Source organism: Salmo trutta, chromosome 36, assembly GCF_901001165.1.
Source record: "Salmo trutta chromosome 36, fSalTru1.1, whole genome shotgun sequence".
Classification (NCBI taxonomy): Eukaryota; Metazoa; Chordata; class Actinopteri; order Salmoniformes; family Salmonidae; genus Salmo; species Salmo trutta.
In genome coordinates, this window is record NC_042992.1 from 25595732 (window position 1) to 25667820 (window position 72089).

General features: G+C 43.9%; 1 protein-coding gene across 1 annotated transcript; it reads right to left on the reverse strand.

Moving 5' to 3' along the window:
• Positions 1-11609: 11609 nt before the first annotated feature.
• LOC115175731 (delta-type opioid receptor) lies at positions 11610-32248 on the reverse strand. Its single transcript, XM_029735196.1, has 5 exons — positions 31996-32248; positions 16126-16358; positions 15837-15959; positions 15232-15526; positions 11610-15105 (listed from the first exon to the last, which is right to left on the reverse strand). Exons 1-5 carry the CDS (start codon positions 32238-32240, stop codon positions 14865-14867), a joined length of 1137 nt encoding a protein of 378 aa, XP_029591056.1. The 5' UTR covers positions 32241-32248; the 3' UTR covers positions 11610-14864.
• Between the last annotated feature and the right edge of the window lie 39841 nt (positions 32249-72089).

A 72089-nucleotide genomic window follows, 5' to 3' on the forward strand; every position in this document is an offset into this window, starting at 1 on the left:
CACTATATAGGGAATAGGATGCCATTTCAGATCTCCTGTTTTAAAACCCCATCCGGAAGTGGATGTCAATGAGATGAGTTGATCACCTTCAGCTCCATCTGTGCTGGGAACGGGAGGGACAGATGTCCCTGATGTGTTTGCACATAGCCTCATTATCTAGGTGACCCATCTGTTAATGCAAAGCGTTCTGCCATGGCAAAGTTATAGGACATCAACAGGATATCTGTCCTTCAGTAAATTATAGCAACCATTGTTCGCTGTTGCGGTATATCTTGATCGTTGTTTCCAACTCTTTGCTGAGAGATGTTCGGGTTTGAGGCCAGAGAAGATTTGGGGATTTGAAAGTGGACAAATGCTGTATACTCTATGTTCCTGGAATAGATGAAAGGTGTTTTCTTCCTACAAGAGTTGAGAGCAAAAACAATTATAAGTGGTTGTTCAAGATGTCTTTTGAGGTACTGTAGGAAGTGGTCACCATGGCATAGTCTGCATCCCTAGACGGTCCCTGGTCAAAAGTAGTGCTTTATATAGGGAATAGTTGCCATTTTGAGACACAACCAGAGTATTTTCTGCATCTAAACACTCTAGAAGCAGCGACAGAATGTACTGCAATGTCCCGTACTCTATTGTAATGCCTGTTATACCCACACAGCTAGAAAGAGATTATATTTGTATGTTTATCTTTTTATATTTCTGCTAGAAGGTAGTTATAGTGTTTGTAGGTTCCAGTCATAATAATGGCTGGAGTGGAGTAAATGGAATGGCATCAAACACAGGTATCAAATACATGTGTTTGATGTATTTGATACCATTCCACCTACTCCGCTCCAGTCATTACCAGGAGCCCGTCCTCCCCAATTAAGGTGCCACCAACCTCCTGTATAGCCTGGGTACCATTCTACTTGGGCTAACATTCCAGTTCTTGTCTTGTCAAACAAGATGTGTACAAGGAATGGAATGTTAGCACTAAACTGGATTTCAGTCTACTGTTATGCATTATCTCTCTTTTGGAGACACACTATAACTAAGTCCTTGAACCTGTTTACATGCTATAACAAAGGTAAAGACAGCAACATGTTTTACCTCAACTGTTTTGTATGTTCCTTGTGATTCTCTTCTTAATGAATGGGCTATTTAAGGTCCTCCACATCTAATCTGTTTCCAGGCATCTATTTGCATAATGGGTTATGGGGACAATAGTTTTGTCTGTTTGGCCAGATTGTCTAGCATTATTTTCCATCTCTGTTTCTTCTGAATTCACTCTTGTATTCATCCGAAATGTCACAGAAAATGGCTTAACGTTTCAAACCCATAGATGTAAATTCTGCACAAAACTATCATCCCATTTTTAAGATTTTCCTTAAACCTGATGTGGGTATACAACACTGCTCCCTGTCTTCTTATCTCCTACCTGTACAATAGGACCTCTTGAAAATAGCCATCAATGGATCATAAGAGAAGGCTGAGCAGGACTGAAAGCCAGGACAGAGAGGACAGAGTGCTTTCAGTATGATCTATAATATAATATACCTTAATAATACACACTCTCTCTCACTCCTGCTACAGGTCATCCATGAGGCTGACACACGCACACACGCACGCGTACACACACGTACACACACACACACACACACACACACACACACACACACACACACACACACACACACACACACGCACACACGTTAACATAATGCTCTCAGCCCGGAAGGCTGGTGTTTTCAGTTCATTAGTTGTATTAGTTGTTTGGACAGCCACCTTAACAAGTGCTGACAGCCATTAACAGTGAGGATGAGGAGAAGCAGCCGTGTCAATTCAGTCACATACGCAGTAGGGCAGAAGGTTAGTCAGGAAAAATATAAACAGGCTGCACCCCACTGGAATATCAAGTTCCAGAAACAGAAGAGACTTAACAGCCCATAAATCAAATGCAGTTCTATAGTGCTTGAACAATAATTACTCTCTCAGGGGCAAATCCTAACAAATTTTCACTTAGTCTCCCATTGACATCAATGCAGCATGACTAAGTGAAAATTCGACTGAAGTTGAAATTAGGATAAAAAGTTAGAATAAATACACCTTCATGTCGACCAAACTTCTCAGAATAACTGCTATCTACACTGAGTGTACAAAACATTAAAAACAGCTACTCTTTCCATGACATAGACTGACCAGGTGACTCCAGCTGAAAGCTATGATCTCTTATTGATGTCACTTGTTAAAGATGAAGTGAAGATGAAAGGGAGGAGACAGGTTAAAGAAGGGTTTTTAAGCCTTTCTAATGTTTTGTGCACTCAGTGTATAGTCTCAATAGATAGATAGATACAGTTTGGGGAAAGTTTAGTCTTCCCTGCTCACTTTGCTCACTTTATGTTCTGAGTTCCTGTTCAAAGTATTAAAACACCCTGCGCTGGCAGCTAAGCTCTAGTAAGGACTTTCTTTGAATTCAACACCTTGGTGCTTGGTCTCTTTATTAAAAGTCCCTGTTTTGGTATAAACTCTTGATAGTGTCTTTGTATTCAGCATGAGCAGCCTTGTCTCACCAGACTAGCTGCATGATGGAGCTGTTGGATGCAGATTAATGGAGGGAGGGAGGGAGGGAGGGAGAGAGAGAGGGAGAGAGAGGGAGAGAGAGACCCTTTAGTCTGTTTTTGAGTTTTCATGTCTTTACTTCTGACAAATGGAAGTTCTGCTTTGAAACCCAACATCCACTATCTAGTTTGGGTTCTAGTGTTGAGCGTGGGCTTTGGCATTTCAGCTCTTTTATTCCCTGTCTTCCCATCATCACCATCATCTCTGAGCTTTAATTTATGATATCAATGTTTTGAGGCTCTGTTGGCTACTTAGACATATTGGCTTTGTGCTAAACTGTCACTACGTTGACAGCTGTCAATTAGAGAAAGCGATGCCCTCAGAGAAAGGAGTCTGAAAGTGGGATGAGTAACACACCAAACACGCGTGCATGGCTGCACCGAGATAAAATAGCCATAAAAGTGATTCAGGATAGCAAATAGGGACATTTTTATTTCATGTTTGGACATTGGAGGCTGTTTTGTAGCTGTTGTTTTTGTTGTTGTCGACCTCTGAGTCACAATCATTGAAATGTCTCTTAAAAAGACTGATGTGGGTCAAAAGGTTTAATAGAATAGTAATACAATATCACAATAGAAACTGCATGAAAATGTTTGAACATGCACACAAGGTAGTGGATGACATGACCATGAGAAACTTTGAAATGTACCATCAAGAAGAGGATTGTGATGGAAAGGAACGAGGAGGACGGGCATTCAAACAGTTGAACACACATAGGGTGCTGCATGACATGTGAACTTGACAAGACACCGACATGAACCTGACAATCTAAAAAGATACATTTGTCAAGACCATTGAGAAGAATTGAGATAAAAGGGAAAAAACTAAGGTCTTGTGTGTTTTCCCAAATCCTTTTACTGTAGCTGTAATGAATCAAAATTTGAGTTACTATTTCTGTTGAATTTCTTTAGAATGACCTTAAAATGGTATTGAAGGACTGATTGGGATACCCACAGACTCATTTCTCATCTTGACAATCCCATTCCATGGTTCTGGTCCCCACCAGTTAAACACAAACAACTCTGCAGGTCCTCCAACATCAAACTATTCACATTCATTGCAGGTGTGAGGAAAAATAGGAATGTTATTGAACTTTTATTTATTCAGCAGAACCCATTGAGACCAGGGTCTCATTTACAATGGTGCCCCGAGGACAACAATCCAATACAACACATTCAAAATGATCAATAAAAATTAAATAAATGACGAATTACAGAATTAACACTATAGCTTCAAACGATACATATACAATTATTTACATTCAATCCAAACAGTTGCAATTCTCATTCAATTCATTAACATTGTTTTATATATTAAGGGTGTGTGAGACAAGGGAGATGTACCTGTCCATAGTTGTTTATTAGGAAAGGGAATTGTACTAATTTTCTCATGTTAAGAATCAAACAACAATTTTGTCTGTCATTGTCTGTTGCCACTACTATTGCCGCTTAACCTTGTTGCATTTTCCGTCCCCCCTCCTTCTTCCCTCTTCAAAAGGACCACAATGGAAATAAGCTTTTAAGCTTTATTGTGTTATCCTTGATGATTTTCTTGAATTGTATGTAAATTGCTGCATTCCAATAAATGGTGTCACCATAGTCAAGAACTGGCAGGGAAGTTGACTGTACAATCTGCTTCCTGCTGTTTATGTCACGCCTGCTCCCGTTCTCCCTCTCTGGGCACCGAGGACGCCAGGCTGCCCTTCATTACGCACACCTGTCACCATCATTACGCACATCAGCGCAATATTGGACTCACCTGGACTCCGTTACTTTGTTGATTACCCCCTCTATATCTGTCTGCTCCTCACTTTGTTCCTTATGTCAGCATTGATGTCATAGTTTTTCCCCTGTCCAGATGTTGTTCTTGTTCTGTTTCATGGCCATTGGTAATTAAATGTTCACTCCCTGTAACTGCTTCTCGTCTCCAGCGTAGATCCTCACAGAATGCTGACATCACTAAAGGAAGCATCAGGGAGTTCTTGGTTTTGTTTTGGTTGGTGACGTCGGGTCCGGGTGCCGTCGCAGATGAAACTGGGGATGCCTCAGCTAGCTCGTCGGGCTTCCACGCCTTAGCTGTCTCGAGAGGTCTTCTTGATCTGGTTGGCTCAGCAGATGCTCACCCCACGTCATGCTTCAGCCGGTCCATCAGGCTCCCACGCCTCAGCGGGATTGTCAGGCTTTCACGCCTCAGCCGGATCGTCAGGCTCCCACGCCTCTGCCGGCTCGTCAGGCTTCTACGCCTCAGCCAGCTTATCCAGTGCCCATGCCTCGGCCGGCCTGTCAGGCTCGCCCAGGTGGGACGCCAGGTGGCGCCCCTAGAGGGGGGTACTGTCACACCTGCTCCCGCTCGCCCTCTCTGGCGCTCGAGGGCGCCAGGCTGTCTATTCATTATGCACACCTGTCACCATCATTACGAGCGTCAGCGCAATATTGGACTCACCTGGACTCCGTTACTTTGTTGATTACCCCCTCTATATCTGTCTGCTCCTCACCTTGTTCCCTGTGTCAGCATTGATGTTGTTGTTTTTCCCCTGTCCAGACGCTGTTCCTGTTCTGTTTCATGTACATTGGTTATTAAATGTTCACTCCGTGTACCTGCTTCTCATCTCCAGTGTCGATCCTCACAGTTTAAGGAGATGCATGATCTATTTCTATGAAAGAAGACAACTTTAAATCTCAGCTTCCTAACAAGCTAATCCGTATGTTTTTTAAATGTCAAATTATTGTCAATCCAAAAGGCCAGATATTTATAGATGGAAACCTGCTCGATGAAAGAACCATCCAAAGCATAAATGTGTAAGCCATCTGCAATATTTCTAAGAGAATTAGAAAACAGTATACATTTAGTTTTTCCCTCATTAAGTACCAGTTTTAAAGCAACAAGGACTTTCTGCCAGGTGACAAAATCAGATTGCAGCTCCATCATAGCCTGGTCAGCCATAGTATACATAACAGTGTCATCTACATATAGATCAATGTTACAGGTTGCACATAGACCAATATTATTTATATAAATAGTAAAGAGGACATGTTCTAAAATCAATCCCCGCAGGACACCTTTAGTAATATTGAGTTAACTTGAGTTGACACCATAAGAAAGCACACATTGTGTCCTGTCTGACAGTTCCCAAACCATAGTGTTGCTCATAGTATTCCCACTGGCAGATGGGGTGAGCGCTGTGTGTGTGTGTGTGTGTGTGTGTGTGTGTGTGTGTGTGTGTGTGTGTGTGTGTGTGTGTGTGTGTGTGTGTGTGTGTGTGTGTGTGTGTGTGTGTGTGTGTGTGTGTGTGTGTGTGTGTGTGTGTGCGTGCGTATGTGCGTGCGTGCGTATGTGCGTGCGTGGACGTGTGGGTGTGGGGATGCAGGGAGGCATTCATTGTCTCTCTATGCCCACTGGGCTAGTCACACCGTCTCACCTGGCCTCCCCCTTCTATCAGTACCACCAGACACTCAGGTCTATGAATCCTAACCATGCACACGCACATACACTCACACACATTGTCTGAGGCTGATAACAACACAGGCAGTCCGCCTGCCAGTTAAAACAGATTAAGACCAATATCTTCATCCCACATCCTCATGCAGACAGCTTTATGCCTCAATGTGACACCCCATGCTTTCCTTTCTGGACAATTGTTATAGTCACATAGTGTAAAATCAAAATGGCACCCTAATGCTTATATACTGATGTTGGATGTTAATTTGATAACTTTTTTGTTGCTGAGAAATTTTCTGCACCGCAGGAAATGCAGATGAGCTTTATGATTTACAAATTCACTGAAAAACCACACTAACACACAGTTATATTAACAGTATTGTACTTTTCATGTAGCCTACTTTCGACCAGCTAATAGCCTAACCACTGATCAAGCAACATCATGGACTAAACGTTCAAATGCTGTTGATGCAGGATTATTTTGCCCTGGACAAAAGTAGTGCACTATATAGTGAATCAGCCAGGTCAACTGTAATACAAGTCAGTATTCGACATCCATCCATGTCTGAGGATGCCGGGTGATGACATGGAAACCAGCCTATAGGGGCAATAGTGAGTGCTGTTTCCTTCAAATAGGTTTAGTTTTTGTAGGGCGTTGTGGACACGGATGGCGGATGGGCGTAAGCATCTGCCTCTGATTCCAAAACTGCCAAAGCAAAGGAGCCAGACGAAGGAAGGTTGCAAGTTCAAATCCAGTGATAGAAAGTTGTTTTTGAGATTTTTTAAAGATTTTGGGAAAACTTTGAAATTTGACGTGAGACTGTGAGAGCTAGTTGAGTGAATGGGGTGTCATTTCAGCCATAGCCTTATCCCTGGCCTCACTGTGACTCCCCATGCTTCAGCATAATGATAACATCACTCGTTCCTCTCTGTCAACTCAGCTCCAGTCTGAAGATCAATATGATCTGAATATCTTTCTCATCCAACCATTTTGCATAAGATCATGTTACTGAAGATACTGACACTAGAACCAGTGTCAGTCATGGTAATCGGATGAGACTGGGGTTGCGTCTGAAATGGCATCCTATTCAGAGAGATCAGTCACACTAATTGCAACTTGGAGGAAAAATAATTGCAACTTGGAGGAAAAATAATGTGTCCTTTCCAAAAACTCACTGGTTTTCCAGAAATCCTGGTTGGAAGTTTCCGGATTTCCTTATTGTTCCCTCCTAATTACAGGAATCTTCCAACCAGGATTTCTGGAAAACCTGGGAATTTTGACATAGTTGCCTTAATTTTACAACCCTAATTCTTGTTAAAAACCTGTATCTGACACTATATTTTCCCTAGTATGATCATTATACGGAGTTAAGATAGCCTTTAGGCAATGCTTTACAAGCATTACAAATTGAATGATTCATTTTACGTGGAGACAAACAGCATCCTTTTGAGGGATGCTTTAGCATTCAGAGAGCCTACTACAGTGAATACTATTGTATCTGATAACAAATGATGGCCTCGGGAGTGCAGCTCTCGGGACGAACAACGCCTAATGGAGCATGCCAATTAGCCAATGATAGGCCTTCTTCCATCTAATAAAATATTATACGATCCTATAGAATCTATGGCATGTTGTAGGATTCTATAGCCAGGGGTATGTCCCCATTGGTCCTTTAGCCATGAGAAATGGTGAGCTATAAAGCTATAAGGGTATGGAGTTGGAGTTGTTGAACCCCTTTGTATTCCTCATATGAATCATTCTCTTTCTCCTTGTTTTAGTCTTTCATCACGCCCACAACCCTAGTTCCCTTTCTCTCTCATCCTCTTCTTCTTTTTCAAGTATAAACTTAAAAGATTAAGATCGAAGTATTGTCTATATTTTATTGCGATAGCCTCTTGTTTACGACTTCTGTTCCACAACATTAATGCCACACTCTTCTGATCAAAGAGCGATGTACATCAGAGGCAACTGGCCACGTAGCTTAACAGAACTAAGTATTCTTTCTGAGAGGTTGTATGTGTTTCAGATTGACTGTTGCGTTCGGAAACTACAGACAAACTGATTTACAAATCACCTTGCATCCTAAATAACTATTCACTATTATTTTTTGTAGATCAGTGCTTTTTCTCTGTGATCAGAGACTGAGCAAAATTGATAATCTCAAATACAGACATAGTCTGCTCTTGTTTAACCAGTGCCCTGATTACTATGGATTCAATTCACTAGTTCAAAGTGAGAAACAACAATTCTGTATTGCCCTCTGAATGGACCACATGAGGATCATGGACTACATTTTCGTATTATCGCTGAGAATTTCAGAAAATATGTACATCTGAACCAACATACCCCCTGCAGAGCTACAGTGTCCTTAAATATGGCCTGCCCTCCATTGTAGTTAAGTTCATGTAAATATCTCTCTTCACTTTGGGTAATTAATATGACGCTGGTAGAAAGAAAACTCCCATTAATTAAAGAGAAACATTTCAGATGCTTCAGTGAAGCGAACACTGTGTCTCTGTGGGTAGTGTGGTTGGTACCCTGGTTTCCATGGTGACTGCAGTGGATGATGTCGCTGGCTGGATCTGCAGAGAAGGCAAACAGAGTGGGAACTTTCCTTTTCTGATAGTGAGCGGCTCGATGCGATGGGACTTGCACGCTAGAGCTCACTGACGGAGGCCTTGGGGCCATCTTTGTGACGCATTCATATTGAAGGGATCTGTTTAATTTCATGACTGACTTTTTGCTTTAAAGACTTCGGCAGAACTTTAAAATGGATTTCTGGTCATGGCTGAATTGATGGGTTATTTTAAAGGGGCAATGATTTCTGTGACATGGAAAATGCCAGGAGATCGTTTCTCAGATGTTGTTTTAGTTTTTGAAGTTGAAGAAAGCCTCCATTAACCTTGCTTGCGTTAAAGCCCCCATGCTGTCTTTTTCATTCATTTTTTAAAAATCATCACTGTGTGTCCAATAAATCACTGTGGGTGTTTATTTCGTGAACATTTTTACATAAAAAAAAGTATAATTTATTTCCCTGAGCCTCCTTTTGCCATTAAAATGTTCAGTCTGGTTGTGTGGGCGTTTTGATACAAATGTAAATATATTTACATACACAACCCTGATTGGCGAACAGAATCGTCTAGACCAGGGGTGTCAAACTCATTCCATGGAGGGCCGAGTGTCGGTGGGTTTTGTTTTTTTCCTTTCAATTAAGACCTAGACCACCAGGTGAGCGGAGTTCCTAGTGACCTTAATTCATCCATCAAATCAAGGGTAGAGTGAAATCCTGCAGACACTCGGCCCTCCGTGGAATGAATTTGATTACGCTGTCTAGACTCTAGAGAGCCTACCCCGCTTACCCCTTCAAAGTCGGAGGATACATATGCAAATAAAATATGACTGGTCATTGGTCAGAATAATCAGATCAGACTGTGATGTCATGCTGTGGGTCACAAAATTCATCCCATCTGAACAGGCTGAAATTCCAGGTGCTTTTTTCCCCCAAAAAACTGTTACACTAAAAGGGCATTATCAGAATTTTCCTAATTTCAGAGTGTTATTTTGACCTCATAGTATGGAAATATCATTTGAAAAACAGGAAATCATGTTTTTGACTACACTTCCCCTTTAAGATAATTTCATAGAATTATTGGTTCAAAATTGATTCTGTAGTGAAGATCACATTTTATTTGGATAGTCCTGATTTCCATACTACCAACAAACTATCTGTTGATAAGCAACTGCTAGATTAGGGTTAGGGTTAGAATAAGGGTTAAGGTAAGGGAGCAAGAGCTAGGGTTAAGATTAGTATATAGTTGGTTGAAATGTTACCGATAGTCTGTAGGTAGCAGTGGAGGCTGCTGAAGGGAAGACGGATCATAATAATGGCCGAAATGGAGTGAATGAAATGGTATCAAACACATGGTTTCACCATTCCATACACCCCATTCCAGCCATTATTATGATCCGTCCTCCCCTCAGCAGCCTCCACTGGTAGATAGTCTGTAGAGCATCTACCGATTGATTATCCAAGTAAAGTGCTACTGGTCTTTGTTTTTCTGTTGTCTGTTTTAGAATGTTTTAATGTACTGTGAAGACAATAACTAATAGTTTAGCTATCCATCCACAGTTCCTCGACTAGACATAGAACACACCTAAACCCTAACCCAGCTATCGTTAACCACAAATGCTAACGCAACAAGACGCATGATAATGTAAGACCGCTAAAACGTATGATACTATACGACCGATAGTCCGCCACCAGACCATTTGTAACATATTATACAAATTGGAGGACGTAACATATCATACGAAATGGAGAACGTACATATCATCCGAAATGGAGGACGTACATATCATACGAAATGGAGGACGTAATATATCATACGAAATTGAAGACGTAACATATCATACATACACAATGGAGGACGTACATATCATACGAAATGGAGGATGTAATATATCATACGAAATGGAAGACGTAACATATCATACATACACAATGGAGGATGTACATATCATACAAAATGGAGGATGTAATATATCATACGAAATGGAAGACGTAACATATCATACAAAATGGAGGACGTAACATATCATACGAAATGGAGGGACACAAAAACACCACAACATAATGCGAATGGGTGTGAGACTGTTGGTTCTACAAATCATTCTATGGTTTTTACAAATTGGGAAACATCATTTTCTACCGTGTTCATTTTATTGATTTTGTTGTTGTTTTAATCAATAATCCGAGAAGCTTCTTGTAAAACATCTTGGCTTGCTGTTAATTCAACAATGCATTTTACAATAGATACTCATCTAGCGTAAGTTATAATCTATAAACTATAAGGATTACTGCATGAGCACTGCAAAGTTAATCATGATGGGTTCATGTGTGACTAGCACAAATACCTTACAGTCTCTGGCAATACATTGAATATAAGCAAACATACATCTTTTTGTATACATTTTACAGAAATGTTCCAGTATCCAATAGTTTTTAAAGGAGTTACATATAAATGTATATTAATTCAGAAAAATGACAAAATTCACTAACTGCAATATCCAAAGCAGGGCAGAAGAACAGTGCTAGAAAAAACATAGGTAAAGCTTTATTTGGATTAAATAGTGAATCTGTAGGCTAAAAAAATACTGTTGATATCCTGCTGATAGTCTACAGCTAGTTTGTTGAACATCTGCACATTGACTATTTAAATAAAGTTCTACCAAAATACACTGAGTGTACAAAACATTAAGGACACCTGCACTTTCCATTACATATTGAAAACTGACCAGGTGACTCCAGTTGAAAGCTATGATCCCTTATTGATATCACTTGTTAAATCCAATTCAATCAATGTAGATGAATGGAGGAGACAGGTTAAAGAAGGATTTTCAAGTCTTCAGACAATTAAGACAGGCATGGTGTATGTGTGCCATTCAGAGGGTGAATGGGCAAGACAAAATATTTAAGTGTCTTTGAATGGGGAATGGTAGTAAGTGCCAGGCACACTGGTTTGTGTCAAGAACTGCAATGCTGCTGGGTTTTCCATCCTCAACAGTTTCCTGTGTGTATCAATAATGGTCCAACACACAAACATCAAGCCAACTTGACACAACTGTGGGAAGCATTGGAGGCAACACGGGCCAGCACGGACCTTGGGGTCAACAAGGGGGGGTGCAACTAAGTATTAGGAAGGTGTCCTTAATGTTTTGTACACTCAGTGTATAAGTATAAAAAATCATGAATGATAGATTGTGAAATAATGAAATTAGATTTTCAACACAAAGAGTGACTCACATGAAGAGAGAAAGGAAAGTTACAATTGTATTGTAGTATTGTAGCTATTGACAGCGGTTCCGAGAAATACTATGTGGGAGTTAGCCTTGATCAATATAAAATCCATCGTTCTATAACAGACACTCAGAGGCAAAAAGGTTATAGTAGGCTATTAGCAACTGTTGCTCTAGTAAAAATGGGTGGCTAAGTGCCATTTTTATTTTGTGACATTTGCACGTATTTGTCAGTTTAATGTACTCTTTACCATTATGGTCCCACTGTGTATTTAGATTTACAATTCATTTACAGAAGTAGGGAACATTGTTACACTGGAGTACAGTACTTAAATATCTGTACCCTGTCGATTTGAGCTTGTTTGCGAAGCTAATGCATGTAATCAATATCATATCTGTAATACATAATGATATGTAGGCTGTTCCACATTTTAATACTCTATCTCTCTTTGTAGAAGCCATGTAAATACATAGTTTTAGATCCACATAATAATATAAAGTGTGTCTGTCAGGAATACTGACAAAAGCAAAGAGAACATAAACCAGAAACGGATTCAGCTGTAAATAATTCAGCAGTCTGTGTTATTAGTCCTGAAGCATTTTCACTCACTGCCAGGACATATACTGCAAATAAGACCGGGATGAAAATAAGCTCATTTTAGAAATGGAACTTCATCTGTTTCTCTCTTCTTTTCTTTTTTAATGTAAGACTAGCCTCAGCAGTTAAGCAGTACAGTAGCTAATAAAGCATACAGCTATGTGATCAAATATCACTGTGAAAATGGAGCGATAGTCACCATCAAAACAGCATACGGAATCACATGCACAAATGGAAGCCAGTTAGTTTCACCTGTCACTGAAAAAGTTAGCCAACTACTTAAATAATATGTAGGAGTTCTGAGAATATCTATATCTACAAAGTCACGTTAAGTGATTTTAGTTTGGAACTGATTTTGGTTTCCTTACCTTCAGTAAACCACAAACTTCTCGTCCACATTTTCGGGCTTGTCACAGTGGTTCATGACATATCATCATGCCCAAGGTCAGTAAAAAATATAGCAACTTCTGAAATGGTACCCTATTCCCTACATAGTGCACTACTTGGTCAAATGTAGTGCACTATATAGGGAATATGGTGCCATGTGGGTTGCAATCTATGGAACGATTTACAGGCTTGATCTTTCATCAGTATTGATGTTTTGCAAGGTTACCGGGAGATTTTATACCCTATAATAAACTCATAAATTATAGCCTACAGCCTATGAAATATGAAGGGTCATTTTAATCTTAATCACTATAATTAGTTGATGCCCTCAAGGTAAAATTGAGCGCTGTCATCATCTTTCTTAGGAATCTTATCATGACTTAATGGCAAAGTTAAGTCTCTCTAATCTGCCATCGATTTAATTTGACAGATGACACAATGTTTTTCTCCAATTAAACAGTAACACAGATAGTGAGTCCTTTCCAAATCTCACTTGGTTCAGCTATGTACATGCTCAGTGATTCTCAAGAGGTTTGTGGTCTTGGTCTCACAAGCCGCCATACTCTTCAGGCTTGTCAGTTTTAAAGTTGTTTTGCTGTTGTTGTTTCATTTTTACATTCATCAGAGTAGTAATGCATTCACACAGAGTGTAGATCTAGATTAGGCTGTCTGCTCCTCCACCCCCAGTGGTCTAGGATTGTTTAGTTATTCCTCTCAGTGGTCCCTTCTACCTCTCTGCTCCAATTTATGAAAGTCTAGTAGGTTCGGAGCCGAGAGCCGAGGTGTCTGTGAGGAAATGCTATGGTACAGCAGCGGAGCACAGGCAGGCACAGAGCTCTGTGGTAGATTTCCATTGTTTCCAGATTCATGTAGCTATCAGCCCCATTTTCCCATTTTGTTTCAGTGTCTCATGCCCCAGTGCTTTGCACTAAAGTATGTTTTCATCCATCATCCAACCTGTCAAAACGGATCTGTAGTTTCTTCTTCCTCCATGGCGTGTGACATGTAGTTGTTTTGCCTTTTGTAGATGGAAAGTGGAAAATAACTTTGTTTTTTTTCTCCATTATATCTTAGTCAAGTGCGATGGAATATGCGTCAGAAATCTTAGAAAATTCATCATCGATGTTAGTTTACAGGTGCTTGCTTCCCAGAGAATAGAAAGAAGGTCTTATAAACAAAGGTTGGACATCCATGCTTCTCCACTTTCTGTTTGTCAAAGCTCAAGGCTACTGTGGCCTGGAGAAGCATTGACATCACACACACAGTGTACTGTACACACAGTGTACTGTACACACAGTGTACTGTACTGTCTTTTTCTATTCACACTACTTCAAGATGGATGATGCAGTCTCTGGTACATGAGATAAAAATAGACCACTGCTTAGCATTTGGAATCTTTGCCAAGTCCGTCAGCTGTAACAACTGTCCCTTTCACTGAACAGTGTTGTGTGTTTTCTCCACCCCCTCCTGGGTCAAACGTCCCCATTTCAGATGTCTACATATCTACTCATTCAGTGGTTTCCCTTACCCTGTTGTCTTATTTTAAAAACAACCCCAGTCCTATATTTGTGCAGCTTGTCATCAGTCACAAACAAGGATGACTTTTTGACAAAACCATGCTGTATACTTTGGACCACTGTCCTTGACAACATCCTGTGTATTCACTCTGCAGCCAGACATCCATTTGTCATAAACCAGAAATTCACTACTCAAAAAGGCCTGGCACCTTCGCAGATTGTCTCTAGATAGAACCTTCACAGAGATGTGTGTTGAGTTTTATTGAAAACGATTTATGATAAAGAATTGAATCTCTCTACTTCTGAGCTACAATAAAGAAAGTTCCTAAATCTCACTGGTAGGAATGTCAATGATGAGGTCTAAAAAAACTATGGTGTGTTTTGGATCCTCCTTTACTGACTCCTCTGTGTGAGTCTGACTAAATTATTGTTTGTCCTGTCAGAACTCCGTTGTGGAGATCTGGGTGATCTCAGACTGCAGGTCTTGCTGGACCCTCCTGGATCGAGAACCACGAGGGATCTGGTCCATGCCTAGTCATACGGGCTTCTTTTCCGTCCCAGCTTCAGTCGGAGCGCAGACGGACACGGGTTCCCGATTGGCGTTCCGACCCCTGTTGAGGGAATTGCGTTCCACGCGGGTCCGGCAGGGCAGGCAGAAGTCCCGGAAGCACCTCTTGAAGTTCTCGTCCAGGAAAGCATAGAGAACAGGGTTGAGACTACTGTTCATGTAGCCCAGCGCAATGCAGAGGTGCCAGCTGGCTTTCACGTAGGGGTTCCTGTTAATAATGAATCATAATAAGTTATGTATCATTTTAGTTTATGCCCTTTTTCAACACACCCAAAGTATTTTGACCTAATAAAATTGACAAGAAAATAAAAGTACACGAAACATAACGACTAACCCAGAGTCGATCTCCACCAGAGTCTTGATGATGATGAAGATGTGGATGGGCGTCCAGCAGATAATGAAGGCCGCAACAATCACGAGGACCATGCGGGTGATGCGGCGCATGTTGCGGTCCTTCTCCTTAGAGCCGGAGAGCAGGCGGATGCTGCGCAAACGCAGTATCATCAGACCATAGCAGATGGTGATGACCATGACAGGGATGATGAAGGCAAAGATGAAAACGCAGATCTTAGTGACTGTGTCCCAGTACCAGTCAGGGTCGGGGAACTTCAGTGTACACATAGTCTGACCTAGGAGTTGAGAGGGGTGGAGGAGAGAAGAGACGGGTGGAGGAGAGAAGAGAGGGGGGGAGGAGGGAAGAGATGGGTGGAGGAGAGAAGGAAAGGAGTCAGACACGTTTAAAGATGAGACAGCTCTAGAGAGGAGACTGTAGGAAGTTTATGTTATAGAGATAATTGATATTTGACCAAAGATGTAATAAACTGTACTGTAAATTTGCAGGAATAGTGACTTATTCTCTTATTTAATGGGATAATATACAAGAAAGCCGTTGAAAGAAGTGTCAAAAACGTGCTAGCTAGTTTAACGTTACTTTCTCACCACTGTCTGTTGTTTTGGTCACCGCCATGACCATGATGGGCACTCCGATGGCAGAAGACAGAACCCATATCAGAACGTTGATGATCTTACCCTTGGCGGGCGTCCTGAACTCCAGGGCTCTCACTGGGTGACACACAGAAAATGACGTTTCAATTGCAACTTATATTATAGTGAGTGTTATTGGCTCTAAGCACCCTTTCATTTATATTTGCGAGAGGATACACTCTGGTTAAAAGTAGTGCACTATAAAGTGAATAGGGTGCCAGGTGGAATGCTTCTGTCTCTTTACCTGGGTGGCACACAGCAATGTAGCGGTCCACAGACATCATGGTCAGGGTAAAGATGCTTGTGAACATGTTGTAGTAGTCGATGGCGATGACCACCTTACAGAGGACCTCTCCGAAGGCCCAGGTCCCCATCAGGTACTTGGCGCTCTGGAAGGGCAGTGTGCTGGTGGCTAGGGCGTCCGCTAGAGCCAGGTTAAAGATGTAGATGTTGGTGGATGTCTTCATCTTGGTGTATCTGTGGACAGAGACATTTGTTAAATAGATGTTACTATCAAACCGTATGTTGTTTTCTGTGAGGATTTTGACATGAATTGTGATGCAGTGAATTATAAGTGTGATTCATGTCAAATTCAATTTCAATTCACCTACCAAATTGACTTTTGAATTTATCTCAACCTTGGTGAAAGATAATTAAGTTAAAATGATTATGCAGTCAGTAATGACAGCGGTTGGTGCGGATGGTAGAATTTTCTGTTATACACTTTGGGTTGAGAGAGCTACAGTTGAAGTCGGAAGTTTACAGACACTTAGGTTGGAGTCATTAAAACACATTTTTCAACCACACCACACATTTCTTGTTAACAAACTATAGTTTTGGCAAGTCGGTTAGGACATCTACTTTGTGCATGACACAAGTCATTTTTCCAACAATTGTTTACCTTATTTCACTTATAATTCACTGTATCACACTGTATCACACTTATAATTCAATGTATCACAATTCCAGTGGGTCAGAAGTTTTCATACAATAAGTTGACCGTGCCTTTAAACAGCTTGGAAAATTCCCAGAAAATGATGTCATGGCTTTAGAAGCTTCTGACAGGCTAATTGACATAATTTGAGTCAATTGGAGGTGTACCTGTGGATGTATTTCAAGGCCTACCTTTCAAGGCCTACCTAAACTCAGTGCCACTTTGAATGACATCATGGGAAAATAAAAAGAAATCAGCGAAGACCTCAGAAAAACATTGTAGACCTCCACATGTCTGGTTCATCCTTGGGAGCAATTTCCAAAAGCCTGAAGGTACCACGTTCATCTGTACAAACAATAGCATGCAAGTATAAACACCATGGGACCACGCAGCCGTCATACCGCTCAGGAAGGAGACACATTCTGTCTCCTAGAGATGAACGTACTTTGGTGCGAAAAGTGCAAATCAATCCCAGAACAACAGCAAAGAACCTTGTGAAGATGCTGGAGGAAACCGGTACAAATGTATCTATTTCCACAGTAAAACGAGTCCTATATCAACATAACCTGAAAGGCCGCTCAGCAAGGAAGAAGCCACTGCTCCAAAACTGCCATAAAAAAAGCCAGACTACGGTTTGCAACTGCACATGGGGACAAAGATCGTAATTTTTGGAGAAAAGTCCTCTAGTCTGATAAAACAAAAACAGAACTGTTTGGCCATAATGACCATTATTATGTTTGGAGGAAAAAGGGGGACGCTTGCAAGCTGAAGAACACCATCCCAACAGTGAAGCATGGGGGTGGCAGCATCATGTTGTGTGGTTGCTTTGCTGCAGGAGGGCTGGTGCACTTCACAAAATAGATGGCATCATGAAGACGGAAAATGATGTGGATATATTGAAGCAACATCTCAAGCCATCAATCAGGAAGTTAAAGCTTGGTCGCAAATGGGTCTTCCAAATAGACAATGACCCCAAGCATACTTCCAAATTTGTGGAAAAATGGCTTAAGGACAACAAAGTCAAGGTATTGGAGTGGCCATCACAAAGCCCTGACCTCAATCCTATAGAACATTTGTGGGCAGAACTAAAAAAGCTTGTGCGAGAAAGGAGGCCTACAAACCTGACTCAGTTACACGAGCTCTGTGAGGAGGAATGGACCAAAATTCACCCAACTTATTGTGGGAAGCTTGTGGAAGGCTACCCAAAACGTTTGACTCAAGTTTAACAATTTAAAGGCAATGCTACCAAATACTAATTAAGTGTATGTAAACTTCTGACCCACTGGGAATGTGATGAAAAAAATAAAAGCTGAAATAAATAATTCTCTCTACTATTATTCTGACATTTCACATTCTTAAAATAAAGTGGTGATCCTAACTGACCTAAAACAGCGAATTGTTACTAGGATTAAATGTCAGGAATTGTGAAAAACTGAGTTTAAATGTATTTGGCTAAGGTGTATGTAAACTTCCCACTTCAACTGTATATTCTGTAGATCAGAATTTTGTCCTTGTGTTTTCACTCACTTCCCAGATGCTCGAACTACTCTTGCTGTATATGTTGAGCAGAGAAACATTTGGAACATGTCATTCCAATTTTCTTTGCACATGGTTCTATTTCTCTCTGAACAAGTGATTAAAGAGAATTATACAACGGGTGGGTCTAATCCTGAATGCTAATTGGTTAAAAGCGCATTCCAACCGGTGTCTATTCCACAAGTTCCAACCGGATAAATCTATGAGGTTAAAATGCCTATTTACTCTGTTCCATCTGACTGCGCAATTCACTGTCTCATCAGCCCACCCAGGGAAGTTAGAAACTTGATCTCCACTATAAAAAGCATCTAGACATTGTCTCACATTTCTTTTAGACTAACATTTAGTTTAACAGCGGAGATTTGTATAAAACTTGCTGTCTTTCTCTCCGACATTTGCAACATTGGTTCAGTTTTCAAATTCGATCTCCAACTGTCCCATAGTAATGAACGTGTTGGGGTCGGGAGTTGGGACAAGAGAGAGAGAAAGAGAAAGGCAGTGTTTCAGTTTGCATCGTTTTAATGGATATATACACAAAGAAATGTCAATTGAAAAAAGTAAAGCGTAACGAAGTGCAGCTAGTTTGCTGTCTTTCCAGCTTCAGTTTGAAGTTATTGTGTTAGTTGTGTTATTGGCTAGCTTCTCTGAACAACAGTGTCCTCACGACAGAGCACATGTTCTATGCCAAACGAAATCATGCATCATTAGCTCATTGTCATGGATGTATCCAAATAAATGTCACAAGAAAACAGCTTAAACAAATGCAGCTACTGTTGTTTTTCTGTCTGCACTGTTTGACGTGACTGTAAGTTAGCTGTAGTTCGCTAGCTACCAAGCAAGGGATAAGAACATTGCCAGCCAGTATGGCAATGGAACATTTAGAATGAACGACTTGGTCGCATCCATAGAAACAGAACAAAAAGACTGAGTCTGGGTTGCGTTTCTGGCGACCAACCCAATAGAACGAATGACCAGCCGTCTTGGGTAGCAACCCTAGATTTGTTTCAGGACTATATCTTGTGGAAGGTTGAAATGGTATGAATAAATTAATCAAAATAACATTTCATGAAAATATGTCATCATTATTTGAATATGTTGGTAACCCGTTGTATAAAAGTGATAATGCCTTCAAAGCCGGTGTTTGGGGCCTAACAACACCCATACCAATATCCTCCAAACACCGGCTTATCACTTAATTGATCTCTTGTTGTATGGTGAACATGCGTGGAACAGCAAAACACGCTATTCGAATTCTCTTCATACGCGGTTCTATTTCTTTCTGAATGAGTGATTAAAGATAATTGATATACTTCAGGCTTGTTAGTGTCTGATCAAGCACTTTGAGGACCGCTTATGACTATTTGCTGCATTAAGATATGTTCTACTCCTCTAAAAAAAAATCTTTACCTTTTTGTAATTAGACCCAAGACCCACTGGGCATCAGTTTTTTTAATGTATTTTTATTTTGGGGATTTAAATGGTGTGGCAACAACGTTGATTCAACCAGTTTTTGCCCAGGGGGGAGAATGTTGGCTGAGTCACTTGAGTAGTTAGAGATATTGGCCTAATGGGGTCAGAATCGCTCTGAAGGCACAATATAAATGTGTTCATAGAGATATATTATATCTTAACCTACTTTGCCTTCAAAACAGTATTCTATTAGTCATAGCCCATTGGTCTGTATGTAAAATGCTGTAAGAGTTACAGAATATGCTGTGTTGAAATTGGTGTGCCTAAGTGAGAACGGTACTTGTCAATAGATTTTTGCACTGTGCGGCATGGTTCTGTGGATACATTAAGTGAATATTTTGTACAGTCCATTTAGTTAATGGTCCAGATGTGTGTGTTCGCCATAAAAGCTATTGATGTTCAAAAGCCAAAAGGACAACAAAATCAAACCAAACAACACTCAGAATGAAGTAAACAACATTTACTGGAAAATGGAAATCAGCTTTGGGCGTTGGTCAGTCTTTTGACAGTGACTGTAAGCTCCAAATCCTAACTCCCTGTTGGGTCGTTCCATGTCATTTCAGCAAGCTGTTACACCCACTATCTCAGATTGATTAAGAAATCATTTTTGTAGTTAGAAAAATATAAAATTAGCATTCTTGCTAAATCCTTTTGTTGAAATATAATTTGATTTCTGAGAAATTAAGCTGTTTGATTGCACCCAAAATCATATAATATTCAATATGTCCTGGTAGTCCATCTGGCCACGTGGCCTTGTGACTGTTGAATGTTTAAAGGTCTTGCTCATATCGGCTACGGAGAGCGTGATCACGCAGTCGTCTGGAACAGCTGGTGCTCTCATGCATGCTTCAGTGTTGCTTGCATGTAGCTCGTCTGGTATACTTGTGTCACTAGGCAGCTCGCTGCGTTTCCCTTTGTTGTCCGTAATAGTTTACAAGCCCTGCCACATCAGACGAGCGTCAGAGCTGGTGTAGTAGGATTCAATTTTAGTCCTGTATTAACGCTTTGCTTGTTCGTCTGAGGGCATAGTGGGATTTCTTATAAGCGTCCGGATTAGTGTCCTGCCTCTTGAAAGCGAAAGCTCTTTCCTTTAGCTTGGTGCGGACATTCCCTGTAATCCATGGCTTCTGGTTTGGATATGTACGTACAGTCACTGTGGGGACGATGTCGTTGATGCACTTTTTGATGAGCTGGTGACTGAGTAAGAAATTAGGGCTGTTGCAAGAATGCTTATCTTGTCTGTTTCTAACAACAGAAATGATTTCAGAACAATCTGACATGGTGGGTGTCAAAATCCTCCTTCTTGTACTTTTTGAGGTGGAATGACCCTGATCCCTGTCGCTCAGTAATACATACATTGTAGCCTATTGATTTCCCATTCCCTTTCTCCCTCTTTAAGATATGGTCAATAACATGTATTAACTTACAGCTCTTAGTGCATAAACACTACCAGCCAAATCATTCTGGAGACTGGGGCTATAATCTAGGTCTGTGGAGTGTATGTGTATGTATGTCTGTGTCTGTGTTTGTGTGCGTGCATGTGTGTGTTATAATGTAATATAATATATATATGCCATTTAGCAGACACTTTTATCTGAAGCAACTTAAAGTCATGCGTGCATACATTTTACTTATGGGTAATCTGGGAATGCTCTACAAAATGAGCTACAAAGGATCACCCATATGCCTTGAGCCAGGACTGTGATGACCATCCCATGTTTAGGCATCCCATTTGCTTATGAGACTGGTGGTGGGTTAAGGGTGAGAGGGGACAGGACTGTTGAGTATGTGGACTGAGAGCTGCTGGTGATTTGCTGATTTCTCTTCTGCTTCAACGGCTCCCACAGGAGGGTTAGACCCTTCCGACTGAAATATTTCATGAAAGCCACCTTCTTAATTGTTCATCTGACAAATGTGTTGTGATCTCTGTCAGGTCAAGTCAACTGGCCGACATTGAACAGACTTTACAACAAAAGTGCGTGTGTGTGCGTGTATGTGGGTGTGTGTGTGTGTCTGTGAAGAGTAGTGACAGGCATTGTAATATGGGCCTACTCAGGGACAAATGCTTAAATTAAAACAAGGTCAGGTCAGTGGATCTAAATCTTGTCTAGTCAATGTATTTCTGTTTTAATTGCACCTGTCTCTATTCAAACAAACTAGAGGAATTGTTGGTTATCTCCCTCTCTCGCCACCTCTGTCTGTATTGGGTCTTGGTGTCAGTCAGTAAGATGGTCATTGATCTACTGGCTCTGCCTCTCCAGGGTATCAGTCACTCTCTACACCATAAATACGACCCTGGCAATTACACAATCCCACTGTTAAAAGTAGAGACAGGCTAGGTGGAGGGATTGATGAATGCAAAAAAATCTGTCAGGAATCACTCCAACGAACAGCATCCTGTACCTGACTTATACAATATGCTTTTCCAGCTTTGTAGCTCCATTCCTATGCTGTAAAGTTATACATTCAATTGTATTGTCAAATTTAATAATACCAGTACTGTATACAGATGTAGGATCTTAATTTGATAACCCTGTTACAGGATAAAATTCCTACAATGCAGGACATTTAAAACGTGTTGTTTATTTGAGGTGTAAAAAGGTTTCGGAAGTTTGTAATTCCCTCTTCGAAATTTCAGACTTGATTTTCCCTTGCGACAAACGTATAAACCTCTACATAAATGTCCATTAATTATAATTCACACAATCATTCACATTTCCTGTTGCTGCAGGATTATTTTCCTGGCTCAAACTGGCTCAAATTAAGATCCTACATCTATAATCTGTGGTCAGTAGCACTGTGGTTTCTAAATGGGTCTCTGTTGTACAAACACATCACTAGTCCATTGCTGTGAACCTGCTCATAGTGTATCACAACTATATCTCACTGGGGCAAGGAAGATATGTTTTAGGAAATATTGCTTGTCTCTGGGGTGCCAGAGACAGAGTAAATCTATTGTCTGAAGTTTCCGGTGCTCAGATGTGTTCTGAGTCAGACTACAGCAGGTTACACTCTTTTACCGCTAGGGAAGAAGATTGTTCTTGATGGGAGATTTCTTTCTCTGTCTGTTAGAACCCTTTGATTCAGCATAACTTCATATATGAATCCGTCTGTGCTCCCTATTTAGAAAACGACGGTAAATCACAGGCAGTCGTTATACCCTTTGGATGGGTTTGCTCTCTGCGTATGTAGAATCATTATCGCTAGCCCTGATCTGAGCTGGCGTGGTCGGGGCACACACACCCACACCTCTCCTCCACCACCAAGACCCATGCTGGGACCATGTCCCTTCTTGTCTTTCCTGTACATAACCATGGCCCACTCCCCTCTGCCTTGAACAAATGTTACAGGAGCCAGGGCTTACACACGATAGACACACACACACACGGAGACGGAGACGCAACGAAAGACGCATCGAGTGGGTGTCCTCTGGGCTCTGTTTGTGTGGATGGATGTTGATGAAGTGGCTAGAGAAGGGGAGAAGAGGCGGGTGGGCGGTGGGGGAAGAGACATGATGTCACATGTGCACGATGTCACACATACAGGAGCTGAGAACACACAAGTGGCCAGATACTGGCAAGATGTTGAAAGGATACGGTGTTCTATACAGCCCTGGACGGTACAGTCGTTTCAAGGAACTGGCTAAGATAGGCTGTCCCCCCCTGCTATCTTTAAAGGGGGGTGTAGCTGACAACCTGAAGCATATTCTCATCAGGTTACAGCACCAAGGCTGGTTTCACCACAACATGCTACGTTCCATTTCCCTTTGAGGATGACAGCTGTGCATGCATTAATCATAGAAGAGGAGGGAGAAGATGAGCTTTTGATATTTTCCCACGGTGCCCACTCTGTTCATGCCATCCGTTTAACTGGTTCTGGACCTGTAGTAGTTAGCTAATGCTACAGGTTCATAGGGGTGGTCCATTTTCCTTGTTGGAAGCCTGAAAAGCTTGAAAACAGTGGGATATTTTCTTCCAATGTCATGTTAAATCATGCTGTTCAAAATGAGAACCATGAACTGTAACTGTAATAGTATCATAGATGTCAGTCTAGTTGGGGTTTGTAGCTGTGAAGCTGTCATTGCTGTCCTGCCCTGTCATCTCGTGTCTCTAGAGCAGTGGTTCACAACCATTTCCATTCGGTGGACCACCAAATCACCGTCAAAACCTCTTGAGGACAATTATTTGTGGAGTCACTAAATGTTTTATCATTAAATATCTTGCCAGACAAATTTGGAGTCCATTTTATCTGTGACTGTAACAGTTAAAAGGCCTGTTATTATTATTATAAACAATTTGCATTTTTAAAAGAAATGAACATTTCTTATAATACAATTAATACCCCCAACTGTTTTTAATTTTGAAGGAAAATAAATTGTAGAAAAAAAAGAACCACGGACCACAGGTTGAAAACTACTGCCTTAGAGGTTAATCAGCATATGGAGGAGGCAGATCCTTGTTAGAATCACTGCTGCAGGCTACAGAGGGTCGTGTCTGTATGTGTGTTTATGTGTGTGCGTTTGTTAAATTCACTGCAGCAGGGAACAGAGGGTCATTTTAAAAACGTCAGTCAGTGGCCTTGGTTCCAGGACAAACAGGATGGACATTGAATACTTCCTTCTCCTGACGCTGGTGAATATTGATTATTGTCTTATTGATCACAGCTTCATCAGACCACAGGCAACATTTGTATATTGGGTACGTACACCCAGAGCCATTGATCATAGTCTGTCACCACAAGTTAATCACTCGGTCCAGTATTAACCATGGTCACTGGGCTCCAGTCCAATGTGTGTCCATTTCAGCCAAAGGCAGCACACCATGAAAAGATTAACTATATATACAAAAGTATGTCGACACGCTTTCCAATTAGTGGATTCGGCTATTTCAGCCACACCCGTTGCTGACAAGTGTAGAAAAATCGAGCACACAGCCATGCAATCACCATAGACAAACATTGGCAGTAGAATGGCCTTAATGAAGAACTCAGTGACATTCAACAAGTCAGTTCATCAAATTTCTTCCCTGCTAGAGCTTCCCTGGTCAACTGTTTAGTGCTGATATTGTGAACTAGATACGTCTAGGAGCAACAACGGCTCAGCCGCGAAGTGGTAGGCCACACCAGTTCACAGAACGGGACCACCGGGTACTGAAGCGCATAGCTTGTAAAAATTGTCTGTCCTCGGTTCCAACACTCACTACTGAGTTCCAAACTGCCTCTGGAACCAACATCAGCACAAAAACTGTTCATCGGGATCCTAAGATCACCATGTGCAATGCCAAGCGTCGGCTGGAGTGGTGTAAAGCTCGCCACCATTGGACTTTGGAGCAGTGGAAACACATTCTCTGGATTGATGAATCATGCTTGGAGGAGGAATAATGGTCTGGGGCTGTTTTTCATGGTTCGGGCTAGGCCTCTTAGTTACAGTAAAGGGAAATCTTAACGCTACAACAAACAATGACATTGTAGACGATTATGTGCTTCAAACCTTATGGCAACAGTTTGGGGAAGGCCCTTTCCTGTTTCAGCATGACAATACCACCGTGCATAAAGTGAAGTCCATACAGATATGGTTTGTAGAGATCGGTGTGGAAGAACTAGACTGGCCTGCACAGAGCCCTGACCTCAACCCCATCGAACACATTTGGGATTAATTAGAACGCCGACTGCGAGCCAGGACTAATCGCCCAACATCAGTGCCTGACCTCACTAATGCTCTTGTTGCTGAATGGAAGCAAGTCCCTGCAGCAATGTTCCAACATCTAGTGGAAAGCCTTCCCAGAAGAGTGTAGGCTGTTATAGCAGCAAAAAGGGGCACCAACCCCATAATAATGCCCATCATTTTGGAATGAGATGTTCGACGAGCAGGTTTCCACATACTTTTGTAGTGTATCTTGCTGCTGTAACGGAGGTGGTTTGGTAAACCATGCTTGCTTGATAGCTAACCTTGCTTCAGACCTGAAAAGTTGTTTGCTCTATGAGTTATTACCTAGGCTTTAGCTCAGAGCTGACACAGTCATGTGGCGCATGGGAGACGCAGACTCAAACCTCAGTTTGTCACACTGCTTGGAGACAGTCAAAAGAGTACTCACTCTTTTATGAGGGTCCTTCATTCAGTAAGTTTACTATGAATTGGAGACATTAGCATTTAGACCAGCAGTGCTCAAACTTTTGGGCTTGGTGGGCCAAAATATAATCTGAGTGGTGCCCAACTAGACATTATGTATTTAGAAATAGGAAAGGTAAACAATAGCTTTTAGTAAGCAATCATAAAATCACACCAAACTCACACTTAAGAACACATTCTGATTACCAGTAATGATGTATAAATTTTTTTCACAGTTGTGGCACAGAAACAGCAACCAAGTTTCTATGTTCATAAGGCTAATAACTGTAATATGTTTAAAATGACTTGAATATGGGAAAGATGTAAAAATGTGTATTTGCAGCTCTGACCTGTCATAATTTCTGCCCCACTGTTTCCTCCATACTCTGCGGAAGTATCCTCTACCCCTCTTCGCTTCCCAACACTTCCCTGACCAAACACACACTACTCCTCCCAGAGATTTCTCTCTCACACACACACACTTCACACAGTAAACATGCAGCGAGACACGGGAGCCGGTGTTGACTCACCCCCGTCCTAAAAAACACCCAACCCAAGCTTCCACTCCACTGGGTACAATATTTCAGGCAGGAATTTCTGCTCTTTGTGTGTTTGGGTAAACCCTGATGTATTTCCCCAAAGAAAGGATTTCAACCTAATCAGAGTTATAAGATGTCAGCCTATGGTGTATACCAGAGTTTGAAGGTCATCTTATTCAAGCTCATTGGATGATTCTCCCCGTTTGGGAGTTTTCCTCCTAAGACAGCTCTGCTTATGCCCTACGTATGAATAAACCAAATACACCACCTAGTACGTCAGCTACACCACTCAAAGAAGTCATTTTATCAACTGCACACCCACATTCATAACATTAGCCATTTGAATGTAGGTCATAGCACAGTACATTGGGTACAATGTGTGTGTGTGTGTGTGTGTGTGTGTGTGTGTGTGTGGCTGGCTGGCTGTCTAGCAGAGCAAATGCTGCTGACCTGGGCTATGTTACAGAGAGATGAACCACAATGTTGGTGGTGTCAGCCCCAGCTCTCCCCTCAGTCCCCTCAGTCAGTAATCACAGAAGAGTCTTCTTTGGCTCTGTTCCAATATCCACACTAGCATACCACTCAGAATGAAGCAATGTATTGGGCACGTATTATAAGTGATGCTAGTGTGGATACTAAAACATAGCCTTCATATCTACCCAGGCAGCTCTCCCTCTGGAGCAGCCTACACCTGGGTTCAAATAGTATTCATTTTCTTTCAAATACATTGAGTGTTTGATTTAGCCTGCCTGGAATGCCAGATGCATACAGTCAACAGCTCTCTAGAACAGAGGGAGGGGAGATACTGTAGATGGCTCCTAAATAGCTGAATTACTCACTGTGCTGTGTTTTCAAAATTAATATCCAATGCCGATCACGATTCACAGTGAATGAACAATAGCGACTGACTGTGGATGCTAAAACACTAATTTTTCTCCACAAGTCAATGTTTTCTTTCCTGCTTCTTTCCTGTGTAAGGCTGATTACGCCATGCCTAGCACACAGTTTCAGAGAATCAGAACACATCGAACCCAACTCAACGCCACCACTTTCTCCACACTTCATATCTCCCTCAGTCTCTTCCAATAAATGTGTGTAATTCAGTCCTTGGGCTGTTCTTGTCTATTGATGTTCTGTATTATGTCATGCTTTATGTTTTGTGTGGACCCCAGGAAGAGGATCTGCTGCTTCAGCAACAGCTAATGGGAATCCTAATAAAATACTAAAATACTAAATCTGTCTGTTTCTCTCCGCTTTCTCTCCCTGTCTCTCTCTGTTTCTCTCCCTCTCACATACCCACTCTCTCTCTCTCTGTCTGTCTCTGTTTCTTTCACTGCCTCACTCTCTCTCTCTCTCTCTCTCTCTCACTGTCTTTTTTTCCCGCTCTCACTCCTTAAATTCTGGGGTGGTAGTCATGGTAATGGCAGGTGATGTGCAAAGAAAACCCCACTTCAGAGCAAAAAAATCTGATCTATGCGTCCAGACAGAGGTCGCATATGGAGGATTCGGTTTGTAGCAGAATCCAGATCCACATATGGAGGTGGAATAAATCTGAAGTCAAAAGATCAGATTCTATGGGTTTTTTAGCTGTTTACACTTAAGGGAACACATATCATACTGTATCAGCAGGTTAGGACAGCATTTTAGCTAACCTAACCTTAACCCTTTTTGTAACCTTAATCTAACTCTCTTAACCTGTTACGTTAATTCTCCTAACCTGCTGCGTAAATTCTCCTAACCTGCTACGAAAAGTAACTTCTGTCCGTAGCTGTATAGGCCTAGCATCTAGTAAAACCCCTTTAAAGCACCTCCACAGGGAGAAACCAGAGTGCTATATTTTGAGAGTTGGGCCAAAGCGGTTTCTGTCTGAATGTTCTGAGAGCGCCACTTTCTCCTCCACAGCTGTTGCTAAGTGATAATTGACACTTCCGCATTGTGCTGTTTATTTCTGATCGTTTTCAAAACCTATGAAGATGTCAAGTGAAAGCAGATATGTAATTTGTTGAGAACATAACACAGTACCGACTTGGATACACATTATCCCGAATGCTAATCAATAAAAATGTCTGTTAAATTCACTGCTCTGTTTTGCTTGTTTACAGCGAGTCATTTCATAGGGAATTGTCGGAGGCGCTCTCGTATTGTACATCACCAACATTTTGAGAATAAAGGAGCTAACATGGCATCCGTTCTAATACCTGGACGAACTCTCTTAAATATATGGCTCTCGGAAAACCAACTAATGTCCATTGTCATGACAACCCCTTTCATTATCTGACAGGAGACAGCAGAAGAGGCCACTATATGTATCTTTTCCCTGAAAACCAGAGAGGAGAGTTCATACTGATGGTAGCCTACTGGCTCTTACGGTCAAGACTTACAGCCGTATTCTAAGTAATTTAAGTAAATACAATCCTTGGCAATCTACACACAATACCACATAATGACAATGCGAAAAATATATATTATTTTAATTATTTTTTACTTATTTACATAAATATTCAGACCCTTTGCTATGAGATTCGAAATTGAGCTCAGGTGTATCCTGTTCCCATTGATCATCCTTGAGATGTTTCTACAACTTGATTGGAGTCCACCTGTGGTAAATTCAATTGATTGGACATGATTTGGAAAGGCACACACCTGTCTATATATGTCAGAGCAAAAAACAAGCCATGAGGTTGAAGGAATTGTACGTAGAGCTCTGAGACAGGATTGTGTCGAGGCACAGATCTGGGGAAGGGTACCACATTTTTTTTCAGCATTGAATGTCCCCAAGAACACAGTGGCCTCCATCATTCTTAAATGGAAGAAGTTTGGAACCACCAAGACTCTTCCTAGAGCTGGCCGCTTGGCCAAACTGAGCAATCTGGGGATAAAGGCCTTGCTCAGGTAGGTGACCAAGAACCCGATGGTCACTCTGACAGCACTCCAGAGTTCCTCTGTGGAGATGGGAGAACCTTCCAGAAGGACGACCATCTCTCCAGCACTCCACCAATCAGGCAATATGGTAGAGTGGCCAGACGGAAGCCACTCCTCAGTAAAAGGCACATGACAGCCCACTTGGGCTTTGTCAAAAGGCACCTAAAGACTCTCATACCATGAAAAACCAGATTTTCTGGTCATAGGAAACCAAGATTGAACTCTTTGGCCTGAATGCCAAGCGTTACGTCTGGAGGAAACCTGGCACCATCCCTACGGTGAAGCATGGTGGTGGCAGCATCATTCTGTGGGAAGGTGTTTCAGCGGAAGGGACTGGGAGACTAGTCAGGATTGAGGCAAAGATGAACGGAATGTTCTTGAGTGGCTCAGCCAAAACCCGGACTTGAACACGATGAAACATCTCTGACGTACCAGAAAATAGCTGTGCAGCAACTATTTCAAGAAAGTATGCTTCAAGAAATGACTGAGTAAATCGTCTGAATACTTATGTAAATGTATTATTTCAGTTTATTTTTAATAAATCAGCAAAAATGTCTAAACCTGTTTTTGCTTTGTCATTATGGGGTATTGTGTGTAGATTGATGACAGGGAAAAAAACAACTTAATACATTTTAGAATAAGGCTGTAATGTAACAAAATGTGGAAAAAGTCAAAGGGTCTGAATACTGTATATAACAGGATTGGGGTTAATTATGAATTGAGATGCAAATTTCTCTTTAATTCTGTTCAATTCATGAATTTGAATTGTATTTCAATTGGACATACCCCACAGGAAACAGAATTTGAATGAAAGGAAGTGGAATTGAATTAAATAAATGTCATTAAATTCAAATGACTTATTTATTCTACACATCCCCATAATTTTGGTTACAATAGCATAAGGTTGAAACATTTAATTTTCTAAACTCATTCTCTTGAAACCATTGTATATTATTATAGTGGTCTGGAAATATTCTAAGATCATGTTGTGGGTTGTCTATAATAATCCATAATTCCCTTAATGTTCTAAATATCAGAAATAAAAAAATCCCAGAATGCATTAGATCAAACACTTCCTTATGGAGACATGCCAAAGTGAAATACTGCTTCACATCTGAGTTATAATCAAATGAATATTTGAAATGGTGTGTATATTCTTTGCATTATGAAGTGGCATTGATAAAATATTTGTGAAATGAATGAGACTTTCATGTTTCACTTCTAAATTGAATTGGTTTCAATTGGTTTTAATTCAATTCTTCTTCCTTCAATTAAATTCAAGTTATGCTTCCTGTGGGGTGAGGCCAATTCAAATTAAATTCTAATTCATTGTTTGAATTGAATTAAATTCAAAAATTCCAACCCAAAAGCTATTATTGGATTCAGAGCAACTAGACTGGACCTTTGTTTTATAATGTCTGACTGCAGTGGGCAATAAAGCTATTAGTGAATTCAGAGCTCCTAGACTGGATACAGTTTTATAATGTCTGACAGCAGCGGGTAGTATTAGTGTACATCAGAGGAAGTAAGTGCACTAGACTGGATGCTCACTATCTTATAATGCTAGACAGTTTAGTACTGTCAAGGGTTCAGTTTAGTACACTGCTACAGTTCAGTTTAGTACACTGCTAGGGTTCAGTTTAGTACACTGCTAGGGTTCAGTTTAGTACACTGCTAGGGTTCAGTTTAGTACACTGCTAGGGTTCAGTTTAGTACACTGCTAGGGTTTAGTTTAGTACACTGCTAGGGTTCAGTTTAGTACACTGCTAGGGTTCAGTTTAGTACACACTGTGTGGGTTCAGTCCTCCAAGTTTGGCCATGGCCTGCCATGTCTTTGAACATGTCAGAGGGGGGTTGTTAGAGCATTTTTGTGATGTGGGCAAAATGATTATCCTTAAAAATACACTCAGCATGGTAATGTCATCATAAACAATAAACCCATCACTGACATCAGTACTATTTAAATTAAGGGAGGGTGCAGATTGGGAATAGCCAATAATTGAATCCTGTTTATCTTAATTAATGATCGCTAAAATGGGAGCGTTTGATAATAAAACTTTTTTTTAAGCTAGCCCAATTTTCGTACTCTTTTGAGTGCTGTCTAGTAGGCACAAACGCGCGCGCGCGCGCACACACACACTCCACCAGACTCTCTCTTTCCTTTGGTCCTCACGCACGAGTAAACATTGATTTACTGTTTCGCCAGCAAAAATGTATCCTTGAACAAAAGCCCCCCCCCCAAAAAATATTATAGAGTGTAGCAACTTAAAATCACAGGAAATCATTCATTTTATCATTGATTTGCGTCCTGTGTTTGCTTTTGACAAACACACGGTTTGCTTAGCTAACACGAAGAGAGGCACACATGAGATATTGGTCTATATATTAAAAAACGTGATTTTTATACGAAATACACGATTCCGCTATCGCCTAAAACCTTCTTGAGAAAAGTACATTTTCAGTCACGCATATCCCCACAAATATCTGCATTCATTCACATGCTTTGTTACAGACAATAATAGGCATATAATCTCAAAAGCAAGTTCCCACCAATGATAGTAGGCTAAATAGAATATGCCACCGGTGGTTCCTGTAGAAAAGTCTTACCTCACCACCCCGTACATCACAAGGACATTCCCGAGCAATCCCACCACGCAGATAACCGAGTAGAGCGCGGTGATGGAGATGGCTACTATAATATTGGAGGCGCTCTGAACCGGGAGCTGCTGGGTGTAGTTTTCCCCGTTGGGCACGAACCCCATCTCGTCGTCCAGGTAGGTGACATTGAACGGAATCACCGAGTACATGTCGAAATCAGCCGGTTCAGCACCAGGGGCAGTGGACGGCTCCATGGCTCTAGGACTGTGACTGTTACTGTTCTCTGGTCTGTGGTGCTGAAAACTTATCCAAGCACTACTGGTCGGCTAGTCGGACACGGCTCGCGCTTTTGTTTCGCCTACTCGGCGTTTTATTGGCTGGAAGGTGTGTACTGATCCTCACGCGCCAAATGGCGAGGTGAACAGTTTACAGTTGGTCTGTCTCACCGAGGGGTCGAACATGAAAAACAGAACGATGACACACTTCCCAACCCCAAAAATAAGAATGTAAAAGCAAAAATGATTTCACTTCTGTTTAGAGTTCACAGAACATTAGGATGATTCAAGAATTGATCGGTCTTGTGTCTGGTTGAAAGGGAGGAGTCCTGTTCTCAGGAGGATCGGTCTGTGTAATGTTGACGGTAGCCTTTAGTGGGAAAGGTGCATGCAGTGATTTCTTCTCGCTCTCCAAACGTCTAATAATGTAAACACTCGCGCACTGTAAGTGTTTTTTTTATAGGCTAATGACATCAAAGCTGTGCACAGTAGGCTGATAATTGTTTTAGCCTATTCCGCTGAGCTATATACAAAAGTATGTGGACACCACTTCAAATGACTGGATTCGGGAATTTCAGCCACACCCGTTGCTGACAAGTGTATAGAATCGAACACACCACCATGCAATCCCCATAGACAAACATTGGCAGTAGAATGGCCTTACTGAAGAACTCAGTGACTTTCAACATGACAGTATCATAGGATGCCACCTTTTCAACAATGCAGTGTGTCAAATTTCTGCCCTGCTAGATTTTCCCCGGTCAACTATAAGTTCTGTTATTGTGAAGTGGAAACGTCTAGGAGCAACAACGGCTCAGCTGCGAAGTGATAGGCCACACAAGCTCACAGAACGGGACCACCAAGTGCTGAAGCGCATAGCAGGTAAAAAATAATCTGTCCTCTGCCTCTGCAAGCAACATCAGCACAATAACTGTTCATCTGGAGCTTCATGAAATGGGTTTCCTTTGCCGAGCAGCCGCACACAAGCGTCGGCTGGAGTGGTGTAAAACTTGCCACCATTGGACTCTGGAGCAGTGGAAATTAGTTCTCTGGAGTGATGAAAAGGGGGACCAACTCCATATTAATGCCCATGATTTTGCAATGCGATGTTTGATGAGCAGGTGTCCACATACTTTTGTTCATGTAGTGTATGATAAAAACGTTGTTGGCGTACAAGAACATGATGATGCAATTTTATTTTCATAAATAACCAAATGCAGGACTTCAAATGAAAGAAAATAATATTTACTGGGCCTAGGCTTATTAGTGATACAATTATGTTGACGTAGGTAGTTCTACGCATAGTGCTTGGCAAGGCAAAGATAAAATATTCTAACTAGGAGTTGAACGGTGCCTCAGATGGTTTTGATGTGGCAATATTAATCATTTAATTGAAAATGTGGAAAATGTGGAAAAACTGCTCCTCATTAGAAAGCTGACATTTGTGGATGTTTTGCTCTCAAATCACCCCTCTATCCGTTCTTTCTAATCATTGATATTTCTCAGATCACCTGTGGAATAGTACAGCAACACCCTACGTACCGTGCCAATAGGGTTAACCTGTCACGTCCTGGCCAGTATAAGGGTTAATTAGTATTGTAGTTTGGTCAGGACGTGGCAGAGGGTATTTGTTTTATGTGGTTCAGGGTGGTGTGTTTGTTTAAAGGGTGTTTGATTTAGTATTTCCGGGGTTTTGGTTTATGGTCTAGGTTTATGTATGTCTATGTGGAGTCTAGTGAGTGTATGTCTATGGGTGATTAATTGGGGTTGGGACTCTCAATTGAAGGCAGGTGTTTTCTCTTTGCCTTTGATTGAGAGTCCCATATATTGGGGTGTGTTTGTGATTCGTGGGTGATTGTTCTGTGTTTCGCCTTGTGCCTTACCAGACTGTGTTTGTTGATCATTCGTGTTTTTTTGTTTGTTATTTTTGTACGTTCATTTTTGATAGTTAATAAAAATCAAGACGAGCCTGCACATACCTGCTGCGTTTTGGTCCTCCTTCACCGACGACAACCGTGACATAACCCTTTTGGTGGGAATTGTAACATGGCTCATATAACGTGTGTAGCTACACCGCCCCCTCAGAATGAGAAGTCGCATCCCTGCCCTTTGATTTTCTTTCAAGCCCCTTGACACATCCGCCCTTGCATTCCAATGGCCCCACAGCCGCCATCCCACTTCTGTCACCAGTGTAGCAAATAGAGAGAGCGGGAAGCAAACACCCTACGCATCGCGCCAATAGTGTTAACCCTCTTGGTGGGAATTGTAACATGGCTCACACACTGAGTATACCAAACATTAGGAACACCTTCCTAATATTGCGTTGATCTCAACAATACTGAATTATCATTGGTCACAGACTACTGTCATATCATACTATGCTATGATTGGTTAGACTACCCAGGTGAGGTCATTACATTTCATCATGGCGGGAGGCACGAACATGCCAGTTACTAGCTAATAAAGAACCTGTCATTCTGCATTTAGTATTTTTGTACAAAGCGTGCAAAACAAGATATAGTGTCAGAAGTGGGATTAGAAGATGGGTATCGCTGGAGTTTCTTCACTTCGGATGGACTGTGTGTCTTCACACTTACTCAGTGCATGGCGTAGGTTCCAACAGAATGTGGAGCTAATGTTTATTTCCTGCCAGCATTGGGGTCAATTCAAATTGAAGGCAGTCAATTAAGGAAGTAAACTAAAATTCCAAATGAATAATTGAAAAAAATTGCATCTTTTGCATCTAATGACTTCACAATCAGCTGAAGCTATTTATTTCTAAAGTTTTTCAATTTAAGAATAAAACATTCACTGTCTTCAATTTGAATTGTCTTCAACCCTGATTCCTACACACTCTATCCGGAATATCTAGCTACAAGATTCACTTAGGGCCCTCAGAATGTTAGCCAACATTTTCTTGTTTTTATGATTTTTCAGAAAAAAAGACTTAACAATTTACATACATTTAAAACATTAACATAGACATTACAGACATATATATGTTAAAGGTTAAATAAAATAAATATATTTATAAACTTGGTGGTTCGAGCCCTGAATGCTGATTGGCTGATAGCCATGGTGTATCAGACCGTATACCACGGGTATGACAAAAACATGTATTTTTACTGCTCTAATTACGTTGGTAAACAGTTTATAATAGCAATAAGGCACCTCGGGAGGTTGTGATATATGGCCAATATACCACGGCTAAGGGCTGTATCCAGGCATCGTGCGTAAGAACAGCCCTTGGCCATATACCACACCCCGTCATGCCTTATTGCTTCAATATACTAAACTAAAGACACACAAATAAAAAATACATTTAAAAAGAAGCCCCCTACCTGTGTTTTCAAGTTTTAAATCTATTGAGCTAGCAGATCTAGAAGATATATATGCTACTGTACCTGTGTTTGGACACTACACTTAAAAAAATGGGTTCCAAAAGAGTTGTGGCTGTCGCCATAGAATAACCCTTTATGCTTCACTATATTGGATCACTCCAATATATTGGTATTACTCTGCAGCAGAGGGATACATCCAAGGTGAGGATTTACAGATTTACTCCCATGTACACCTGTGTCACGACTGGGGTCCGCACCTATATATAGACCCCATGGCCACGACACATGTTCTCTTTCATTTTCTCGGCGTACGTCCATATAATTTAAGGTACAAACTTTCTGAAGTTCGCTTGGTAAGTCACTGGGAAGTGTAATATCTTGCATGGAAGTATACTCACTGGCTGTTTGCAGCCTGGAGCAGCTGGCCACATAGCCAGCCCCTCCTCTTGAGTGCTCCAATTGCTGCGCGCGGTTGACCTGTATCTTCCTCCCGTGGTTCGCCGTACTTGTGTTTCATTAGCGTTACACTACGACTCCGTGTGCATCCATTAGTATGGTGGCTCTTGTTGCCACAAACTGTAATTTACCTTACACAAGTTGCCGACTGTCACGATTCCCACCGACGGTGGCGCCCCCTCCTGCTCGGGTGGCGCTCGGCGGTCGTCGTCACCGGCCTATTAGCTACTACCGATCCCCTTTTTGGTTTTCCCTTTTTTTTGGTTTTGGGCACCTGTGGCCAAATAGCTATTAGAGTCGGGTATTTAGTTTAGCTGGCCCGTCCGTTGTTTGTGCGGGATTAATTTTGTTCATTGACGACGTGTTGTTCGTCGGCTTTACCTGGTCGTCTATTTTGTATTTATTCCCTATGGTTGGGAACTTTTGTTTATCCAGTGTTATTAAAAACACCACTCCCTGTGTTCGCTGCTTCCTGCGCCTCATTCCTCCTACCCGACTACCGAAGCCATTACAGAATCCCGCACCACTGAAAAAGGCATGGAATCAGCGGGAGCAGCGGGCACTCCTCTTCCCTCGATGGAGGAACGTGTGCTTCACCACACTACGGTCCTACACCGCATCGGATCGGCGATGGACCAGATGATGGAGAGGATGGACCGATGGGAGAGAAGTGGAATCCTCTCTCCACCTCCACCTCCTCCGATACAGCCACCTTCGCCTCCCACTACGTCTGGCTCTGGCGCGCTTCGTTTGGCGCTCCCAAGGGAGTACGATGGGGCGACGGCTGGGTGCCATGGGTTTTTGCTCCAGCTTGAGCTGTACCTGGCCACCGTCAGACCTGCTCCCACAGGAGAGGAGAGCGTGAGTGCCCTCGTTTCCTGCCTGACGGGCCGGGCTCTGGAATGGGCTAATGCGGTCTGGAACAGCCCAGACTCGGCGAGGGACCACTACCCAGAGTTCACCCGCCGCTGAACGGCTGTTCCACCTCAGGCAGGAGACGAGGAGTGCTCAGGACTTCGCGCTGGAGTTCAGGACCTTGGCTGCTGGGGCGGGGTGGAACGACAGGGCCCTCATAGACCACTACCGCTGCAGTCTCCGGGCGGACGTCCGCAGGGAGCTGGCCTGTCGGGACACAGCTCTGTCCCTGGACGAGCTTATAGACATGTCCATACGTCTCGACAATTTGCTGGCTGCCCACGGGCGTTCGGAGAGGGTCCTGCCCGTTACACCCCCATGCACCCCCACCCCTACCCCTATGGAGGTAGGGGGGGCCGTGCCAAGGGGCACTGGAGGAGGTGGCTCCTCCTGCACCAGCTGTGGTCGGAGAGGACACACGGCCGACCGGTGCTGGAGGAGCCAGTCTGGGAGTAGAGAGGGCAGGCAGAACACTTCTCGGTCACCTCAGGTGAGTCAGCACCAGAGTCACCCAGAACCCCCTGTTGGTCACGTGTTTTTACCTGTTTTGTTTACCAAATTTTTTCCCTCTTCCCAGCATAGGGCGCTAGTCGATTCAGGCGCAGCTGGGAACTTTATGGATCGTGGATTTGCCATTAAGCTGGGCATTCCGCGGGTGCCGTTAGATTCCCCCTTCCCCGTGCACTCCCTAGGTAGCCGACCATTAGGGTCAGGGCTAGTCAGGGAGTCTACGGTGCCACTGGACATGGTAAGGCAGGGGAATCATAAGGAACGCATTAGTTTTTTCCTTATTGATTCGCCTGCGTTTCCGGTGGTGCTGGGGGTCCCCTGGCTGGCTGGTCACAACCCCGTATTTCGTGGAGACAGGGGGTTCTCCAGGGGTGGTCAGATGAGTGTTCAGGGAGGTGTCTAGGAGTTTCCATAGGTGCCACGTCGGTGGAAAGTCCAGACCAGGTGTCCACCGTGCGCATTCCCCCTGAATACGCCGATTTGGCGATCGCTTTTTGTAAAAAGAGGGCGACTAAATTACCACCTCATCGACAGGGGGATTGTGCGATAGATCTCCAGGTTAACGCTGCGCTTCCCAGGAGTCACGTGTACCCCTTGTCAAGGAGGAGACGGCGGCTATGGAGACATATGTCACGGAATCCCTGGGACAGGGGTACATTCGGCCCTCCATCTCACCCGCTTCCTCGAGTTTCTTTTTTGTGAAGAAAAAGGAGGGAGGTCTGCGTCCGTGCATTGATTACCGAGGTCTAAACGCTATCACGGTGGGGTTTAGTTACCCACTACCTCTCATCGCTACGGCGGTGGAATCATTTCACGGAGCACAGTTCTTTACAAAACTGGATCTCAGGAGCGCGTATAACCTGGTGCGTATCAAGAAGGGAGACGAGTGGAAAACCGCCTTTAGTACCACATCGGGCCATTATGAGTACCTCGTCATGCCGTATGGGTTGAAAAATGCTCCAGCCGTCTTTCAATCCTTTGTTGACTAAATTCTCAGGGACCTGCACGGGCAGGGCGTGATAGTCTATATCGATGACATTCTGATATATTCCGCCACCCACTCCGCGCATGTGTCCCTGGTGCGCAAGGTGCTTGGTAGACTGCTGGAGCATGACCTATACGTTAAGGCTGAGAAGTGTGAGTTTTCCAATCGAGCCGTCTCCTTTCTGGGTTATCGCATTTCCACCACGGGGTTGGTGATGGAGTGTGACCGTGTTAAGGCCGTGCGTAATTGGCCGACTCCAACCACGGTGAAGGAGGTGCAGGGGTTCTTAGGCTTTGCCAATTACTACCGGAGGTTTATCCGGGGTTTTGGCCAGGTAGCGGCTCCCATTACCTCACTGCTGAAGGGGGGGCCGGTGCGTTTGCGATGGTCGACGGAGGCGGACGGAGCCTTCAAGAAATTGAAGACGCTGTTCACCGACGCACCCGTGTTGGCGCACCCGGACCCGTCTTTAGCGTTCATAGTGGAGGTGGACGTATCCGAGGCTGGGGTGGGTGCCGTGCTATCACAGCGCTCGGGTACGCCATCGAAACTCCGCCCCTGCGCTTTCTTTTCGAAGAAGCTCAGTTCGGCAGAGCGTAACTACGATGTGGGGGACAGGGAGTTGCTAGCGGTGGTCAAAGCCCTGAGGGTGTGGCGGCACTGGCTTGAGGGGGCTAAGCACCCCTTTCTCATCTGGACCGACCACCGAAACCTGGAGTACATCCGGGCAGCGAGGAGACTGAATCCACGTCAGGCGAGGTGGGCCATGTTCTTCGCCCGGTTTAGGTTTACCATCTCCTATAGACCGGGTTCCCTGAATACTAAAGCCGACGCGCTGTCCCGTCTCTATGACACGGAGGACCGGCCCATCGATCCAACTCCCATCATTCCAGCGTCTAGGCTGGTGGTACCGGTGGTATGGGAGGTGGACGCAGACATCGAGCGGGCATTGTTGTTGGAACCTGCGCCTGCGCAGGTGCCCGTGGGGCGCATGTATGTATTTATTCCCTATGGTTGGGAACTTTTGTTTATCCAGTGTTATTAAAAACACCACTCCCTGTGTTCGCTGCTTCCTGCGCTTCATTCCTCCTACCCGACTACCGAAGCCATTACACCGACTGGCTTATTCTATGTGTGTGTTGTGAATTGCTATAACCGTGCTACGGCATGGGTTCTCTGCTAATTACCCTGCAGGTTTTTTTCTTGTTCTTTCCATTGCAGAGTGTAAGAGTATTGTGGTGGGCTTTCCACTACATTGAGACATTAACTTTGGAGTTCCTCAACCTGTTGAGGACAGATGTTCCGCCTGCGGAACCCTTAGCCAACAGCCAATGGCATCGCACGGCGCGAAATACAAAACCAACTAAAATACCACAATTCAATTTTCTCAAACAATCAACTATTTTACACCATTTTAAAGATAAGACTCTCGTTAATCTAACCACATTGTCCGATTTCAAAAAGGCTTTACAGCGAAAGCAAAGATTAGATTATGTTAGGAGAGTACATAGCCACAAATAATCACACAGCCATTTTCCAAGCAAGCATATATGTCACATAAACCCAAACCACAGCTAAATGCAGCACTAACCTTTGATGATCTTCATCAGATGACACTCCTAGGACATTATGTTATACAATACATGCATGTTTTGTTCAATCAAGTTCATATTTATATCAAAAAACAGCTTTTTACATTAGCATGTGATGTTCAGAACTAGCATACCCACCGAAAACTTCCGGTGAATTTACTAAATTACTCATGATAAACGTTGACAAAATACATAACAATTATTTTAAGAATTATAGATACAGAACTCCTTTATGCAATCGCTATGTCCGATTTTAAAATAGCTTTTCGGCAAAAGCACATTTTGCAATATTCTGAGTACATAGCCCGGCCATCACGGCTAGCTATTTTGACATCTGCCATCTTCGGGGTCACCTAAACGAATTACTATTAGAAAAATTGGATTACCTTTGCTGTTCTTCATCCGAATGCACTCCCAGGACTTCTACTTCAACAACAAATGTTGTTTTGGTTCCAAATAATCCATAGTTATATCCAAATACCTCTGTTTTGTTAGTGCGTTCAGGTCACTATCCGAAGGGTAACGCGCGAGCGCATTTCGTGACAAAAAATTTCAAAATATTCCATTACCGTACTTAGAAGCATGTCAAACGCTGTTTAAAATCAATTTTTATGCTATTTTTCTTGTAAAATAGCGATAATATTTCAACCGGGCAATGTTGTATTCATTCAAAGAGAGAAAGAAAAACATGGCGAGTTCTTGTGACCGAGCATCTCCAGTCTCACTGTCCCCAGGCTGACCACTTACAAACTCTGCTCCTATACTTTGCCCAGAGACAGCAGACACCCCATTCCACTTTCTGGCGGCTTTAGAGAGCCAATGGAAGCCTTAGAAAGTGTCACGTTACAGCATAGATGCTGTAATGTCGATAGAGATGCAACAGAAGGACAACAAATTGTCAGACAGGGCACTTCCTGCATGGAATCTTCTCAGGTTTTGGCCTGCCATATGAGTTCTGTTATACTCACAGACACCATTCAAACAGTTTTAGAAACTTTAGAGTGTTTTCTATCCAAATCTACTAATTATATGCATATTCTAGTTTCTGGGCAGGAGTAGTAACCAGATTATATCGGGTACGTTTTTTATCCGGCCGTGAAAATACTGCCCCCTATCCCAAAGAAGTTAACGGAGTTACTCCATCATATGGTGTTGTTTTACTGCTTTGATATTAAACTGGCTAGGTAATATTGCAGTTTGTGTAAATTCAAAAACAAAAAAACGAATAAATCAAATCCAATACATGGTTGTTGTTTTTTTGTCTGCCTGCTTTTCCCACACGGGTCTTCCCTGTTATTTTTCCAGAGGTACTGGGTAATTTATCCCTCACCGGGTTCCTATTCCTCCAAGCGGGTCATGACATAAGCTCTCCCAGGGCGTCGGACCCCTGCTCAGTGGCCTTGTTGAGTTGGCTGAGTTTATGGCTTCCCTTTGTGACAGGTGTGATGGTGGCATTCCCCTGGGGATCCGCATAACTCGTGTATGCACTGCCTGGGTTTGAGCCACATGGAGAGGGCGGTGGAGTGCCCTACTGGATGCCTATTTTGTGTGGTGTTCTCAGAATGCCTGCGCCTGGCGCAATTGGAGGCCATGCATGAGTGGGTCGGCCAGGCTCGGGCTCAGGCTGGGGATGAGCTCCCTCCCTCAGGAGTGGTGCGTCAGCGAGCTGTTAGTCCCTTTACTGGGCCCAGTACCCCTCCCAGGAAGCATGGCCAGAGCCAACACAGGCAGAGCCCATCTGCTGCCAGTCCTAGACGGGGGCAGGAGTTGAACCGCTGGGACCACCTTGAACGGAGGGCACATGCCCTGCGACGAGAGGTTGATAGCTTCGATGGTGACGACTGCTATTGGCCAGTGATAGGCTGTTCCTGGGGGACAATGCTGGCACTGTTCACAATCGTGAGCGGGGCTACCAGGCTGACAGACCATCAGAAGCCGGCAGCGGGTCGAGAGGCTATGAGGAGCCTACTCGGGTAGCCACTGCACTGGACATCAAACTGGTGGACAGTCATGACTCCATCTGTCCCCATCTCTGCTGAGTTCCGCGAGACCTTGCAGGAGAGCTGGGCCTCTGCCAGGGGGTGGACCATGGAGAGACTGGACCATGGAGTTATGTTGCGGGCGCAGTCACTCAACCTCCGGGAGTACCCGACCATGGACACCATGATAGCTGCCATGGACTTCCCGGACCGGGAGATTATAGGGCAGAACCCGCGACTGAAGCCGGGACCCCCAGAGTCTTTGATGTGGACTTGAAAGCCACATATGTGTCCCTTTGCTCTCTTGGCCGCTTAACAACGTGGCCATGCTGCGGCAGGCCTACCTGCAGACTCTGTTGCCCCAGCTGCAGGAGTGCACAGAGGAGCTCCTCCGGTAAGCGATGGAGGTGTCTCGCCTGCTTTCCCTGCTCCAGAGGGATGTGGCCCGTGCCATGGCGCAGGTGGTTACCTCCCGGCGCCTTCTCTGGCTGGCCCAATCGCATCTGCCAGCTGCTCTCCAGAGCACACTTACCACTCTCCCCATCACCCCAGGGCTGACGTTTGGCCCAGGGGTTGATGACATTCTGGAGCAGACCGATAAGGATCGTATGGACCGGGAGACCCTGAGACGGTTCATGCCGCCTCCTCAGGCCCCAGGTCCGGGTCCAAGGCAGACGGACCCACCTGCACCCGAACGACGGTGCGGTCCCTCTCCTGCCCCATCGCCTCGTGCTGAGGGATGACGGCAGGGAGGGGCACAGCATGCGGTGGAGCAACAACCTGTCAACCGTCACCACCATAGGGACGTGCCTGGGGGACCCAGGTGCTCGGGGTGCCAGAGGAGAGGCGGGCCCCAGCAGGACCCCTGACAACACCCTTCCCCGGCCTCAGCCGCTTCTCCGGGCCTCAAAGGGCAAAGTGGGAGGAGGGTGTGGAGTCCCCTTGGGTGTTGTCCACAATACGCGAGGGGTACCAACTCCAATTCTGGTGCCGGCCCCTGTCCTTGAGGGGCCTTCATGTCACAATGGTGGACGACCCCCTGAAGAAGAAAATCCTGCGGCTAGAGATCTCCTCACTCCTGGACAAGGGTGTCATCCGCAGGATCGAGACATCAGAATGGCTAGGTGGGGCTCCCCAGCCCGCGTGTTGCAGGCCGTGTCCAGGGACCAGTGGTTTGTAATGCTGGACCTGAGGGATGCATACTTACATGTTCCTGTTCACCCAGCTCATTGGCAGTACCTCCGATTCGCTTTCGAAGGGCAGCTTACGAATTTATGGTTCTTCCCTTCGACCTCTCCTTGGCACCCCGCACTTTCACAAAGTGCATGGACACTGTCCTGGCACCTCTCACGTACCGAGGATTGTTGATCCTCAATTAACTGGACGATTGGCTGATTTGTGCCCCGACCAGGACCCAGGTCCTGTCAGACAGAGACATGCTTCTGACCCACATCGGCGGCCTGGGCATTACTGTAAATGACAAGAAGAGTTGTCCAACGCCCACCCAGAGGGGGGGAATTGGCATGGAACTGGACTCAGTCCTCATGAGAGCACGCCTGCCCACCAGAAGGGTTCAGCCGATCTTATCTTGCCTTAACCGCTTTCAGCAGGGGCGGGTGGTATCTGCCCTGACCTGCCAGCGCCTGTTGGGCTTGCTGACGGCGGCCTCATTGCTGATTCCCCTGCGCCTGCTCCATCTCCAGCATCTTCAACGATGGTTCAACTCCCACCGGCTGCACCCGAAGCTCCACCATCACCGCCAGCTGTGGGTGACCGCACAGTGCCTCAGGGCATTGTTGAGGCGGCACAGTCGCTCCTTTCTCTCAGGTGGGGTGGAGATGCTGAGAATGTCCCGCCAGGAGCTGGTCAGCACAGACTTCTCCCAGATCGGCTGGAGGGGTGTGACCAAGGGCAGGTCGACCAGCTCTCCTTGGAGCGGCAGGCGCGTCATTACACTAGAGCTCCGAGCTGTACTACTAGCCCAGTGGTCTTTCCTTCCACATCTGAAAGGAAGACATTTCCTGGTGAGAACGGACAACACCACAGTGGTGGCTTACATCAACCATCAGAATGGATTGAGGTCACACCACCTCCATCTTATGGCAGGGGAGCTCCTTCTCCTGTGACACAGGTGTACATGGGAGTAAATCTGTAAATCCTCACCTCAGATGTATCCCTCCGCCACGGAGTGATACGAATATATTGGAGTAATCCATATAGCTCACATAACGCTGAGCTATATAACCTTCGTTTTGGTTCCAGGAACCAAAAACGTTTCTTCAAAGGGTTCTCTTATGTGGACAGCCAAAAAAACCTTTGTGTTTAGTGTAGATTGATTGAAATGATTCAAAGCTTTCGATCTTATACAGTATCAGACTGATTGTCAGAAAAAGGCAGATTTTCATTTCTCTCTGTCTATAGTTTCTCTCTTTCTCCCTCTCACTCTCTCACTCGCTTCTTCCCTCCTCCCCCTCTCTCTCTCCCTCTCGCTTTCTTCATTTCATCGTTTCATTGATTCCTCTCCTACTGTGTTGATGACTATTCTCCAAATCCCTCTCCTCATTACTCTCCACTTTACCAGGCTCCATAATGGCCATTAATTTCCTGCTATGTAAAGTGGCTATACTAGCTCTTGTTCACACACCACTAAACCCTTCAGGAAATATACAACACTCTTCCGCCCACAGGGCTTAGAGGACCAGCTCATTATTAATAATATAAGCCTCGTGTACCTCTGGAGTTCACACAGGTTGCATCCCACATGGAAACCTATTCCCTATATAGGGCCCTACTTTTGACCAGAGCCCTATGGGTAGTGCACTAAAGTATTCTGGAAACAGGAAACAAAGGGCTGTGTGACATGGGTTTGATCCTATACACATGAAAAGCGGGATATATACGGAGGGTACAGGGCAACAGAAGACAAACAGCAGAGGGGCTAAGTATCTTGGAGATGGGGAAAGGGAAGATAAACCGGGGGGTAAAGTTTGCGGGACTCCACCCGGAGGGGCAGATCTCGGGCAGCTTTGGAAAACCGGTCCTCTGCTGTCAGGATGGCGGTGTTGCCATTAGAGAAACATAAGACAACAACATAAAAAGCAGTAACACATGACAACACAGCATGGTAGCAACACAACATGACAACAACATGGTAGCAGCACAAAACAAACATTATTGGGCACAGACAACAGCACAAAGGGCAAGGCAGTAGAGACAATAATACATCACGCAAAGCAGCCACAACTGTCAGTAAGAGTGTCCATGATGAGTCTTTGAATGAAGAGATTGAGATCAAATTGTCCAGTTTGAGTGTTTGTTGAAGCTCGTTCCAATCAGGGCAGGCAGAATGGTCAAAACCGGGAAAGCTAGAAAACAGTAACTAGAAAAAGACAGGAGCAAGGGGAAAACCGCTGTTAGGCTTGACGAACAAAACAAACTGGCAACAGACAAACAGAGAACCCAGGTATAAATACACTGGGGATAATGGGGAAGATGATTGACACCTGTGACAGATCAGGGTGTGACAGATATCCCCTTAATCATCTCTGATCTTATGTGTCACAACCATATTTATTAATGGGGCAGAGAGAAATCCTTAACGTAGAACATTACATCAAAACAGCCCAGACACAATTTCCATCTCCTATCTCTTCTCTATCTCTGTCATGCCTACTCCTGCTCCCTCCCTCGGGCATTTGACGTCACTAGTCTACTAACCACCGGTCCTGGATGCCACATTGCGCACAGCTGGCAACCATCATTGCACACACCTGCTCCCCATCATTACGCACACCTGGACTTCATCACCACCCTGATTACTGTCCCTCCATATAGCCCTCTGTAGCCTCAGTCATCAGGAAGTATTGGATTTGGTTACATTCAGTACGCGGCTCCTCTTTTGTATTTTCATCATGTTTATTATTATTATTATTATTATTATTAATCACCTGCTTCCTGATTCCCTGCATATACGTTACAATCTCTCTGTGTCTGTCTGACAACCACCTCCACCTCCATCGATCCAAATAGAAATGGATTCTCATTAAAACACAGACGAGAACAGAGTATGTTAGAAGGGTTTGTTCCTCTACCTCTCATGGTGACAGAGAGACAAACAGACAGACACATCTCGCTGAACTTCGGAGGCCTCCTCCAGAGCAGCTTTCCATCTGTGCCTGTCTGAGAGGAAGGGAAAGGCTTCGCCATTAAAGAGAAAGGGACACAGGCCTACAACAGGTAGAGAGACCACAACTAGGCAGGCCAATCCTTGAGTTAGGTAGAGAGAGCCTGGTCACAGCAAGCCCAGCAGCATTTCTTGATGTAAATTGGTTCTAATGACATCATTCTACCAATTAGAGAGAGAGAGAGTGAATGGCTGATTCATGCCACAGTCAGAGAAGTAAGCCTCTTCCTCACCATAATATATCAGGACAGCCTAGATTGCTGGTGACACCCTTTCTTTTTCCTCCTCCCTCCTTTCTTTCTCTTCTCTCCTTTATACAACCCCCTGGTTTCACTTTATAATGACTTGGGGATGACTACAGCTTGCTGACACCTCACAAAGGGTGCTGAAGCATTGGTTGGTGGACAGCATTATTGAGGCATGAGCTGTGCTGTCACTGACTGTCAGCGAGCACCAAGTGACACAGTAATGTATGCTTGAACATGACTTCATACATGAATGGAGAAGTTGGTGTGAGACTTAATCTATGGATTGTAACAGTGTCAGAGAAATATAGGATCTCATGATTAAAATACCAGTGTCTGATTAGAGCAAAACATTAAGTGAAACATTAACTTACACAGTTAAGTCTTAAAAGTCATCTTAACATTGTTTTATCATCTTAGTTTGGATGAGAAAATATTGGTGTCGTACACCCAAGCTCAAAAGATAATTTGAAATAAAATCTTGACATTTTTTTATAGTCTTAATTTGAATAAGTGATCTTGACATTTTTTATCATCTTTTTTCGTTTGACTGAGGACGAACATGTTCTGCAGCTCAAAAGATCAAGCTGCAAAGAAGCAATTTCATGGCAGCGACAAAATCATTGACCCAGCCCCACTTTGGAAAGGAACAAAATATCTCTTTCACTTTGGTATTATTCTGACTGCCTTTCATCACTTTACCGTTGCAGATATGTAGAGCAAGAATTCCATTAAGAATTGATCACTAATGCTCTTTGTTTCTAGATTGATGTAACTGTAGGCCTAGGTGTTGTTCAGTCTTTGTTTGTGTAGGGCAGGGTTCCCCAACTGAATTTGGCATGAGGATGGTTTTATTTGGCCACCTGTGGGCTCTATTCAATCGGTGTCGCGGAAGTTCAGCGTTACAGCATGATTTGAATTGAAAGGCAATGTTCCCACGTAAGCAGAGAGCGCATTCACGGTAAACACTGCATATGTCTGCTCATTGGGAAATTACCTTAAAATGTACGTGGCACAATCTGTGACACTTCAGCAATACAGATTGAATAGATGTTTGTCTTTATTTTGATAATCTTATATCTCAGTCTGTCACAAGAGACACGATCATGTTGATAGTGGCACTTTTAGGAGACACATGGCAATTATTGATGGTTGGCACGTACTGTATAAGTGTTCCTATGGTTCATATTATTCCTGTGCCAATGACTTCCCCCCTTCACTCAATTCATAACAGTTGCTTTCTTCTTTGCTCAGTTGGTAACAGGTGATGTGCCAATCGCGTTCCCCCTATGCGCAGTTGCCCAGTTGGTAAAACGTGACAATGCCAATGGCTTCCCCCGTTCGCCAGTTGGTAACAGGCGACTGGCAAGTGGCTTATTTGAAATCTATTAAATCTCCCTCTCAAACAGCCAAATGGGACGGTTTGTACCACACAGCCTCTTCATCATGGCCAGAGCAGATGGTGGTAGAGACGGGCGAGATGTCTTGTCCAGACACATTATCTAGACCCGTGATTCCTCATACTCTCCTGGATTCAAATGTTATTTGTCACATGTGCCGAATACAACAGGTTGAAGTCAATTCGAATTGAAGACAGTGAATGTTTTATTCTTAAATTGAAAAACTTTACAAATAAATAGCTCCAGCTGATTGTGAAGTCATTAGATGCAATTTTTTTCAACTATTCATTTGGAATTTTAGTTTATGTTTCCCGACCCCTCCTGTCTCAGGCTCCAGTATTTATGCTGCAATAGTTTGTGTCGGGGGGCTATGGTCAGTCTGTTATATCTGGAGTATTTCCCCTGTCTTAGCCGGTGTCCTGTGTGAATTTAAGTGGCTGTCTAATTCTCTTTCTCTCTATCTTTCTTTCTTTCTCTTGGAGGACCTGAGCCTTAGGCCCATACCTCAGGACTACCTGGACTGATAACCCCTTGCTGTCCCCAGTCCACCTGCTGCTCCAGTTTCAACTGTTCTGCCTGAGGCTATGGAACCCTGACCTGTTCACCAGACGTACTACCTTGTCCCAGACCTACTGCTTTTAACTCTCTAGAGACAGCACGTGCGGTAGAGATACTCTGAATGGTCGGCTATGAAAAGCCAACTGACATTTACTCCTGAGGTGCTGACCTGTTGCACCCTCTACAACCACTGTGATTATTATTATTTGACCCTGCTGGTCATCTATGAACATTTGAACATCTTGGCCATGTTCTGTTATAATCTCCACCTGGCACAGCCAGAAGAGGACTGGCCACCCCTCATAGCCTGTTTCCTCTCTAGGTTTCTTCCTAGGTTCTGGCCATTCTAGGGAGTTTTTCCAAGCCACCCCGCTTCTACACCTGCATTGCTTGCTGTTTGGAGTTTTAGGCTGGGTTTCTGTACAGCATTTTGTGCCATCAGCTGATGTAATAAGGGCTTTATAAATACATTTGATTGATTGATTGATTGATTGATTGATTGATTGATTTAGCAGTCACACCGGTGGGCCCTGGTGGCAATAAATTAGTCAAATCAAAAGCTTACCTTGAGTTGGAAGAGTTCCAGTGTTGTTTTAGATCATCATAGCCAGCTAGCTAATATAGCATCCCTCTCTTTGAGAAGGGTGTTTGAGTAGGCTAAACTAGCTAGCTGCATTTTCTAGCTAAGTAAGTGAAACTAAAAGTGAAAAAAGCCAAAATCTCTCTCTTGCTTCTCCTTCATTTTTTAAGAAATGAATTTGTTAAAAACTGTTCAACTATTGTCTTTCTCTCTTTTTGAGTCAACTACTAACCACATTTTATGCACTATAGTGCTAGCTAGCTGTAGCTTACCATGAAATGCTTACTTAAAAGCCCAACAATGCAGTTCAAGAAATAGAGTTAAGAAAATCTTTACTAAATAAACTAAAGTAAAAAAATAAAAAGAAGTAACAAGAAAATTGCATAACAATAATGAGGCTATATACAGGGGGTACCAGTACGAGTCAATGTGTTGGGGTACAGGTTAGTCGAGGTCATTTGCAAAGTGACTATGCATAGATAATAAACAGCAATCAATGTAAATAGTCCGGGTGGCCATTTGATTAATTGTTCATTAGTCTCATGGCTTGGGAATAGAAGCTGTTAAGGAACCTTTTGGTCATAGACTTGGCGCTCCTGTACCGCTTGACGTGCGGTAGCAGAGAGAACTGTCTATGACTTGGGTGACTGGAGTCTTTGACAAGTCTTTGGGCCTTCCTCTGACACCGCCTAGTGTGTTGTTATGTGTTAATAACATTTAGACTACGTTACCCAGCAGGCTATGAGGGCGAGGCAGGTGGTTGAAGAATGCCTTGCATGGCTAAACAAGGAGTTTTCTAGCTGAAGTATAAGTTCAATAAAAGTAGTTAAACCTACGCCCCGGTTTGTCATTATTTAAGGAAAGAGAGCGAGGCTGCATTGGAATCTGTTGACGAGCAAGTTGATGAGCAACATACTGAAGTAAGAGAAATGGACACTGTTCCTGTTCTCCGTCATGGATAGGCTTAGTCCTCCTACTCCTCTGCAGTTAACAGGCAATCTAGCTGACAATTGCAAACGTTTCAAGCAGAGATTAAATATCTACCTAGCAGCTAGTGGTGCAGGGGGAGATGATGACAAATTGAAAGCTTCCATTTTTCTGCATGTTTTTGGAGAGGATGCATTGGACTTTTACAATAGCTTTTAGCAAGACAAGGCAAACTTGACATTGACTGTGCTAATGGCTAAATTTGAGGAGTACTTTGTACCAAGCCAGAACGTCACGTTTGAGAGATACAAGTTTTTCTCTCATGATCAGAAACAGGGAGTCAGTTTTGACCACTATTTGGCTGAGCTGAACACACTGAGCAAAACATGTGAATCTGAAAATCTTAAAGACTCACTAGTGAAAGACAGGATAGTCTGTGGCATACTTGATAATGGACTCAAGGAGAGATTGCTGTGTGAGCAAGATTTAACTTTGGATAAAGAAGTGAATATGTGTCTAGCAGCTGAAACCACCAGAGTGCAAGCTAAAGAGCTGTGCAGGGATGAGACGTCAGTGCATGCAATAAAAAGAGAGGAGCACCACACACAATGCCTTACAAAACAAAAACAAGCAAAAGAGAGAAATCAAACACTACATGTGGAAAATGTGGATTCATCCACAAGCCAAAAAATTGCCCTGCATATGGCAAATCATGTAACTGTGGGAAAAATAATAATTTCTCAAAATGCTGCAAAGCTGAGGCTATACACAGTCAAGGAGGAGATTGAAGAATTCTTTGTTGATTCTGTGGAAATATGCAATGCAGTAAATGCTGAATGGATTGTGCCATTGATTGTGAATGAAACTATAATACCATTCAAGCTTGATACTGGAGCACAGGTAAACCGGTTGTCACTGGATGACCACAAAACACAAAACAAAGGTGAAGAGCAAAACACACCCGGTGAAAATTAAGGTTACTGGTTATACTGGGGAGAACGTACCAGTCAAAAGAAGCTGCATAGTAACTTTACAGCACAAAGGAAAACAGTTCAGAGCACAACTGCTTATCGTGGAAAAGAGTGTAGAGCCTATTCTAGGAGTCAATGCATGTGAAAAGCTCAATTTGTTGAAAAGTAGTGACATCACAGACTGAAAATGATCAAGAATTGCTACTGGCTGAGTATGAGGATGTGTTTGAGGGTCTTGGATGTTTACCAGGAGAACACAACATTTGTACTGATGCCAAAATTACTCCAGTTGTGCATGAATGCAGAAAAGTTACATTTGCACTGAGTAAAAAACTCAAGGAGGAACTCGGACGCATGGAAAAGATGGACGTCATCACAAAAATGGATGAACCTACAGATTGGGTAAGCTCACTGGTTATTGTGGTGAAAAAGAACGGCGATCTCAGGATATGTCTAGACCTGAGAGATCTCAACAAAGCAATCAAGAGAGAGCATTTCAAGTTGCCAACCAGAGAAGAGATAAAGTCGCAGTTGGCTGGAGCAAAGGGGTTCAGTAAGCTTGATGCCTCATCAGGATTCTGGCAAATAAAGCAAGACGATGAAAGCTCAAGGCTATGCACATTCAACACACCTGAGGTCAGGTATAGATTTCTTCATCTACCATATGGGATTCTCTCAGCGCCAGAGGTCTACCACAAGACAATCCACCTGATCTTCGAGCACATTCCTAGAGTGGAGACCATGATGGATGACATCATCATCTGGGGGTCCACAAAAGAAGAACACGACGCGAGAGTGAGACAAGTGCTGGACCTGACATGGAAAGTCAACCTAAAACTAAACAAGGACAAATGCGAGTTTGGTGTGAAAACACTTACCTTCATGGGAGACGTACTTTCAGAGGATGGAGTCAAACCAGACCCGAGGAAAACATCAGCCATCAACAACATGGAGCGCCCGAAGAACAAGGACGACGTGAGATGCTTCATGGACATGATCACCTAACTTGCAAAGTTCATACCTCAACTGTCAGCACAGTCCACTCCACTCAGAGGTCTTCTGGAACAGAAAAATGAATGGGAATGGTCCCATGAACAGGAAAACTGCTTCAAAAACCTAAAGAAGACAATTACAGAAGAGCCAGTGCTCAGGTTCTATGATCCAGAGAAAAGCACAAGGATTTCTTTAGACGCATCACAGTTTGGCCTGGGAGCAGTTCTTCTGCAACAGCATGACGACACATGGCAACTCGTCGCTTATGCGTCCAGAGCCTTGACAGGCGCAGAGACAAGGTATGCACAAATAGAGAAAGAACTACTGGCGAGCACATATGCTTGCGAAAGGTTTCACCAATACGTCTATGGACGAGACTTTGAAGTAGAAACCGACAACAAACCATTGGTGTCAATCATGTCAAAGCCACTGAATGATTGTCCAATGAGAATCCAGAGAATGCTGATCAGACTGCAAAAGTATGATGTGAAGATGATCTATACCCCGGGAAAGTTCATGTTCGCCGCCGACACTCTTTCTCGAGCAGTCGACAAGAAAGAGAGCTTCGACACACAGAAAAACACTGAGATTCAGGCCTACGTCGACATGATCGTGACAGAGTTGACAACAACAATGACAGAGTTGAAAGAAACAACACTGGTAGGATGGCCCGCATAGAAAAACAACTGTCCAAGGAAAATACAGGATTACTGGATGTGCAGCTCAGAGCTCACCGTTGTGGATGACATAGTGTTCAAAGGCAACAAGATTGTCATTCCCATGACACTACACAAAGAAATGCTACAGAAACTACACGAGGGCCACTTGGGTGAGGAAAAATGCAAACGATGAGCACGAGAAGTAATGTACTGGCCAAGAATGAACCAGGAAATCAGCCAGACCACTGCTTCATGTGAAATGTGTTTGAACTACTGGCCAAAGCAGCCAGCAGAGCTGCTAATGCCTCATCCAGTACCCAACAGACCCTACTACAAAGTTGGAGTTGACTGCAATGGCAAAAAACTGCAATGGCAAAAATCACATTGTTGTTACCGACTACTACTCAAACTACCCTGAAGTAGCAACACTGCCAACTACCTCCAGCAAAGCTGTAACCACCTACCTGAAATCAGTCTTTGCAAGACATGGGGTTGTGTCTGAACTGTACTCGGACAATGGCCTGCAGTTCTCAAGTTCCGAATTCCGATCGTTCGCTAACGACTGGGGATTCTGACACAACACCTCCAGCCCCAACTACCCAAGGTCCAACGGCTTAGCAAGAGAGTTCAGTCAAAATTATCAAAGGTCTGATGAAAAAGGCACACGATGGAAAGGAGGATTTCCTAAAATGTCTGATGATCTACTGCACCACACCGCTGTAGAACAGACTTTCACCTGCACAAATGTTGATGGGACGTCGCATCAAAACCAACCTACCCATCCATGAGGACTTGCTAACACCCAGAGGTGCTCACAAAGTCAAACTCGCAAAGGAAAAACAGAAAGAGAAAACAAAAACAGTGACACGACAAAAGTGCAAGACACATACCTGAACTGAAACCTGGAGATCATGTACGACTCCGAGACATCACTACAGGAACTTGGATTCAGCAAGGGTGTGTGCAGAGAGAAATTGCACCACGATCCTATGAGATCCAAACGGAGCATGGATCACAACTGAGACGAAACAGAGTGCATCTAAAGCTTCAGCCATTCACTCAAGGGACTGAGGATCATCAGGAGGATACTGCTTAAGTGTCAAATGCCTTTAGAAATGGACAATTCAGTCAGAACACCCTGACTGACAATGAACGCTGTCCAACTGTTTCAGGAAGCACTTCAGCAGAACGACCAAATAGGACTGTCAGAACCCCTGAAAGGCTTATTGAGAATTGCAACAAAAAAAATATACAAAAAAGGGGCACCTGGACTGAATGTTTAGTTTATGTGAAAAGCAATAAAGCCACAATAGAGTATTGTTGGACAGACTATATTTAGTTTAAAAAAAATTACATCAGAATATGTTTATTGCCTCTTAAGTGACGAGAGAAATGTAAAAAAAAAAAATTTGGGGAAAGAAATGTGTGTTATTGAAAATTGCGTGTTATGCAGGTTGAGTAAACAAATATGATGTGACATGTAGTTACATAGAAAAGTAGTTTTCTTTTAACCTCTCTAGGGTCGGCGGGACGAAATCGTCCCACCTACTCAACAGCCAGTTGAATCCCGTGGCGCGTTATTCAAATACCTTAGAAATGCTATTACTTCAATTTCTCAAACATATGACTATTTTACACCTGTAACGGATCTTCTTAGAGAAGTGGAGGAGTCAGGCGCAGGACACAGGGATGAAGGTAAACCAAAACGTGTTTACTAAAATTATTAAATCCATCTTCTCTTAAAAATACATAGTCTGGAGAAAACACCTCCAACTACACTAAACGGACAAACAATCACCGACAAGACAAACAGGAAATGTAGAGGTTTAAATAATGAACATAATTAGGGAAACTCAAAACAGGTGTACACAATAAAGACAAAACCAAACGAACAGTGAAACATCGATCGGTGGCAACTAGTAAGCCGGTGACGTCGAACACCGCCCGAACAAGGAGAGGGGTCGACTTCGGCGGGAGTCGTGACAGTACCCCCCCCTGACGTGCAGCTCCAGCAGCACGCCGACACCGGCCTCGGGGACGACCCGGAGGATGGGGAGCAGGGCGATCCGGACGGAAGCGATGAAAATCCTGGATTAACGATGGATCCAGGATGTCTTCCGCCGGTACCCAGCCTCGCTCCTCCGGGCCATACCCCTCCCACTCCACGAGGTACTGAAGGCCCCTCGCCCGATGTCTGGAGTCCATAATGGCTCGTACGGTATATGCCGGGGCCCCCTCGATGTCCAGAGGGGGCGGAGGAACCTCCCGTACCTCCGACTGCTGGAGCGGACCAGTTACCACCGGCCTGAGGAGAGACACATGGAACGAGGGGTTAATATGATAATCAGGGGGAAGTTGTAACCTATAACAAACCTCGTTCAATCTCCTCAGGACTTTAAATGGCCCCACAAACCGCGGACCCAGCTTCCGGCAGGGCAGGTGAAGGGGCAGGTTTCGGGTCGAGAGCCAGACCCGATCCCCCGGTGCATAAACCGGGGCCTCACTGCGGTGGCTGTCGGCACTCGCCTTTTGCTGCCTGATGGCTCGTTGCAGACGTACATGGGTAGCGTTCCATGTCTCCTCCGAGTGCCGAAACCATTCATCCAGGAGCCTCGATCTGGCTCTGATGCCATGGTGCCAGGACCGGCTGATACCCTAGCACACACTGAAAAGGGGTAAGGTTAGTGGAAGAGTGGCATAAGGAATTTTGGGCCATCTCCGCCCAAGGGATAAATGATGCCCACTCTCCCGGCCGGTCCTGACAATAGGACCGCAGAAACCTACCCACCTCTTGGTTGACTCTTTCCTCCTGCCCATTATTCTCGGGGTGGAACCCTGAGGTAAGACTGACCGAGACCCCCAGGCGTTCCATAAACGCCCTCCAGACTCTAGACGTAAATTGGGGACCCCGATCAGAGACTATATCCTCAGGCACCCCGTAGTGCTGGAATACATGGGTAAATAGGGCCTCCGCAGTCTGTAGGGCCGTAGGGAGACCGGACAAAGGAAGGAGACGGCAGGACTTAGAAAACCGATCCACAACGACCAGGATCGTGGTGTTCCCCCGTGACGGGGGAAGATCCGTCACGAAATCCACCGATAGGTGTGACCACGGTCGTTGCGGAATGGGAAGGGGTTGTAATTTCCCTCTGGGCAGATGTCTAGGTGCCTTGCACTGTGCGCATACCGAACAGGAGGAGACATAAACCCTCACGTCCTTGGCTAACGTGGGCCACCAGTACTTCCCCGTCAGGCAGCGCACCGTCCGACCTATACCAGGATGACCAGAGGAGGGTGATGTGTGGGCCCAACAGATCAAACGATTGCGAACATCAAACGGCACGTACACGCGCCAACGGGACACTGGGAGGGAGTGGGTTCTGCACGTGACGCCCGTTCGATGTCCGCGTCCACCTCCCATACCACCGGTGCCACCAGGCATGAGGCTGGAATTATGGGAGTGGGCTCTGTGGACCGCTCCTCTGTATCATACAGCCGGGACAGTGCGTCTGCCTTGACGTTCTGGGAACCTGGTTTATAAGAAAGAGTGAAAGAAAAGCGTGTGAAAAACATAGCCCACCTAGCCTGGCGAGGGTTCAGTCTCCTCGCTGCCCGAATATACTCCAGATTTCGGTGGTCAGTCCAAATGAGGAAAGGGTGTCTAGCCCCCTCAAGCCAATGTCTCCACGCTTTCAGAGCCCCGACAACAGCTAACAACTCCCTATCCCCCACGTCATAGTTTCGCTCCGCCGGGCTGAGCTTCTTCGAAAAGAAAACACAGGGGCGGAGTTTTGGTGGGGGACCCGAGCGCTGAGATAGCACAGCCCCTATTCCAGCCTCGGATGCATCCACCTCAACTATGAACGCTAAGGAGGGATCAGGATGCGCCAGCACTGGAGCCGTGGTAAACAGAGCCTTCAGGTTACCAAAAGCTCTGTCCGCCTCAGCCGACCACCGCAACCGCACCGGTCCCCCCTTCAGTAAGGAGGTAATGGGAGCCGCCACCTGGCCAAAGCCCCGGATAAACCTCCGGTAGTAGTTGGCAAACCCTAAAAACCACTGCACCTCCTTTACCGTGGTTGGAGTCGGCCAATTACGCACGGCTGAAATGCGGTCAGTCTCCATCTCCACCCCTGACGCGGACAAACGGTACCCAAGGAAGGAGACGGACTGTTGAAAGAACAGACATTTCTCCGCCTTGACGTAAAGGTCATGCTCCAACAGTCGACCAAGCACCGTACGCACAAGGGACACATGCTCAGCGCGGGTGGTGGAGTATATGAGAATATCATCTATATACACCACTACACCCCGCCCATGCAGGTCCCTGAAAATCTCATCCACAAATGATTGGAAGACGGATGGAGCATTCATTAACCCATACGGCATGACGAGGTACTCATAGTGCCCAGATGTAGTGCTAAATGCCGTCTTCCACTCATCCCCTCCCCTGATACGCACCAGATTGTACGCGCTCCTGAGGTCCAATTTTGTGAAGAAGCGCGCCCCGAGCAATGACTCTGTCATACTGGCGATCAGAGGTAGCGGGTAACTGTATTTCACAGTAATCTGGTTCAAACCTCGACAGTCAATGCACGGGCGTAAACCTCCATCCTTCTTCTTCACAAAAAAGAAGCTCGAGGAGACAGGTGAAATGGAGGGCCGAATGTATCCCTGTCCCAGAGATTCAGCGACATATGTTTCCATAGCCGCCGTCTCCTCCTGTGACAGAGGATACACGTGACTCCTGGGAAGTGCAGCACCCTCCAGGAGATTTATCGGGGTGGTAATTGAGTCGCCTTCCTTTTACAGAAAGTGATTGCCAAATCGGCATATTCGGGGGGAATGTGCATGGTGGAAACCTGGTTTGGACTTTCCACCGTAGTGGCACCTAAGGAAACACCTAAACACCTCCCTGAACACTGACAGGACCATCCCTTGAGAACCTCTGTTGCCACGAAATAATAGGATCATTAGAAGCCAACCAGGGAAGCCCCAATACAACGGGAAACGCAATAGCGTCAATCAGAAAGAGACTAATACTCTCTTCATGACTCTCCTGCGTCACCATAGCAATGGGAACTGTGACCTCCCTAATCAGCCCAGACCCCAAAGGACGACTATCTAGGGCATGTATAGGGAAGGGAACATCAACGGGAACAATAGGAATCCCTAATCTATTGGCCAAAGACCGATCTATAAAGTTCCCAGCTGCACCTGAATCTACTAGCGCCTTATGCTGGGAATGCGGGGAAAACCCCGGAAATCTTATAGACAACCACATGTGAGCAACAGGGGGGTCTGGGTGAGTCGTGTGCCTACTCACCTGAGATGAACCACCAGTGTTCCGCCTACCACCTCGACGACCTGGAAAACCTCCCCTGCACCGACCAGCAGTGTGTCCTCTGCGGTCACCTCTGGTGCATGGAACGGTTTCCCCTCCGATCTCCCTAGTACCAGCCCCGCCCAACTCCATTGGTGTTGGGTCTAAGGGACTGGAGGATAGAACCAACGGACCCCGATCCGGACGTCCGCGGGAGGCCAGCAGGTTATCCAGCTGGATAGATAAGTCCATCAGCTAGTCCAGGTGGAGGGTGGTGTCCCTGCAGGCTAGCTCCCTACGAACGTCCTCTCGCAAACCACACCTGTAGTGATCGATCAGGGCCCGCTCATTCCATCCTGCACCAGCCGCTAGAGTTCTAAAATCCAGTGCGAACTCCCGAGCGCTCCTCATCTCCTGCTTTAAATGGAACAAGCGCTCTCCCGCCGCTTTTCCTTCTGGTGGATGATCAAACACTGCCCGAAAGCGGCGGGAGAAATCTTCGTAGTTTTCCCGAGTCGGGTCTTCCACCTCACAGATGGCGTTGGCCCACTCTAGGGCTTTACCAGTCAAACAGGATATGAGGGCGCTCACTCTCTCGTTTCCCGAGGGCGGCGGCCGGACAGCCGCCAGGTAGAGCTCTAGCTGGAGTAGGAACCCCTGACACCCGGCAGCTGCTCCGTCATACACTCCCGGGAGCGAGAGCCGAATCCCACCGGATCCAGACGGCGGTTGGATAGGATCCAGAGGTGTACCGGGCGGTGGTGTGGCTGGGTCGACGGGACATCCTTTCCTCTCCAATCTCTCCATGGTCAACAGCACGCCCTCCATGGCCGTCAGTAGATCCTGGATCATTTTAGCCTGCTGCTGAACGTGCTCCTCTAGCTGATTAGGAGAACTGGCTGCTCCTGCTGACTCCATTTCTGGTCGGTGATTCTGTAACGGATCTTCTTAGAGAAGTGGAGGAGTCAGGCGCAGGACACAGGGATGAAGGTAAACCAAAACGTGTTTACTAAAATTATTAAATCCATCTTCTCTTAAAAATACATAGTCTGGAGAAAACACCTCCAACTACACTAAACGGACAAACAATCACCGACAAGACAAACAGGAAATGTAGAGGTTTAAATAATGAACATAATTAGGGAAACTCAAAACAGGTGTACACAATAAAGACAAAACCAAACGAACAGTGAAACATCGATCGGTGGCAACTAGTAAGCCGGTGACGTCGAACACCGCCCGAACAAGGAGAGGGGTCGACTTCGGCGGGAGTCGTGACAACACCATTTTAAAGACAAGACTCTCGTTAATCTAACCACACTGTCCGATTTCAAAAAGGCTTTACAACGAAAGCAAAACATTAGATTATGTCAGCAGAGTACCCAGCCAGAAATAATCAGACACCCATTTTCCAAGCTAGCATATAATGTCACATAAACCCAAACCACAGCTAAATGCAGCACTAACCTTTGATGATCTTCATCAGATGACAACCCTAGGACATTATGTTATACAATACATGCATGTTTTGTTCAATCAAGTTCATATTTATATAAAAAAAACTGCTTTTTACATTAGCATGTGACGTTCAGAACTAGCATACCCCCCGCAAACTTCCGGTGAATTTACTAAATTACTCACGATAAACGTTCACAAAAAACAAAACAATTATTTTAAGAATTATAGATACAGAACTCCTCTACGCACTCGCCATGTCCGATTTTAAAATAGCTTTTTGGTGAAAGCACATTTTGCAATATTCTCAGTAGATAGCCCAGCCATCACGGCTAGCTATTTAGACACCCACCAAGTTTAGCACTCACCAAAGTCAGATTTACTATAAGAAAAATGTTATTACCTTTGTTGTTCTTCGTCAGAATGCACTCCCAGGACTTCTTCTTCAATAACAAATGTTGGTTTGGTTCAAAATAATCCATAGTTATGTTCAAATATCCTCTGTTTTGTTTGTGCGTTCAAGACACTATCCGAATGGTAAAGAAGGGTGACGCGCACGACACATTTTGTGACAAAACATTTCTAAATATTCCATTACCGTACTTCGAAGCATGTCAACCGCTGTTTAAAATCAATTTTTCTCGTAAAAAAGCGATAATATTCCGACCGGGAAAGCGTGTTTAGGTTCAAAGAGAGAGAAAATAAAAACATGGGATCCCCTCGTGCACGAGCCTCAGTCTGATGGTCCCCTGATAGAGCACTTACCAAAGGCGCTAATGTTTTTCAGCCAGTGGCTGGAATTACATCATTCAGCTTTTTCCCGGGTTCTGAGAGCCTATGGGAGCCGTAGGAAGTGTCACGTTACAGCAAAGATCCTCAGTTTTCATTAAAGAGAGCCAAGAAGAACAAGATCTTGTCAGACAGGTCACTTCCTGTAAGGAATCTTCTCAGGTTTTTGCCTGCCATATGAGTTCTGTTATACTCACAGACACCATTCAAACAGTTTTAGAAACGTTAGGGTGTTTTCTATCCAAAGCCAATAATTATATGCATATTCTAGTTTCTGAGCAGTAGTAATAACCAGATTAAATTGGGTACGTTTTTTATCCGGCCATGTAAATACTGCCCCCTAGCCCTAACAGGTTAAAGTAATGAAGATGTGTTGTTATGCGTTAATAACATTTAGACTACGTTACCCAGCAGGCTATGCGGGGCAGATGGTTGAAGAATTCCTTGCATGGCTAAACAAGGAGTTTTCTTGCTGAAGTAAATGTTCATTAAAAGTAGTTAAACCTACGCCCCGGTTTGTCATTATTTAAGGAACAAACATAACACCTAGTATAAAGGTCCTGGATGTCAGGAAGCTTGGCCCCAGTGATGTACTGGGCCGTACGTACTACCCTCTGTAGTGCCTTACGGTCAGATGTCGTGCAGTTGCTATACCAGGCAGTGATGCAACCAGTCAGGATGCTCTCGATGGTGCAGCTGTAGAACTTTTTGAGGATCTGGGGACCCATGACAAATCTTTTCAGTCTCCTGAGGGGGAAAAGGGGTTGTCGTGCCCTCTTCACAACTGTCTTGGTGTGTTTGGACCATGATAGTTCGTTGGTGATGTGGACACCAAGGAACTTGAAACTCTCAACCTGCTCCACTTCAGCCTTCATCGATGTTAATGGGGGCCTGTTCGGCCTTCCTTTTCCTATAGTTCCCTATCAGCTCCTTAGAGCAGAATAGGATAGGTTTTGACGAAATAGGCAAGGATTATTCCAACCATATTGTTTCCCTGACCTTGGTTTGGTATTTTCCCTGCTTCAAAAACCAGGAGAAATGCTGCTGCTGGCAACATAATGAAGTTATTCTCTTTCTTTCTATCCCTCTCCCTTTCCTCTCGGTTAGATGCTAGAAAATGAACATGTTTATTCTTGAGGTCTTTTTTTTTGTTTTACATTTCACAGCATGGTCAGTGAATCTGCAGAACCTGTTCAGTGTTATATCAGAAGATGTTAAATAGCACCAGGCTCAGGCTGACTGGCAGAACACAGCAGCATTTACAGAAAGACGTTAACTCACCTTTCCCCCTCTTGCAGGATCACAGCCGTTCTACTCCACTGATACTCAATAGAATCAGTCATACCTCCTTTTCTACCTTTCTCTCTTTCCTCCCTGCCTCTTCTCTACTTGCCGTTTTTTCTACCTTTTGTCCGTCCTCCTCGTTCTTCTCTTCTGCCCGTTATCTAACATTGCACCTTTTCTGTTGAATCAGTGATATACTGTATCCTTTTTCTACCTTGGTTTTTCTTCCTATATTTAGAAAACGTTCTCCCTGCCTCACCTCTCTTTCTCTTCTCTACTTGGTCGTCATTCTACTATGACTGTGGCTGACAAGAATGGCATTCATTCCTTGATATAAGGGACTAAACAGGAGTTAACGACTGCTAGAGTTATGGTGGTATGTGACATGAACAGCAGCAAAGACTAACGATTGTGTGTGTGTGTAAGTGTGTGTGTGTGTGAACACTGTAGCGATTGCTTTGCATGCTTATTAAGGAACATCCATCAAATGGTAGTAACTGTGGCAACGGCAGACTCTGCAGTAATAAACTCAGGAAAATGGCAAAGTTCTTTCAAACACACACACACACTTCAGTGTGAAAGTCTAATACATGTTGTTGTTGCACCATAACTGCTTTGTACTATATATCACCCTACAGCTGCTCAAAAATAATGGTAGTCTATATTTATAATAGAACGGTGTAAAGAGGAAAGATGATTGCCGGAAACAAGGAATGGCAGAGTAGTTCTGCCAAACCGTGAAGAAAAATCAGTTGAGGGACCAATTTTTGGGGGTGAAAGAAGCACGAATTGATGTGACGTACAGTATTTGTGGTTAGGGATGGAGACAGTGTAGTGAGGCAGGACGGGCTGCAGTTTGTGTGTGTGTGTATGTAATGGTGTTGTGTGTGATCATGACTGATATTGTGAGCATGCACGTGCTGTTTTTGTGATTGTGTCTGTGTGTGCGTGCGTGTGTCTATGTGAGTCTGTGCATCTGTTTGTGCATGTGTGTGCTCCCTTGTGTGTTTAAGGCATGAGAACCGACAGGTTGTGAACAGAAGGGAGGCGAGAACTGAAGGAAAAAAACTGCATATTGTTCCACCTCAGCTTGTTACTAGCCAAGCGTTCACTCTACTCTCCCTCTCCCTCCATGCTGCTCTCCTGATGTCTGGCAGAAGACAGGGGGAGGGGAAGGGGATGGAGGGAGGGAGGGATAGAAGAAGGGAGTGTGAGAGAGAGGGAAACAGAGAGAGAGGGAGAGCCACAGCAAGGGACTGAGAGAGGGAGAGAGCGAGAAAGCGAGTACGAGGGATTGAGAGAGTGAGGAAGCGAAAGCGAAATGAGTGAGTGAGTGAGGGAGAGAGTGAGTGAGAGAGGGAGGGAGAGGGTGAGGAAGTGAGAGCAAGGGAGTGAAAGAGGGAGAGAGAGATGGAGGGAGGATGTAGGCTGTCCAACAGGAAAGAAAAAAGCACGAAGATACAAGGCTAACCTATGGCCTGGTCCAAGATCAGTTTGTGCTTTCTTGCCAACTTCTGTGGTCATTGACATGACATTAATGTGACAGTGACCATAGGAGTTGGCAAGACGGCACAAACAGATCTGGGACCAGGCTAACAAAATCATGGATTGTTTGACAGAATGATATACTGTAGAGATCCTCACATCATACAACATATCACTTTATTGGGGGAAAAAGGTAAAGAAGATTCTAAATGAAACCCCACTATTACCACAGACTTGTGCTTCTACTAAAGGCATTGTTAGTTTCTGATCTTGCTGTTGATGAAAATATCTGTGATGTTATCAGTGGAGGCTCCTCAGAGGAGGAAGGGGAACTCAATACTCCTCAGTGAATTTCATAAAAATCTATATTGTAAAACATTTAAAAAGTTGTCCTTTTTAGATAAATTACTAAATATATTCACGTTACCTAATAATTGATTAAAATGTATTGTTTTGCAATAAAGGTCTACAGTAGCCTCAGCAGCACTCTGTAGGGTAGCACCAGCTAGCTTCCGTCCTCCTCTGGGTACATTGACTTCGATACAAAACCTAGGAGTCTCATGGTACTCACCCCCTTCCATAGACTTACACAGTAATCATGACAACTTTCGGAGGATGTCTTCCAACCTATCAGAGCTGATGCAGCATGAACTGACATGTTCACCCAATCAAAGGGTCAGAGAATGAATCTAGTACTGAAAGCATAAGCTACAGCTAGCTAGCACTATAGTGCATAAAATGTGGTTAGTAGTTGACTCAAAAAGAGAGAAAGACAATAGTTGAACAGTTTTTAACAAATTAATTTCTTAAAAAATGAAGGAGAAGCAACAGAGAGATTTTGTACTTTTTTTCACTTTTAGTTTCACTTACTTAGCTAGAAAATGCAGCTAGCTAGTTTAGCCTACTCAAACACCCTTCTCAAAGAGAGGGATGCTATATTAGCTACCTGGCTATGATGATCTAAAACAACACTGGAACTCTTCCAACTCAAGGTAAGCTTTTGATTTGACTAATTTATTGCCACCAGGGCCCACCGGTGTAACTGCTAAATCAATCAATCAATCAAATGTATTTATAAAGCCCTTATTACATCAGCTGATGTCACAAAATGCTGTACAGAAACCCAGCCTAAAACTCCAAACAGCAAGCAATGCATGTGTAGAAGCAGGGTGGCTTGGAAAAACTCCCTAGAAAGGCCAGAACCTAGGAAGAAACCTAGAGAGGAAACAGGCTATGAGGGGTGGCCAGTCCTCTTCTGGCTGTGCCGGGTGGAGATTATAACAGAACATGGCCAAGATGTTCAAATGTTCATAGATGACCAGCAGGGTCAAATAAAAATAATCGCAGTGGTTGTAGAGGGTTCAACAGGTCAGCATCTCAGGAGTAAATGTCAGTTGGCTTTTCATAGCCGACCATTCAGAGTATCTCTACCGCACGTGCTGTCTCTAGAGAGTTGGTGAACAGGTCAGGGTTCCATAGGCAGAACAGTTGAAACTGGAGCAGCAGGTGGACTGGGGACAGCAATGGGTTATCAGGCCAGGTAGTCCTGAGGTATGGTCCTAAGGCTCAGGTCCTCCAAGAGAAAGAAAGAAAGAAAGATAGAGAGAAAGAGAGAATTAGACAGCAAACTTAAATTCACACAGGACACCGGATAAGACAGGGGAAATACTCCAGATATAACAGACTGACCATAGCCCCCCGACACAAACTATTGCAGCATAAATACTGGAGGCTGAGACAGGAGGGGTCGGGAAACATTGTGGCCCAGTCCAACGATACCCCCAGACAGGGCCAAACAGGCAGAATATAACATCACACACTTTGCCAAAGCACAGCCCCCACACCACTAGAGGGATATCTTCAACCACCAACTTACTATCCTGAGAAAAGGCCGAGTATAGCCCACGAAGATCTCCCCCACGGCACGAACCCGAGGGGGGACGCCAACCCGGACAGGAAGATCACATCAGTGACTCAACCCACTCAAGTGACGCACCCCTCCTAGGGACGACATGGAAGAGCACCAGTAAGCCAGCGACTCAGCCCCTGTAACATGGTTTGAGGCAGAGAATCCCAGTGGAGAGAGGGGAACTGGCCAGGCAGAGAAGGCAAGGGAAGTTCGTTGCTCCAGTGCCTTTCCGGTCACGTTCACACTCCTGGGCCAGACTACATTCAATCATAGGACCTACTGAAGAGATGAGTCTTCAATAAAGACTTAAAGGTCGAGACCGAGTCTGCGTCTCTCACAATGATAGGCAGACCATTCCATAAAAATGGAGCTCTATAGGAGAAAGCCCTGCCTCAAACTGTTTGCTTAGAAATTCTAGGGACAGTAACGAGGCCTGCGTCTTTTGACCATAGCGTAGGTGTAGGTATGGATTGTTTACTGATTATACACTGTAAGTTACTGCATGATTGTAGCAGGTTTACTAACGCATTAGTTATATTATCTATGTTGACTATGACGTTACTTTAGCTAATATGGGAACAAATATGTAGACTGTGTGTAGCGGTTATGATATGGTTTGGCTTGGAAAGTTTTTTTCGCCTGATCACATTTTTATTTTATTTTTTATTTCACCTTTATTTAACCAAGTAAGCCAGTTGAGAACAAGTTCTCATTCACAACTGCGACCTGGCCAAGATAAAGCAAAGCAGTGCAACACAAACAATCACACAGAGTTACAAATGGAATAAACAAACGTACAGTCAATAAAACAATAGAAAAGTCTATATACACTGTGTGCAAATGAAGTATGATTAGGGAGGTATGGCAATAAATAGGCCGTAGAGGCGAAATAATTACAATTTAGCAAATAAACACTGGAGTGATAGATGTGCAGAATATGAATGTGCAAGTAGAGATACTGGGGTACAAAGGAGCAAAACAAATATATAAAATAAATAACAATATGGGGATGTGGGAGTTGGATGGGCTATTTACAGATGGGCTATGTACAGGTGCAATAATCTGTAAGCTGCTCTGATAGCTGATGCTTAAAGTTAGTGAGGGAGATATGAGTCTCCAGCTTCAGTGGTTTTTGCAGTTTGTTCCAGTCATTGGCAGCAGAGAACTGGAACGAAAGGCGGCCAAAGGAGGAATTGGCTTTGGGGGTGACCAGTGAGATATACCTGCTGTAGCGCGTGCTACGGGTGGGTGCTGCTATGGTGACCAGGAAGCTGAGATAAGGCGGGACTTTACCTAGCAAACCCAGTGGGTTTGGCGACAAATATGAAGCGAGGGCCAGCCAACGAGAGCATACAGGTCGCAGTCGTGGGTAGTATATGGGGCTTTGGTGACAAAACAGATGGTACTGTGATAGACTGCACCAATTTGCTGAGTAGAGTGTTGGAGGCTATTTTGTAAATGACATTGCCGAAGTCAAGGATCGGTAGGATAGTCAGTTTTACGAGGGTATGTCTGGCAGCATGAGGGAAGGATGCTTTGTTGTGAAATAGGAAGCCGATTCTAGATTTAATTTTGGATTGGAGATGCTTAATATGACTCTGGAAGGACAGTTTACAGTCTAACCAGACACCTAGGTATTTGTAGTTGTCCACATATTCTAAGTCAGAACCGTCCAAAGTAGTGATGCTAGGCGGGCGGGCAGGTGCGGGCAGCGATCGGTTGAATAGCATGCATTTAGTTTTACTTGTATTTAAGAGCAATTGGAAGCCACGGAAGGAGAGTTGTATGACATTGAAGCTCGTCTGGAGGTCAGTTAAAACCACGCCAATATCCAATGGTAGAGCGTGGCGCGAAATACAAAAACATCAAAAATGCTATAATTTCAATTTTTCAAACATACGACTATTTTACACCATTTTAAAGACAAGACTCTCGTTAATCTAACCACATTGTCTGATTTCAAAAAGGCTTTACAGCGAAAGCAAAACATTAGATTATGTTAGGAGAGTACATAGCCAAAAACAATCACACAGCCATTTTCCAAGCAAGCATATATGTCACATAAACCCAAAACACAGCTAAATGAAGCACTAACCTTTGATGATCTTCATCAGATGACACTCCTTGGACATTATGTTATACAATACATGCATGTTTTGTTCAATCAAGTTCATATTTATATCCAAAAACAGCTTTTTACATTAGCATGTGATGTTCAGAACATGCATTCCCACCCAAAACGTCCACCCAAAACGTTACTAAATTACTCATCATAAACGTTGACAAAATACATAACAATTATTTTAAGAATTATAGATACAGAACTCATTTATGCAAATGCTATGTCCGATTTTAAAATAGCTTTTCGGCGAAAGCACATTTTGCAATATTCTGAGTACATAGCTCGGCCATCACAGGCTAGCTAATTTGACACCCACCAAGTTTGGGGCAACCTAAACTCTGAATTACTATTAGAAAAATTGATTACCTTTGCTGTTCTTCGTCAGAATGCACTCCCAGGACTTCTACTTCAAAAACAAATGTTGTTTTGGTTCCAAATAATCCATAGTTATATCCAAATACCTCTGTTTTGTTCGTGCGTTCAGGTCACTATCCGAAGGGTAACGCGCGAGTGCATTTCGTGACAAAACATTTCAAAATATTCCATTACCGTTCATAGAAGCATGTCAAACGCTGTTTAAAATCAATTTTTATGCTATTTTTGCTATTCAAAGACTGAAAGAAAAAATGGAGAAGTCTTGTGAACGCGCATCTCCAGTGTCACTGTCCCCAGGCAGGCCACTTACAAACTCTGCTGCTGTACTTTGCCCAGAGACAAGAGACACGTCATTCCGCTTTCTGAACGCGTTAGAGAGCCAATGGAAGCCTTAGAAAGTGTCACGTAACGGCACAGATGCTGTAATGTCGATAGAGATGCAACAGAAGGACAACAAATTATCAGACAGGGCACTTCCTGCATGGAATCTTCTCAGGTTTTGGCCTGCCATATGAGTTCTGTTATACTCACAGACACCATTCAAACAGTTTTAGAAACGTTAGAGTGTTTTCTATCCAAATCTACTAATTATATGCATATTCTAGTTTCTGGGCAGGAGTAGTAACCAGTTTAAATCGGGTACGTTTTTTATCCGGCCGTGAAAATACTGCCCCCTAGCCCCAACAGGTTAAATGGAAGCAAACGGAACAAAACGGGGGATAAACACACCTGGATTTGTCCAATAGAAACTTTTGTGTGCAACTGTTGGACTAATGATTACACCCTACATTAGCTAGAAACAGAGAAGAATGTGCAAGGCGGTATTGAATGTGTAACTGTCTGTCCATGTGTCACTGTCTGTCACCTCAAAAAAAATTCTCTACCTGTGTGCACCTACATTGTAAACTTTCATTCATAGGCTCGGCTGTAGAAACCTCATTATGGGTATAGGGAAAATTACAGTATCATGTAGTAGCCTTAACCTATCGATGTTACATTAAACTGGGTGAATGGAATATGAAAGACAAGCATCCAATATGCTATAATAGAAATGAGGCCATGTTCATAAAACAAATTAAACGTCCTCCCTCATCTTAAACGGCATCGACCGCCACTGAATGATTTCGGGGTTATTTATATCCTTCGCCCATCCTCTATCCCTCTGTCTGAAAGTCCAATTAACAGCACTGCCAACACTTTGACTTTGAAGGCTATTGCCCTCCTATAGAAACTTGATATACTTTATAATGTCAAGAGGCATATCAAGTCAGAACGAGATAGAGGGAAGATCAAATGCTGCCTGTCAGCCGAAAAATTTGAAAAAGCACAAAGTGTGATATAAAAATTGAAGTAATGACTCTCTGAGATTCTTTTCATTTCAAAGATGGATTAATTCATATTTTGAAAAGGATAGGTGTGCGTGTGTGTATGTGTGTCTGTTGGTGTGGGTGTCTATGTTTCTGCATGTGTGCCTGTGTCTGTGTGTGGGTGTGTGTTTCGTTCCTCAGTTTCTGTGTTGTTGTGGGTTTGTATGTGTGTGTATTTCAGGAAATGGCTTTCTGGAATCCTAAAGAAGCTGATTGTTCGGCCCCATCGCTGATTGGAGCTCTGACTCCTCCCTCTCGTCAGGGGAAACAGCTGTCTCTTCAATTACCAACTCCTTCTCCAGCTTGATAAAAGCCAGTGTTCCTTTGTCAGAAGTGAGCTTCTTTTTATGTCCTGTGTTGGTTGTTGGTTAGTGAAAGTTTTGGTGAAATGAATTTGTAGCTGCTCCTTCAGAGGTATGTGTATGCCAATAGGTCTTAGTGTTTTTGGTTAATTGAAGTTGTTCATGTAAATGATTCTGTTTAATTTGTTCCCGGGGGGGGAAGGGGAACGCACCTTGGGAGTGTTGAGGCCTACAGGCATACATAACCCGTCGTATTTAATCTGTCTATGCACACTAGCTAAGACCTGGGCAGACCACCCTCTGTATTTTGGTTTGCGCGCCAGGTGGTGCTAAAAGTTAGGTAAGTAGTGGGAAGGCAGGTAAGGTAGGAGAGGGGACTCTTAATTTTTACTTTCTTTTCTTTTGGGTCCGTCCAGCCCCTTTTCCCCACATTACCAGGGAATAATAAATTCCCTGTAAACTGTATTTTTCTCTGCCTCTGTCCTTCCCCGCACCTACGATCACATACTTTTTCACTCCACGGGGAGTTGAGATGTTGCGTTCCCTCCAAGAGATGTGTGTGCCGTGTGTGCATGTGTTTCTCTGAAGAAGTCTTGGACACTGACCCCATTAACTACTCATAACCACCATAGATAGATGAGCTCCCTCATGTAACAAATGAGAAATTTGCTTTCATTATGATCACAAATAGCACCCTGTCCTATATTCAGTGCACTACTTTTGACCAGAACCCTATAGGCCCTGGTCAAAATTAGTAAACTAAATAGGGAATAGTGTGCCATTTGGGATAAAGACAACACTTTGGCTTGCATTTCTCAACAGGCCCAATCTGTCAGCAGCTCCACTGGGCTTTTTGAGCTAGTCATTGTCGGTGATGGAGGTGGCCTCTGGCAGAGTTAGACTGTATGTGTATATCTCTGCAGCACATTCGTCTGTCTGCCCGTCTGTCTGTCTGACGGACGCACCTCAAGGCAACAATGTTGGAGCTAGCTGGCGTTTGCTCCTTTGTTTCCTCCTTTGTTTGTTTTCTTCTTGAGGGAAGTCTTGCACCAGTAGACGTCCACCTCAATATGAGTAAGTATTGCATGCAGTACAGACATACAGTACAGACATATGACATGCAGTACACAAATGACTGTACAAGCCATGTACCGGACTGCCACACCATCAAATTTGCAGATGAGACAAAAATGGTTGGATTAATCTCAGGCAGTCAAGAACACAACTACAAGCAAGAAGTACACACATTCACAGAATGGAGCATCTCTCTTTCTTTTCCTTCTTTCTAATATGTGTGTGTGTGTGTGTGTGTGTGTGTGTGTGTGTGTGTGTGTAGAACCTCCAAGAATAGGCTTCATACCCTGGTGGCAAGGATATAACCGTGGCAAAATCTCCTGGTTTGCCAAGCTGCCTTCTGGGCAGGACACCATTTGGTACTACTGCCATCTGGATGTCTGCTTCATTTCTGGCCCTAGAGGGGATAACAGAAGGGTTGACATAGAGGGGTAAACGGGCTGTGTTAAAGATTAAAGGGGTGCCCAAACATCATGTAGCCACAGGCTGGTTTAGTAAAACAGCATAATGAAGATATGCATATTAACTATGTAATGGGCATATGACAACTAAAACTACCGGCCTTGTATAAAAGTAGACTTTTTGAGAAGCTTGTCTTGTGATGACATTATTCGTGTTCCGTTTTGTCTGTGTAACATGGTGCAGAGGCGGATTCATCAATCAATAGTCCTTGTTTATTTCTGAAACTTTGCAAAGTGATACAAAATCTTCATTATCAAGCACATCATCACCTGCCAGCCAACTCATAAGGTTATATATGAGAGATTTCTTGAAATTCTTTATGTCCCGTCACGCCTACTTTCTGACTCACCCAGTCTAGACTGGTTCCTGATAAAATGTATGTATTATTTATTAGACACAAAGATATTGATATTCTAATTATCACATAGATGTCTCAACTACACACACACACACACACACTAAATACGCAAATAAAACGGTTCCATCCGCATCACTGCCTGGCCTAATTGAATGGTTTGAAGCTATAAATATGGTATCTCTCAAATTAGAGAACATAGGACTGGCATAATGATGAAATTAAATGTCACAATGAAATGTCACAATAGCTCCTTGCAGACAGGCTACACAACTAGGTGAAATTGCCAGGGGAGAGGAGGGGACTTGTCCCCCAAATAATCAGAACAGGTCGATTTGTCGTCGTCCTTTCTCCTCCCCAATAATTTCTGACCTCCAGGGGGCCCCCAAATAGCATATGAACACGTCATAAGCGATAACATTTTTTGTCAAATTGCAGGAGGTTTAACGGTCGACTTTGGGCATGAAAAACGGTTCAACTCCTCCTCTTTCCAACAGAAATGGGTGTGGCTTTGGTGGTTCATCTGTGTCATTCTAGTCATGCGAGCTGTGCCCGTCGTAGCTAGTTCGTTAGCTAAGCTAGGCACATGTAGCTAGTCAGTAACTCTTTCAGGATTTGTTTTTGGAAGAAAGCTGTAGAGTTTGGTAAGAAATGGCACTTCTGTATCCAAATATCTTATTCATCCACTTACATTTTACTCATTTAGCGAAAGCTCATAACCAGAGCGACATACAGTAGTGAACAATGTTCCTTCTAAGCTGTGCGTGCGGGCTCCCCTGGGACTGCCATGCAGAAGAAATATTAGCCCACAGAGAGATGCACGAGATTGAACTTCATTCAACTTTCTAGAGCGGTGGTCACCAACCGGTCGATAGCAATTGACTGGTCGATCAAGGCATTCCTTATCGATCGCCAAACAGGTGCACCCTATTCAGCTGCCCTGCGCACTGGATAAGGAACTGTTGCCATTTTGAACCATTTCATGTGTCTGAAGGTACAGTGGTTCGTCCTTCAAAAGTTGCAGCGTACTGCAGTGCAGCTTGCATGGTGCCGCAGAATTCTATGGCACGTTATTTAAGTGTGAACCACTGGTACCATTAATGATAGTTAGTGCTAGTTTGACCACCAGAGGGCATATTTGAGAAGCATTTGATAGCCTTCAATAATGGCTGTACCAGTGAATTTAAAACCTTTTTTGTAAGAACATAGTATATGGGACTGATTTTAAGAAA

Bases quoted from the DNA above. Each gene is read 5' to 3' on its own strand.
- LOC115175731 (XM_029735196.1), bottom strand. From the start codon at position 32,240: ATGGAGCCGTCCACTGCCCCTGGTGCTGAACCGGCTGATTTCGACATG. The intron at 15,527-15,836 runs GTGAGAAAGTAA...CTCAACTCCTAG, and splicing joins GACCAAAACAACAGACAGTG to GTCAGACTATGTGTACACTG. The intron at 15,106-15,231 runs GTTAGTCGTTAT...CATTATTAACAG, and splicing joins CTGGTGGAGATCGACTCTGG to GAACCCCTACGTGAAAGCCA.